General features: G+C 44.2%; 2 protein-coding genes across 5 annotated transcripts in view; both read left to right on the plus strand.

The window, feature by feature from the left end:
* Positions 1-14,805: 14,805 nt before the first annotated feature.
* ANKRD29 (ankyrin repeat domain 29) lies at positions 14,806-57,875 on the plus strand. Of its 2 annotated transcripts, none has more exons than XM_029216904.1 (10): positions 14,806-14,862; positions 24,955-25,065; positions 28,543-28,641; positions 32,584-32,682; positions 36,016-36,114; positions 39,738-39,836; positions 47,786-47,884; positions 49,489-49,584; positions 51,819-51,917; positions 56,824-57,875. In XM_029216904.1, the coding sequence occupies exons 1-10, from the start codon at positions 14,842-14,844 to the stop codon at positions 56,905-56,907; spliced, it is 906 nt and encodes a 301-aa protein (XP_029072737.1). In that variant the 5' UTR covers positions 14,806-14,841; the 3' UTR covers positions 56,908-57,875. The 2 variants fall into 2 exon arrangements, with proteins under 2 accessions (XP_029072737.1, XP_029072728.1); XM_029216895.1 differs by lacking the exon at positions 14,806-14,862 and adding an exon at positions 17,380-17,454.
* Positions 57,876-69,901: 12,026 nt separating this feature from the next.
* NPC1 (NPC intracellular cholesterol transporter 1) overlaps positions 69,902-71,691 on the plus strand; it is a 47,594-nt gene continuing 45,804 nt past the window's right edge. For 2 of the 3 annotated variants that reach the window (XM_029220808.1, XM_029220815.1), the window contains exon 1: positions 69,917-70,070. In XM_029220808.1, coding sequence (XP_029076641.1) covers positions 70,014-70,070 — 57 coding nt within the window. In that variant the 5' untranslated portion in view covers positions 69,917-70,013. Of the gene's footprint in view, positions 70,071-71,691 lie in introns of all 3 variants that reach the window. The other variant, XM_029220802.1, reaches the window with a different exon arrangement.

Raw genomic sequence — 71,691 nt, forward strand, 5'->3', positions numbered from 1 at the left:
CTGGTCCTAAGCTTCCATTCTGCCCTATCTCCTTATTACTTGCCTGCATTGGACCATAGTCTTCAGCTTTATTGAACGATTTCCTGTTCCTCAGTGAGTCTCCATGACTTTGCGCACGGCTATATCTTCTGTCAGGAATGTCCTTCTCCACCTAGGTGACAAGTATACTCCAGTTTGCTCTTGAAACTTCACCTCAAGCATCACCTTTCTCAGCAGACTTTCCATAGCCTTACCCAGGACTCTCCCTTTACTCTCAGAGCTGGCCGTTCCTGTCACTGTGCCCACACAGCACACTATCCACACCTCTATGGAGCATTTAGATCTGCCTACTTATGAGACAGGGAGCTCTTTGGGGACAGGCACCAGGTTTAATTCACTTTGTATCCCCAGAGTCTAGCAGAGTGTCTGGAACAGAAGTAGGTGCCTAGAGGAGAATCAGTGTTCTTTCTTCCCTGTTCTTCTGCTGCTCCAAATGCCGTCACATTCTCCACCATTTGGCATAACTACCCAGCTGTTATCCCCTCCCAGTGCACTTGAACGTAGCCCTGTGGCCAGACTGTAGGTTACTAACAAAAAGGAGAACCAGGAAGATGCTGACAAATTGACTTGCAAGACACCTGCCTTCTGAAAGAACAAGGACTCAGCCTTGAGAATGTATAACCACCTTTCTTTAAGTGTCTGAGTGCCCTTGTTCTCTGCATTCATAAAACCAGTGTCCTCCACCCCGGAGAGGAGTACTAGTAGAGCCAAACAGGTGTTGTAGTCACCTGCACAGACTTGGATTAGTAATGGATTGTTCCAATTCTGAGACCATATCTCCTATGTTGAAAGGAGATGACCAAAAGTCTGAAATTCTTTACTGCTTTGTGGTCTATATTGCACAGTTTAACACATGGTTATATTGTCTTACACTGTTTCCAACACTAAATATTGTTTGTATTCAGCTCCATCGTACGTACCCTGAATGCAAGGAAAATGTGTCTTCCATACCACCTTGCGTAGTGATAATAACTTAATAGGTGCTCAGTAAATACTATTGATCGGTTGGCTTGGTTGGTGTAATCTGGTGAGTTTTTATAGTCCTTCATGCCATTAAGAGTGTTCCCAAATACTGATGCCATTTTACAATCTCTAGAACATCAGCTGGATTTTCCAAGTAATGTAATTCTGCCTTATTCAGAAAAATGCAATTTGTATTTATATAACTTTTAAACATAATTTAGTTAAAATTTTTTTTTTTTATGATTAACTGTTACATCAGTGGCCCCCAATGAACCATGCCTCTCAGAACTCCTGCCCTTGTGTTGTTCCTTCCCACATTGAGTCTGAGTTTGGTCCAGTGACTTGCTTTAGCAAATGAGATATTAGCAAGTTTGATGCAAGCAGAGATTCGATAAGTGCTTGTCATCTTAGAATTCTCCCTCTTGGAACATAGACTGCATGCTGTAAGGAAGTCCAACCATACTGCTGGAGAAAGAAGGTATGTAGAGAGAGATTCTGAATATGTGAGACCATACAAAGCATGTGAGCAAAGCCAGCTTGGTCTTAAAAGACCGCTTCAAGCCATCAGATCAAGCCACCTGCATGAGAGATCCTAGGTGAGACCAGCAGAACTGTCTAGCTGATTCCAGCCCAGGTTGCTGAATCATGAACAAATGAAGAGTTGTTGTTTTAAGCCACTGGCTTATGGTCTCTTACACAACCGTAGACAACCACAATAGTCAGAAATTTGTCTCTTCTTATTCATCAATGTGAGCTGATCAGTATCACCTACTACTTGAAGGTTCTATTCTTAAGTGCCTTGAGTTAGCATTAAAAGTGAAATATGAATACTCCTTCCAATTAGAGTGAGAAAGTTTTTATTTCTAGACACTTCTGGGAAACTGAGATTTTAGAATTTGACTTTTGCATTCAGAATTTTTTTCTATGTAGTTGATGTCTTTAAGACAAATTAAGTTTAAGTTTATCTCTTCTTATTTTTTTCCTGGCTTTTGCCCCTGGGTAAGCATCTAGGGAAAAGAAAAATTTGATCTCATGAATTTTAAGCCCTGTTTTTTGCTCTTGCCAAAATGTTCTGTTAACTTCATTCCAAGTAAAAAAAAAAAAATTCTTGTGAATATGATTTCTGCCACGGCATCAAGAACTGTGCCAGAAAGGACAATTCTATAAAAATAGATATCTTCATTCTGTGTCTATGTGAATTCCACGCAGTCAGATACTCCTTTAGCAGCTATCTTGTAAGTCATAGTTTTTCTGTGAAAGCAGACTTTTTACCATTTGTGAGACCTTGGCCTCCCTTTTTCCCCTCAGCTTGGGTTTATATTTTATATTTCCTTCTTTCATTCTTTATGTACCTTTCATAGGTTGGTCTCCAAAGGAACTATTTCTCCCTTATCTCTCAGTTGGTAAAAGTGTGGTTTACCTTGAATAATAGTTTCTTTAATAGGTTCATCAAGCATTGGAAAGTCCACTAACATGATAAGCAAAAAGAATTCTAAAACTGGAAGAAAAAGCAAAAGCTCGTTTTTCAGTTGTTGGATGGTTTCAGAATGGTCATGCCTTGTTTAAATCATGACTGATCAAAGTGTGGTCTGTGGACCACTTCCAGTCCATGAACTGTTATTGCAATGAGAAAAAGTACGAAAACTGAGAGTGTTTATAAACGTTTTTAGCAATTTCATATTGCCATGACATGTGATCGTTTTTCTCATAACCCAGTTTTATTGTGTATTGCAAAATATTGGTCAACGATGGATTGGAATTTTTTTTAATGGTGTTTCTTCATGGATGGTTTAAAAAGCAATAGTCTAAATGATCTCTCCAAGTGACCTTCCAGCCTCAGGCCTAGAACACTGTGGGACACAGAGTGGGCAGTTAAGAAACATTTGTTGATTGATTGATGGTTACCTGATGGGTAGTTTCTAATCCTATGATGCACTAATATTGTGTTAAATCTTTACCATTCACTAAACAGTACATACGACAAATGTACTGTTTTAGTCAGAGTTTTACAACCTTTTTTTAAAAGGGCATGAAATAACCTGCCTAATTCTCTTGGCTCGGTATGACTAATTAATGATACCCAAGTTTAGAGAACTCAAAAGAAAGGACACATATGCTAAAGTTAAAATTAGCTTTCACTTACTCCATAATAGCACTGACTGATTCAGCTGTCTTTGAGCAGGGAGATGGTATAAGGTGTTGAGCTCAATGTAAGGACTAAATCCATGACTCATTCCTTATGAAGAATAAATGCATCATTGGGTTATATCAAGTGAAAGCCACTCCTTACGCCTAGTACAGGAAGTCAGACTCCTTGAAGTTGTGTGTCTTTAAAATCACTCCCTATCCTAGGGGATCTTTACTAACTCAGATTCCGGATTAAGAAGGTCTGAATGCACAGCAGGTATTACATTCTTGATGTGTAGGTCTCTTCCTTCTCCACAGCACATCAGCTTCAGGGCAGCCTTGCTGCTGGTTTTGCTCTGACCTGTGCCCCAGTCCCATTAGTTGGGTTATTGCCTCCTTCCTGTGGGATTTTAGGCAAGCCACTTAGTCTCTATGTGCTTCAGATCACTCATTGGAAATTTTTTTTTTAAATGAGGACAAGGGCACTGTAAAGAGTAAATGATATAACTCGTGTGAACGCGTCTGCGGCAGCGCTGGACCAGCCCCAGTTGGAGTTCACTGTTATTCGCCCTTCACCTTGCCCCTACTCCCCGACCAAGCTTTCACCATGCAGTGCAGTGTAGTGGTTAAGCCCACAAACTGCAGAGTTCTAGACTTGGGTTTAAGCCCCAGCTCCCCCACCTACTGGCTTCTGTGACGTCATGACTTTGGGCAAGTTATTTAGGCTTTTTAAGTCTCAGTTCCTTCATCTGAAAAATTTTACCCATGGTGAGAGATTTGTGACTATTGAATGAAGTCATATCCTTCTCAAGGGTCAAAAGCAATGACAGCACATAGCATGCCTCAAATTAAGCCAGCTATTGTTATTTTACGCCCAGTTCCAGAAACAAGTTTTGACCGATTGTGTCTGCATATCTGTCCCAGGGCCCGCCTAGGATCCTGATTTCTCAGAACCGGGAAGCTTTCTTTGCTCTTGCCATTAAGCATCAGTCCTTAGCGGTCGCACTTCCGCTTCTACCTGCTGACCACCTCTGCTGCTGCCCTTTTTACCTTGCCAGAGCCCCAGCATCCTAGAGGGCTGTCAGGAGTCCTATGGAAGCTCTCACAGCCTTAGGATCCTCTGGTCAGCTCTTCTGCCTTGCCGACCACCTACTGTCTGCCCCCAGATTCCCCAGGACACAGCACTGGTCCCCCAGGCTTCTTCACTTTCTGTTGGGAGCTTCTGGATCCCTGCCCCCTCAGTGAGTCCAACTAGCCCCGGGATTGAGCCAGAGTGGCCTGGCCCTCAGGCCACCTGCAGAGCCCCAGCTCTGACAGGACTTGTTATGCAACAAGTCAAGGTCTTGGTCCCATCCTAGGTTTGGTACATCACCCCCAGGTCAGGATGCTGGCACAAGACTGAAGGCAGATATTACAAGACCCGTTTTGTCTAGAAACTATGTTTGATCGTGGCTCTCCTGGGAACTTCTGCTGACATTTCTCTTTCCAATGAAATCCTTTGGATTTCCCCACACACACCCTACCACTTTTTGTTTAGGGTTCCTTCTTCAGCCCCATCCCACTTTCTGGGGGAAGTGAGAATCCTACACCTGCATAAAAGGCATCGAAAAAAAAAAAAAAAAATGGAATCGAAGCCAGCAGTGGCCAGTGAGGGGCTGTGACCTAAGTTTGTTTGAGCTGCACCTTGCAGGGAGCGGGGGTGGGTGATGGGAGTGTCCCGTACCAGCACAAGGTCCCTCATTCAACTCAAAATTCCAGAGCACACCCCCACTCACACGCACAGAGCACACATACACATACATGGAGTATCAGTTCATTTAAACACACACAGACACACACAAAGATGGAGTCACAGCCCCTTAGTGCAAAAATAGGACTTTTTTTTTTTGCCTGCCCAATGGCCTCCCTTACAGCCTACTAGCTACATGCCTTAGATTCCTGAGTAAGATAAGAACCTCACAAACACAGACTCCAAATCTCATTAGAGAAAAGAGCATCAGAAGCTTTGATTCCGTATCTGAGAAGCTCGTGGATCCTCAGGTAATCTGAGAGAATTCCTTCAAAAATACTCAGTGAGCACCTACTACGTGCGAGGGCCTGGACTTGACATTGGCGCTACAAAGAGAATGAGGCAAATATGGTTTCTGATTTAACGTGGCTCAGCGTCTAATTTTCAGTCTCAGTGAAGTTCCTGTGACCTTACGCTGCCTTGCAGCGTAACCCTAGACTTACCTCTAAGCTGTGAGAAGCCAACTAAGGAACCTTCACTGAAAGAATGAAGCTCCTGGGGCTTCCCTGGTGGCACAGTGGTTGGGAGTCCGCCTGCCGATGCAGGGGACACGGGTTCGTGCCCCGGTCCGGGAAGACCCCACATGCCGCGGAGCGGCTGGGCCCGTGAGCCATGGCCGCTGAGCCTGCGCGTCCGGAGCCTGTGCTCCACAACGGGAGAGGCCACAACAGTGAGAGGCCCGCGTACCGCAAAAAAAAAAAGAATGAAGCTCCTGCCACACTCGAAACTTGCACAATTTTAAGACACAGTTTAGTACATTACTATATAATTGCCAGACAAGGGCTCCAAAAGTCAGCCTGTTATCTCCACAAACAAAAGTAAACTTGAAGTCCACACTTGCTCCCATGTAAGACTGTGAGAGAATTTCCATAGCAAGCGAGTCTTCTAGTCCATCTTCCCTAAGGACTGAACTCAGCCTTTTTGGCTTCTCTTAAATGGTTTTGGTTCAATTAAAGATTAAGTGAGGGGCTTCCCTGGTGGCGCAGTGGTTAAGAATCCGCCTGCCAATGCAGGGGACACAGGTTCGAGCTCTGGTCCGGGAAGATCCCACAGGCTGCGGAGCAACTAAGCCCATGCGCCACAACTACTGAGCCTGCGCTCTAGAGCCCAAGAGCCACAACTACTCAGCCCACATGCCACAACTACTGAAGCCCATGCTCCTAGAGTCCGCACTCCACAACAAGGGAAGCCACCACGATGAGAAGCACGTGCACCATGACGAAGAGTAGACCCCGCTCGCCACCACTAGAGAAAGCCAGCGCGCAGCAATGAAGACCCAATGCAGCCAAAAATAAATAAATCAATAAATTTATTTTAAAAATAAATAAATAAATAAATTTATTTTTTAAATAAGTAAATAAATAAATAATAAAGAGTAAGTGAAATCAGTCCCAACTTTGGAAATAATTTAACCTGTGTGCACATTTCTGCTGCACTTTTGCCCCTATGGGTTTAACAACTTGGTAATAAAATGTAAGGACTGAGATTTCAGCTGATCAGCATTCAGGGTCCTCCAAACATTAAAAAATAAAGCCCTTGCATGGTACTGCAAAGCCTCAGCGGAATGCTGAAGACAGCTTCACTTAGGCTGCACCTCCTCTGGGTCCACCCATAATAGATGCTTTTATTACCAAGGGCCAGATTACCAGCCCAGTGATAGAGTACTTTCCAGTTACTAACCCAGACTCTCTTCAAACAAATGTTGGGAACCGAGGCAGCTGAGAGAGTTACACGATAACGCTAGACATAAAATAAAAATCAAACACTTCAAGGAAAATCTGGACATCTGACCAAGGGATGAAGGCTCCTGGATTGGCATTTCGACCCCAGCACTTAGTCCGCTGGGTCAGAGTAGAGTTGAGTAGGGGTAAGAAGGATGGGTCTTTATACTCCCATGTCAGTGTCATGAGACGTGGGCCCCGGGAAGACAGCATGACCTTAGCAAGGTGGCTGTCTGTAGCTGATGCAGTCCCGGAGGGCTAGCAGCGGAGAGTTATCTGCCGACAGCACTTGAATAACTGGGGTGACAAGTCCCTCTGCAGAAGAATCCAGTTAGGGAGACACATGTCCCAGATAGGCCCCCACCTTGTACACTCAGAACCACTTCATACGAGTGCCCGGAGTAGCTCCTCTAGGATTCTGGGGGGCCCCTCTTCCTGGGAGGAAACATGGAAGAGGAAAGTTGGGGGGACACATCACAGCCCCCGCTGCTGCATCTGGTCTCAGGACTGCAGCTAAGACTCCTCGAACATCTGTGCCAGATTCCCCCCATCCTCAGCCAGCATCTCTGCCCGTCCTGAAGACTTCTCAGGCTGGAGTTTCATCCTTTGTCCATTTACCATCCCAAAATGGTCAAGAGATACCCAGGTAGAGCATCTGAATTTCTTAAGTATTCCCCTTGCCCCACTGTGTAACTGCAGCCCGTGCTCCTCCTGATGACTGTGGTCAATTACACCTGCCAAGATGGTGACTCCCCTTCTCACCTGCTGCCCCTGGACACAAAGAACCTAAAGTGCCCAAGCAGTGGCCATAGGTTATAGTTCAATAGAACTATTACTATGCCCATTGGTAGAAGTCTTCCCCTTTTTGGAAACCAGAACTTGGAAACTGGCAGAGCCTAGAGTTGCAGAGACAGGAAACACAAGTGGATCATTGGGAGTGATGGTAAATGGGGCCACTCCCACTTCCCACTCCCCGGTCTGCAGACCCTCATATTCTTTCTATGGGACACAGCGCCATAGACAGCTCTTCGATCCAAACTGTATATTGTGTCCTGGAAGATAGTACCCTATGCTTGTAAAATACCATCTCCAAATTGGTCCTTCAGCTATGCCTTCAACAAGCCACCCCCAACACTGAAATGTGTGTCAGCTTTGGGTAATGTGAATGCCATGGGCTTCAGCCCATGACGGTACCTCCTTTGCTGTAAAGTGGGTCTCTTGGTTTAACATAACATTATTCTGGACCCTGTGCTAGTCTACTAGTCCAACAAACACTCCATAAGCTCCCAGATAGTGGTGCTGGCTGACACCCCACAGGCAGGAGTAATGGCAAACCCATACCTAGAATGTGTCTATTCTTACCAAAAGAAATCATTGGCTTTCTAGGATGAAACATGTACAATATAGTCAATTTGCCAGCAAATGACCAGGCGATCTCCTCAAGGGATGACAGCATACTGGAGGCTCAGTATTGAGGCCTGTTATTTGCCATGTAGTGGCCACAGTAGCTAGATCAGTCTTGGTAAGTAGGATCCCATACTCTTGGGCCCATTCAATGACCTTCATCCCTGCCACCACAGCTGCATCGCTCACAAGCCCGTCATGCCAGCACTGGGGAGGCCAATGATAGAGGCTGGTTGGTGTCAGCTGGTAAGTTATTTTTTCTGTTTGGTCATTTAGTGCCTTTCTTGTGGGGAATGCTCTCTGTTGAGCATTAATGTGTATTACAGATCTCTTCTTACTTTCTGCCCACTCCCATGAGTCACCCACAGGACTCCTCCAGAGCTCCTTCTCCCCAGTCCTCCAACACTTCTTCTTCCTAGGACATGACTACAGGTCCAGCCATTCTCCTCTGCTGTGAGTCATAGATGGACTCACCTTGGGCCACTTCTCTTTCCATGCAAAGTGGGTGACTGTGTCCTCCACCGGCAGTTCTGTTTTTCAAGCCACCTCTGAATGGGACTACAGTGCAGCCACCATCCATATCAGCTTATACACATATACATCCCCCATCCTACCAGGCAGGCCAAGGCCCCTGCTTCAGCTCATTTCTGATCCATCTGGTTGGCCAAAGGGCTTCCCCATAGATCAGCAAGTGTAAGCTGAGAGGTACAGTCGTACAGGTTTGCTTGTGCCCTCTGATCCTGCTCAGACTCAACCTCAGATGTACCACTTCCACCTTCTGATGGATTATTGCTGGGTCCGCCCAAGCTTATGACAGAACCTAGCTCATGATGGAAAGTTCTGGCCATATTGATACTTGATGTCCATGGTCAAGCACTCTGTCTTTACCAGGGCTCAGTAGCATCCATCTTGGGTTCGTCCAGGGCTTTATCTACTCTCTGGCTGGGTGGGTAGTCTCCCATTTAAGTTCATGTCAGGTTTTTGAGCTATTATTAGAAAGCAGTTTTCATTTCCATGTTTACGTGATTTAACTCCATGCCTAAGCCAATTGCGCTCCAGGTACCAGCTGGAAAATGAACCTCAAACCGAGTCATTCAATGACTTGAGAAGAACAGTATTTACAGAGGACCATTTAAGGGTCTGTGGTCCCCCCCAACCTCCTGGAAGCCAGCCCAGCAGATGCTATACCTAAGCCGCGCAATTTTGAGTTCTCCTGAATTCCTCTGATGTTAGGTTGTCAGCCTGCATGAAGGAATAGCCCCAAATCAGCTCTGTGAAATTTACCAATGCATTTACCATAACAATAATGCTGAGGAAGCTGTGCGTTGCTCTGTATAGTTTTATTTCTGCCTGTAATAGTTGACCCTTTTAGGGGCAACTGGAGAGTTTTGATCTTAGGGACACTCGTGAACCATAAAAATGATGGTGTCCTGGCTCTGTGTTGGTTGTTGAAAAGCCAAGTGTGTCCCTCCTGCCTCCCCTGGCTTTGTGTTATCTTTCCTGTTTTCAATTTCTCTTTGTCCCATTTTTTTTTATTTCTTATTTTATTTTTACCCTGTTTTATTCTATGCAATTCTTCAAGAGAATTTAAATAATGTCTGGCAGGGGTATAAATAAGCAAACAAATAAGTAGAAAGCTTAGTGCATATAATGTTTGCCTACACAGTCAGCATTCAGAAAAATCCAAAATAATAATTTAATCAGCCTGGATGGAGGTATAAATCTGGCAGAGAATTTCTGTAAAGCAGTTGGTAGATATGAATTACCAGCCTTTACAATGTTCATATGCTTGGGCTCTGGAATTCTAGAAATTTACCCTAGTATGAAATAATGGGAGGTGTGGATAAAATTTAGGTATGAAATAATTATTCTAGGATTATTATTATTATTTTTTTTTTTTTTGCGGTACGCGGGCCTCTCACTGCCGTGGCCTCTCCCGCTGTGGAGCACGGGCTCCGGACGCGCAGGCTCAGCGGCCATGGCTCACGGGCCCAGCCGCTCCGCGGCATGTGGGATCTTCCCGGACCGGGGCACGAACCCGTGTCCCCTGCATCGGCAGGCGGACTCTCAACCACTGTGCCACCAGGGAAGCCCTAGGATTATTTTTAATAGCAAAACTAAAAGCAATGAAAGGTCTTGCAATAGGATAAAGGTTAAATCAATTATAGTATACCTCAATTTTAAATGCAATCATTAAAAGCAAGATTTTCAAAGAATTTTTATGCCAGAGGAAAGTGTCCTCTTTAGCATGTTTGTAAAAAAGCAGAATCCACATGATTCCAATTATTATACGCTTTTTAAAAGATCAGGGGCATAGTTAGCAACTGATAACCCTAGGAAGTTATATTAAAGGTCATTGTTATATATCTTTGTTATATATTATTGTTCTACATCATTATTCTATATGTATATGTTTTTATATATATATTATATATAAATATTATATATATTATATATATAATATATATACTGTATATATATCATTGTTATATACAGACCTGGAAAGATAGCATAGTGGAGAGGGCAGGAGTCTTACTCTCAAATTTGCCTGGATTCAAATACCAGTTTCTTACTTTTAGTCCCTGTGATTATAAACAAGTTCTCATCCACTGAGTCTCAGTTTCATCATCAAGAACGCTTTCATATAAAGCTGGAATGAGAGTAAAATTTAATGACACATTTAAAATGCCAGCAAATAATGGACATTAATCAATATAGATTAAGTTCCTGACCCTTTGCCCCCCACCCCTTGCTTTCATTCTCACCCAGGATCAGAATACTTTCAATGGAAAGTAGCTTAAACAGCAAGAAGTCCTGGGACAGCGCAGCCCCAGTTGGTCAACACGGACCTTAGTGACACCATCTCTTTGCTCTGCCACTCTCAGAAGATAGCTCCCCTCATGGTCACGAGGTGGTTGCAGCAATTCCAGGCATCACATCCATTCAGGACAGCATTACAAGGAAGAAAAGACTTTCTCCTCCTGGGTATCTCTCTTAGAAGCAAGGAAATCTTTCTCAGAAGCCCCCAGCACACCTCCTCTCATGTCTCAGAGACCAAAATATGCCACATGCTCACTCCCAAATCAAGCACTGTCACTAGCTTAGATAAGAAAGTTTTGGACAGAAAATAGGGCTGGGGTCTCTGAAGCATATCCCAAGGTGCAGTACAGTAGATGCCTGAGCAAAATTGGTGTCTTGATCAAGAAAGAAGGGGGCAACGGGTGTAGGGCAGATTGTTCAACGCCGTGTCTGCTACACTCCCAGCTGTAGGAAGCCTTGTCTGGTGTAAATTCCAAAAGGAGAGACTGAGTTAACCAGCTGGAGATGTGGGGTGGGAACGTAGACGGGGGATACAGACAGGCAAATTGTCCAGGGTAGACTCTTAATTGGGGTGAAAGGGCCTGATGACAAAAAGAGGAGCAAGAGGGCTCAGTAGGCCAGCCCGACCGACTAGAGCATGTCCTGCTAGGGCGCAAACTGAGAGTGCAAAATCCAGAATGAACACATTACAGCCCGTGCTGGTATAAACCGCGGTGATAACAAACATGGCCTCATTTGAAATGAACTCAGATGGCTGTGCTTATGTGTCATGGGTGTCTGCAAGGGAGTGGTGGGCTTTCTGACCGTGTAGATGTGGAGAATACAATTCCTGAATCTTCTATTCAATCAACAATAAATACATTTCGACCACCTACCATATCTCCAGCCGTAAACTAACCCCTGAAAAAAATAAAAGACATATTATAAGACTCAGAGTCTGACTTTGAAGAATTTAGACTCCGCTGGAGGAGTCAAAAGTAACAGAAGCAAAGTCTAGAGGAATACCTCGGGCTAACGGATGTGGTGCAGAGCAGAATTACAGCAAGAACTCAACAAAGTTGGGAGAGAGATGGCTGAGGGGCAGGATGCAGGAAGGGACTTGAGCTGGGAGTAACTCCGCTAGGTCAAGATTGGGGTTAGGGCAGACACGAGCGAGCCATGGGGATGGGAGGGAGGATGATAACAAGGAGACGCCTAGGACAAGTGTGGAGCCCTTCTTTTGGGGGAGTGAGAAAGTATTTGAATATGGAGGGTGGGGCTACAGGGATTGAATTTCCTGTGTTAGGCCTGGTGGGTTCCTGCTAAGTTCCAGAGTAGAAGACCTTAGAAAGAGGTGCCTGGCTGTGGTCATGAGAGATTTGCTCTGTTTGGGGGCTTTTTCATGAAGACAAGCTGAGCCACGTGTATGGGATGGTGTATATGCACATTCTTTTTTTTTTTTTTAACCATTTAAACTTTGTATTCAGGCACTTTCTTTCCTTTGACAAGAATCCCATCAGCAGCCTGGCCAGAGACAATGTCCAAAACAAGTCTGAGTGGAAAGGAAACAGGCTTTGAAGCCAGAAAGACTTTTTTTTTTTTTTAATTAATCTATTTTTGGCTGTGTTGGGTCTTCATTGCTGCACGCGGGCTTTCTCTAGTTGCGGCGAGCTGGGGCCACTCTTGGCTGCGGCACACGGGCCTCTCATTGCGGTGGCTTCTCCCGCAGCGGAACACGGGCTCCAGGTGCGCGGGTTTCAGCAGTTGTGGCACGCAGGCTCAGTAGTTGTGGCTCGCGGGCTCTGCAGTGCAGGCTCAAGAGCTGTGGCGCATGGGCCCAGTTGCTCCGCGGCATGTGGGATCCTCCCAGACCAGGGCTCGAACCCGTGTTCCCTGCACTGGCAAGCAGATTCTTAACCACTGCGCCACCAGGGAAGCCCACAGAAAGACCTAATTAAAGGTCGAGCCTGACCACTCATTAGCAAATTACTTCATCTTTCAAAAAGAGTTTTTTCCAGCTGTGGACTGAGCATAATACACACCTCATAGCATTCTTACAAGGGAAGCTCCTGGTACATAGCACTCAAAATATTAATTCTTTCCCTTCCTCTTTTTGTTTATCAAAACTATTAATAAAGCAAAACTTCCAATGCTTGATTTTGTATAATAATGTCATGTAGCTACTTCAAAACTATCTCATCCGTAGACACCCAGGGCAGGGGAAAAGTTTTGTGTCTTTTTTTTTTTTTTTTTACTTTTTGGCAGCACCATGCAGCACGTGGGATCTTAGTTCCCCGACCAAGAATCAAAACCTCACCCCCTGCAGTGGAAGGGCGGAGTCTTAACTGCTGGACCGCCAGGGAAGTCCCTGAGTCTATCTTGATTTTAAAAATTAGAAATTCCTATCAAATTTTAGAACTTTTTTCCTTAAAATTGTTTTAAACACAAAGTAATACAATTTATCCATACAAGATAAATATTTTTATGCTCTTTATGAACTTTAATTTGTAGTTATTTTTTTTAACTTTTAAATTAAAAAATCATTACAAATTCATCGGAAAAAAGAAGGAGGCTCAGACAGAGGTGAGGGGGAGGATGAATGGATTCCTGTAGTGTGAGGGTGTGAGACGTTCACTTTTACTTCAGCGTTCAAATTTTCTAGAAAGGATATTATTGCTGTTTATACTTTAAAAATAATATATTTTTTAATTAAAAAAAATATGACTCTCCCACTTTTACTCCCCTCAGACCAACCCTGGGCAATTAGCAAGCAGTACGTTCGAGGGAGTGGACAGCTCCTGTGATACTGCAAGGTGTGCAGGATAAGGCCAAGGGGAGAAGGTGGTCGGTGTGATAAAAAGAGGAATATGTGTCTATTTCAAACTGTGCCCTCCACCTTCAAAAAGGAAAATACCACTTATCATTCCTTCAGTCAAAAGGCTTGTTTCCCAGCTCTTTCCCCAGGAGGAAAAATCCCAGATTCTTATAAAAGAAAAAGAAGAAAAAGAAAAGAAAACCTAGAAGGTCAGAAACAAAACTGAAAATGGTTATTTGAAAGAGTGGTGGGATGATGGGTGAATATTTTTCCTATGTTTCATTTCCATCATCGTCATATTTGTGCTGTAATGAAGGTTAAGAGTCATCTGATGAAGACCATGCCCTTTTGGAGGATGTGGATGTGTGTGGATTTGTGTGTGGATGTGTGTGTACTGTGTATACATGGATGTGAGTTTGGAATTATGTATTGTGTGTGAACCTGTGTGCGTGGAATGTAGAGTCTGTGTAGAGACTGCAGTGTATGTGTGTGAGGACTGTGGATGTGCATGGAGTGTGTGCATGAGAGAGAAGGTGGGTGTGTGGGGGTGTGGGTGTGTCTTTTTCTTTTCCTCCTGAACCAAAAATTTTTTTAATTAAGTTTTTAGTGCATACGAAAATTTTTCATAACACATGACATATAAAGATGTTAGCACATTGAACTACAATAGAAAACATTTTTATCCAACTTTTGAATCATTAATATGCTTATTTCTCCTGTGAATGAATGCAGTTAGCTTAAATCAACTTTGTCACGGAGTATCAAGTAGGTTTAAAACGTGGGGCTAGGGTTGAGTGTGTGTAACCTGGAAAGTGTGCACAGTGTGAGGTGTACAGTTTGGAGTGGGATGGAGTGGGAGAGAGCGAGCCTGGATGTGTGAAGAGTGATGTGAAGTTGTGAGCGTGCAGTGGTGTATGTATGAACCTGTGTGTGTGTAGAGTGTGCACAGTGCATGCGGAGTTGGGAGTGTGTGTGTGGTAGGTACGCGGAGGGCGGTCGCGCGTGAGCCCCCCGCCCCTCCTCCTTCCCCCCTTCTCTCCCCCCGCCCCGGCCCCGTCTGCGGCGGCGAGAGCGCGCGGCGCCGGGAAGGCCGCCCCTCTGCGGAAGGCGGCGGGTGAGCGGGGGAGGGTTGGGCCGGGCGTCCAGGCCGGAAGCGCACCGGTCCCGGCGGGGCGGCCGCGGACATGTGCAGGATGTCGTTCAAGGTGAGCGCCGCGGGCTCCGGGAGGGAGCGCCGGGCGGGCGGCAGACCTGCGGCGGCGGGGCCCGCACCCACCGTCCGCCCGGAGCCGCCGCGGGCCCGCAGGGAGGGGTGGCCGCCGCCCCGGCGGGGCTGGCGGGGGACGGGAGGGAGCGACTGGGCCTGGATGGCTCCTGTGGTTTGTGGTCTAGGGGTGCGGTTTTTGCCCGAAAGGCTTTCAGTACTTCTGGCTGCAGGTGCGGTGAGCCCGGCCGCGGGGCGCAGGGGCGGCGAGCACTGTCGCCGGGATAACAGTCGGGCGGGGGGCGGGGAAGAAGCCCTGGGTCTGCGCTCCTCTGCGGCCGCCCCTCGCAGGGACCAGGGCTGCGGCACCGATGCCCGATCCTGCGTCCGCGTTCCCGAACGCCAGCCGCACCACTGCTGCCCCCTCCCCACAGGACTTTTTTTGACCCTGAAGCTGAGTGACCAGCGCAGAGTGGAGCTGCGATTGATTACCAGACTTCAGTGTCCAAAGAGGTTATTAAAGTCATTCATTTAACGCCCACATTTTAGGATGAAAATGAGGTTCACTGATATGCCTCTATTGAAGGTTTTAATAAAAATAGTAGTTAAAATGTATTGAGCACATAAAATGTGCCCGACTCTGAACCAAGGGCATCATGGAGCATCTTCTGAATCCTCAGGAGGACCCACGAGATGGTACTTTGGTGCCCCCGACTTTTTTTTTTTCCAAATAAGAAAACTAAAACATGGAGAAGTTAAATAACTCCTCCCACAGCCGTGCAGCCAGTGTGTGAATGGTGTTCAGATTGAAACCCTGGTGTGTCTGGCTCCAAAGCCAGTGTAATCCCACCTCTTACAGTAGCTCGTGTAAGCAGAGGAATGACACGGTGAGATTTGCATGTTAGAAAGATCTCTGGCTACGGTTTGGAGAAGAGAATGGAGCTGGGAGACCAGTCAGGATGATGCTGGGGTCATCTTGTTAAATGGTACCAGACTAGGGCACAGGTTTTGAGGATGGGAGGAAGCAGACAAATGTGTGACAAAATTTTTTTTTAATCAGCAGAATTCGGTAATTGATGTTATTCACTGAGTTAGGGAAGGCCAGAGGAGTAAAGATAAAATGTTTGGGGTGGGACATGTCAAGTTTAAGGATGGATAGGAGTCCAAGTAGAGATGTTGGTTAGACAGATGTACAAACCGGGAGCCCAGGAGAGTAGTCTAGGCAGGAGATAGAGATGAGATTTAGGAGTGAGCAGTGTTAAGCGGTCATTGAACCCTTGGGGATGAATGTGATTGCCCAGTGAGATCACGTAAAGGTAGAAAATAAGAGGACTGGGCTTCCCTGGTGGCGCAGTGGTTAAGAATCCACCTGCCAATGCAGGGTACACAGGTTCGATCCCTGGTCGGGGAAGATCACACATGCCACGGAGCAGCTAAGCCCGTGTGCCACAACTACGGAGCCTGTGCTCTAGAGGCCGCGTGCCACAACCACTGAAGCCCGCGAGCCTAGAGCCCGTGCCCCGCAACAAGAGAAGCCACTGCAATGAGAAGTCCGCGCACCGCGACGAAGAGTAGCCCCCGCTCACCACAACTAGAGAAAGCCAACGCACGGCAACCAAGACCCAATGCAGCCAAAATAAATAAATAAATAAATAAAATTTATTAAAAAATAAAAAAGAGGACTGAGGACAAAATCTTAAAGAAGCTCAAGATTTTAAGAATGAGCAGAATAAAGGAAACCCATTGAGAAAATGGAGGAGCAGACAGAAGTGTATGAGAAAAATCAGAAGTGTGTGCTATCATTAAGCCAAGAATCTGTAGTCTTTCCACAAAGGCAGAGAGGGCTGCAGAGTTAAATACCACAGAGAAATCAAACAAGCTTAGAATCGAAAAGTGCCTCTTGAATTTTGTAACAAAACAGGCTCTGGTGACCTTGCTGAGAGCAGTTTTAATGCAATGTTGAGTTCAGAAGCCAGATTGTAATAGCTTGAAAAGAGAGTGGGTGGAAACCACAAGTGGAGAGAACTCTCTCAAAAAATTCTGCGGGAACGGTGGCTGCAGCAGGAATCCAGACTTGGCCAAGGGTTTGTTTGCTTTAAAATGGTAGAGACTTTAGCATCTTTAAATGATAATAGACATCTCAACAATAAACAAGACAACCCAATTTTAAAATGGTCAAAGGATCTGAATAGACATTTCTCCCAAGGAGATATACAAATGGCCAATAAGCCACTGAAAGGATATTTTACATCATTAGCCAACAGGGAAATGCAAATCAAAACCACAATGAGATACCACTTCACACCCATTAGGATGATTACAGTCAACAAGACAGACAATGACAAGTGTTGGCAAGGATGTGGAGAATTTGGAACCCTCATACATTACTGGTAGGAATATAAAATGATGCAGCCATAATAGAAAACAGTCTAGTCATCCTTCAGAAAGTTAAACATAGAGCTACCATATGACCCAACAATTCTGCTTCTAGGTGTATATGCACAAGAAATGAAAACATATGTCAGGAATTTATATCTCACAGTGCTGGAGGCTGGGAAGTCCACAATCAAGCTGTTGGCAGGTTCAGTGTCTGGTGAGAACCCTCTTCCTACCTTGCAAACAGCCACCTTCTGGCTATCTCCTCAGAAAGGGGAGAGAAGGAGCTCTAATGTCTTCCTTTTCTTGTAAGGGCACTAACCCCACGATGGGGGCTCCACCCTCAGGACCTAATCTAAACCTAATTATCTCCAAATGCCCCACCTCCAAATATCATCACAATGAGGGTTAGGAATTCAACATAGTAACTTGGAGGGGGGAGGACACAGTCATTCAGTCCATAACATGGTATATCCATGTAATGGAATATCATACAACCAACAAAAGGAATGAAGCACTCATACATAGCAACATGCATAGACCTTGAAAACATTATGTTAAGTGCAAAAAGCAAGACACAGAAGGCCATGTATTACATGGTTCCATTTATACAAAATGTCCAGAATAGGCAAATCCATAGAGACAGAAAGTAACTTAGTGGTTGCCAGGGACTGGGGGAAGAAGGGGGTGATGGGGAGTGATTGTTAATAGGTACGAGGTTTCTCCTGGTTGATGAAAATGTTCTGGAATAGTGGTGATGGTTGTGAAACCTTGAGATTAAACTAAAAACCACAGAATTATATGCTTTAAAAGGATGAATTTTATAGTATGTACATTATATCTCAATAAAAAAGTATTTTAAGATGACAACAGGGAGTGCTGAGAAGGCTTGCGCATGGAGGGGGTGATTGAGCTGAGTGCTGAAGTTCTCAGGAGGTGGGAGGGGCAGAGATATTGATGTGTTGTAAAGTGAAGGCCAGGATGCGGTCAGAATTTGGGGTGGGCAGAAAGGAAGGTGCCAACATTTCCAGTGAAGAAAATGTTCATTTTCAGTGAAGAAAATGTCAGGAGGCGACAACTACCTTGAGGTGAGGCAGAGGATGAGAAGGTAGGATGGCCTGAGTCTTGAAGCAGCAGAGATGTACACCTGGTGAGAAGGGCAGTGTCTGGAAGCCAGGTGAGGCTTCCTCACCCTAGGGCTGGGTTGAGAGCAGGCCCAGCCTCCACCAGGGAGGCAGAGGAAGCTCGGTGCTAAGTGAAGGAGAAAGACGGTTGATTTTCCAGCAAGTGGAGGAGTTCCAAAAGGCACAGAGGGAAGGCTTGAGGGGGAGTGGGGGAAGGGAGCAGAGTCACAGGCCGGTGACTAACCCTGCACTAGCCCCAGCTCACATCATACCAAACATATTAAAATGTACCCTCAGCCCACAATGAGAATAGCAACTTTTGAGAATTCCCTGGCCAGGGAATTTGGACTGAGTCCAGTGGTTTGGACTCAGCACTTTCACTGCCAGGGGCCCAGGTTCAATCCCTGTTTGGGGAACTAAGATCCCACAAGCACTTTTATTGTACATTTTTGGAAGGATTTGTATACTATTGCTTTTTAACTTATTTAGCAACAAATAACATTTAATTTACATTTGTCCAGGATTTTTCTGCAATTCAGTAGTTCTTGTCTAGTGAGAAAATCAGCCCTGCCGATTATATACATGTGTCAGCGGTATTTTATGAATACCAATTTTAGCAATTAGTAAAGTTGACAGCATGTTACATTTCGTACATACTGAATGATGTTTTCATTAACTTTGATTTTGGAGCCATAGATTAACTGTTTCATTTTCATCGGCAGCTGAAAGGCTTGTAGGCCCGAGGCCCTGGATCTCCAAGGCCTGCATTGAAAAGACCCAGCATTGTTGGCTGAGTCTGTGGGAGGATCAACAGAGCGTTAGAAACCACAATTTCACTTCTTCTCGATGACTGAGTCACCACTTGTAGGGCTATTTGCTTCTGAACCATGTGGACACCCTTTTTTATCCTTTGTCCATTTTGCTGGTAGCGCTTTGCCTCTCCAGTAAACTTCCTGTTTCACCCTTGGCAACTCCCAATTTGTTCTGGTTGGGAAAAGAGATACATGTTTGTTGGAATTGTTTTTAAAGTAAAAGCAAACTCAAAGTGCAGGTCTGAGTCTTTTTGTGGAATGAAGCTCGTGGATTTCAGTACATTAACTTTTGTCTTTATAACAGCTATTTCTCCAGGGCTGAGGTTGCCAAAAGTCTGGCACAATTTGGGGGTTAGACCCTAACCCAATGAGGGAGGTCACCATCCCAGGGGAATCATCACTAGATAAAGGGTAATACCTAGGTCTTTCTTGAGCCTGTCTTACCCAAGGGGATAAAGCATCTCAATTCCAGCCTTCATCTTGGTGATGGACATTGTTCATGTCTTGGCCAGACGAGACGTACAGGAACTTGTATGTTCCATCTATGTTCTGAAGGTATGTAAATTATCTCAAAATCAACTCCAGTTCATCAATCATCTGAAATTTTTTGGATGAGCCACAGGAGAATAAATTAACAAAGCCATGTATTTTTTTTAACAGCTTTATTGAAATACAGATCACATACCATATAGTTCACCCCGCTAAAGTGTTCGTTTCAGTGGTTTTTAGCATATTCACAGAGTTGTACAGCCATTAGCACAATCAATTCTAGAATATTTTAATCACCCCAAAAAGAAACTATATACCTCTTAGCAGTCACTGTATTCCTCCAAACATCCTTGTTTCAGAAAACTGCTAAACTACTTTCTACCTCTATCGATTGGCCTATTCGGAACATATATGTGTTAAACAGACTTTAAACATGGTCTTGAGTTCTGAGTTTGGAAACGCCAGTGTTATACAGGCCTACCTCTTAGGCAGAATGCCTGGGTGAATAAATGACTTACTTTTTGCTCTTAGGTTTCCTATCACTTACAGAAGTGTGATGATACTTACAACACAGGGTTAATTCTCAGTTCATGTTTATTAAGCAATTCTGTAAATTTCAGCCATTTAGCATGAAGTGGAATGGTGACATATCAAAAACCTCCTCCTGCCCGTGGTCTCTCAACCCTCCTTATCCCCTTGTTTAATGTGGCTTCGAACATCAGAGAAATTCATCGTTGAACAAAGCTAATGTTCTCTTGATTAGATTAATTATACAAATGAAATCCACATTATTCTTAACCCTTTTTTAAACGAGTAGTTTAGATCTCTACCCCCTCTTAGCTTTTAATCAGAATTCCAGTTCTGTACAAGTAACAACTTCCCTTCTGTGTTTCTCTCCCCTTCCTTCCTGTATTTAATTTCTGGTAGTGTGCTAATGACCACTGTGTGAGCCAAAATTCTGGCAGTAAATAGGGGGAAAAAAGAGAAGGGAAGACGGCATATGTGGAAGGTTATACTCAGGTTTTCTCACAGCGGATAAGATATAGGATCTCAAACTCTGGACCCAAACAGACTTGGGTTTGAATCCCGTTACTTCCTAGCTGGATGACCTTACATAAGTCACTTCTGTGCCTCAGTTTCCTCATCTTAAAAATGGGAACAGTAACACCTACCTCATGGGGTTTTTCTGGGAATTAAAAGCGTTAGAACAGTGAGAGTACTCGGCACACTGCCTGATACAGAGCAAGAACCCAACGTAGGTTGTCACTGCTGTGATGACAATGTCACAGCCAACAGCCTGCTTGCAGAGACCCGAAAAACCAAGGAAAAGGTTAAATAGTAATCACACGATTGGTGAAGTGCCTTAAGATTTGTGTGAAGCATTTTCACGTGCATCAGCTCCTTTAAAGACTTAAAGGGCTGCCCTATGTAAACAGCATTTTATGATTATGTGCAGATTATACCCAGAGGAGGTTTGGAAGTTCACCAGGCAATGTGGTCTGTAGACCCCAAAGAGAAAGAAGGTCGGTGGACTTTCCATCTTGGCAGAAGAGGACTTGGAATGAGGGTAGGAAGGAGGTCACTGGGGTCCACACTGCCTATTCCTTGCTGTCTCAGGAGGAGAATTCCGCAGGAGGCAGGACGATAGGATGACTGAAAGCCCAGCCTCAAGCACCAGACTGCCTGGGGCTGAAGCCTGCCTTGTTGCTTCTCGCTTCTCACTTACGTCATCTGAGCAGTGGGATAATAATGCACCCACTTCCCCGAGCTGTGATGAGCCTTAAATGAGCTAGTCTGAAGAGGATGTGCCACTGGTACGGAATAAGCACTCGGTAAGTATTAGCTCAGGATTCCTGCCCTCCAGTAAAATGGGTTGGCCGCAGTGTGATAGGAGAACTAATGCATTGCTTTGCTAGACATTTCCACCTAGATGCCCCATAGGCATCTGAAACTCAGCATGTGCAAAGCTGAACTCATCACTTTTCCCCATAATCTGCCTTTCAACCGGAGCTTCCGACTTCCATGAGTGGCACCACATCCACCAGGCTCCTTCTCTCCCTCCGCTCCTGCACAGACAGTCATACACCGAGACTACTCGGTTGAGCTCCTTGAAATTTCCCCCGTCTGTCTCATCCTGCTGTCCCCACGATCATAGCCTCAGCTCACCATCTCTTCCCTGTCTGTACAGTGTCTCCTAACCTTGTAGACACTAGTCTCAGTCTGGCTCCAGTCCTCAGTCCATTCTTCCTGAGGCTGCCACGGGGACCTTCTAAAATGCAAAACTGGTGGTCTCTCCCCACCTTAAAACCCTTCCTTGACTCCCTAGTACCCGCCGGATGAAGTCCAAGCTCCATCACATAGCACAGCAAGTCCTTCAAGATGTGGCCCTGACTACCTGCCCTCCAGCATCTCCTGCCCTCTCTCCCCCCAACGTCCTTCACTCCAGCCCTCCTGAGCTAGTGACGGTTCCCAGGATGCCCCCATGTCATTGCATCAGCACTCTGCATGCCTGGGATGCTCGTTTCCTACTGGCCCATAAAGCCATTGGAGCAGAGATCAAGGTTGACTGGTACCTCTAGTCCTAGCCCCTGGCCAGTGCCACTCTCCCGAGCACATGCCAGCAACCAAGTAAGTGAATTCTCCTGGACAAGTCTTTTAAAGGGCTGTGAGGACTGTGCATCTAGAGCTCACATCTCTTGAGCGTTTGCTGTCAAAGTGCATTTGCATGTATTACTTCATTTATCCTCTAACAGCCCATGACAGAGGTACAGTTGACCCTCCGTGTCTGCAGGTTCCACATCTGCCTATTCAACCACAGATCAAAAGTATTCAGAAAAAAAATTCCAGAAAGTTCCCAAAGGCAGAACTTGAATTTGACCTGCACTGGCAACTATTTACATAGCATTTACATGTGTAAGATATCACAGGTAATCTCGAGATGATTTAAAGTACGTGGGAGGAGATACATAGGTTATATGCAAATACTGTGCCGATTTATATAAGAGACTTGAGCATCCACAGAGTTCAGTATCCGCAGGGGGTCCAATCCCCCAAGGATACTGACTATACTACCACTATTAATATCATTCTCACTTTCCTAGGGCAGAGAGAAATTAAATAACCTGCCCAAGGTCCCAGAACCGGGAAGTAGCAGGGCCAGGACTTGAACTCAGCTCTCTCTCACCCCAAATCAACTACTCTATCATGCCTCCACCTCCCAGTATATCAAGCTCTTGAGGGAAAAAAGAAGGATTTACACCTTTTCCCAAAGCTCAGTTTCTAGAACCTTGTAGGAAACCAGGATGTGTAGCCCGTGCAGGAGAGGAATCCCCGAGGCCATCCCAAAGGCAGGAGAGGCTCCTGGCTGGAGAGCTTGTCATGACAATAGAAGTTTGTGGTTTGCAAATGGTTTTTTGAAAGGTATTTGGGGTTAAAGTGAAACAACAAAATCACTGAAAATGATTTACAGTTTATGACTCTCAAGGTTTCATGTTTCCAGAAAAGCCAACAGAGCTGTTCCATGGTGCATATTAAATTGTCTTCCTGATTCACTCTCCCAAACTTCATCTTGGCCTTGTGCAATCTCTCTATTAAAGGGGCATTGTTTCATGAGTTACCAGCCTTGCCATTGCTTCACCCACTTACTAACAACTGTAACATCAGACCCAGCCTGGTGCAAAAACCACAGACACTGGGTGTGAAAACTCCTGGGACAGTAAAGCTTACACCTTCAGGGGAAGCAAATTATTCACCTGGAATTTAAGGTGATCTGTTTCCTCCTAAGTGAGCCAGGGAAGCATTCCAAGTATGTTTGTAATCTGCTTATCACTCCCCACTTTGCCACGCTCTTGTCCAAGAATGCACAGGAACAGTAAGTTGTGTATGTGCTGAAGAGCTCCTGAAATTAAATCCTCACACCCACAGGTGCTGCCACCGCTCTGCTGCCACTGGACCTTCACTTGTGATGGTTCTGTGGAGCAGCGGAAATTGTTGGTGTTTTCAACTTAGCATCGGTGAGTTAGCTATTGTATGTAATACCTTATACATATACTTAGAAGACGTATTGCATAAAAGACCCTCTGGGGCAGATATGTGCTTTGAGCCCACCCCAAAAAGTGTTTTTGTTCAACAATTTGAATACTAGAAAATTTCCTGAGACCAGCAGAATTCTTTATTAGTACCAGTACTCTGAGTTCAGCTGTGCCTGTTGATTCTAACTTTGGAAAGAAAGTGGACAGAAGGAAAGAAACTAGTAATTGTTAAGCATGTATGATGTGCTGGGCACCGTATTAGCCAATTAACCTGCATCATTTAATTTTTACCATAAACTGCAAGGCAGGTAATGTGATCTCCATCTGAGCAAGAGGAATCCAGGCCTCAGCGGGGCCAAGTCCGTTGCCCAGGGCTGGGGTGGAAACCCTGAGCTGTCTGGTTCTGTCTGTCCCTCACCCCCACCAGGGATTGTTCTCTGCAAATTCAAATTGATCTGTTTTAGAGAAGGTGGTGGTACTACAGTCAACTCTGCAGCTCTGATTCAGGAGACCTGTTCTCCAGCTCTGTTCCTTCTGTAGTTGTTCCAACGTTAACTTAGCAACTTTAAAATAACCCAGGAGTGGAGTGAAGGATCCACTGGACATAACTGGAGTGGGAATGCCCGTTTTCACTGTGGCCTCACCCACTGACCATGTTGATTACCACTTTACTCCTTTTTCTTAAAGGACTCACAGCAACATTTTCTGCCCAGAGTTCCTTGTTCTCAGCAGAAACGTCTGTCAAGTTCCAGCTGAAACAGAGAAAATTTGGTGGAGGGAAAGTGAGGCATTTACCCAGGCAGCTGGAATCAGGTAGAAAGTATTGAGGTCACAGAAAAGGTACCTGTAAACTCAGAATTGGGAGAGATTTCCCTCTGCTTAGAGGCAAAGAGAGATTTGGGAACACTTCAGGGAGGAAATAACCTTTAAGCAGAACCTTGGCCGTGAAGGATGGGGGAAAATTCATTTCAAACAAAAAGGAAACTGTGAACAGAGGCAGGAAAGTGAGGACATTGGTGGGAAATAGGGTATTAATAGTGCTGTGTAATCAACAACACGGCTCTTCATCACAGCCCCATGGCTCGGGTATCTGCATCCCATAAGCAAGTACACGACAATCACCTGTTGCCGGAGGAGCACTCTTTCAAATGATCAGACACATCTGGAAGGTCTCCCTTTTGAATGGTAGTGCGTACCTGCGTAGAAGTGGTCGTGTTCATGAAGATCGATTTTAAGCTTCTGTTTTGTTTTGCTTCTGCAGAAGGAAACCCCACTTGCCAACGCGGCGTTCTGGGCAGCGAGGAGGGGCAACTTGGCTCTGCTCAGGCTGCTGCTGAACAGTGGCCGAGTGGACGTGGACTGCAGGGACAGTGTACGGACCGGTCCATTCGGTACACGCATGCTGGGAGCTCGCCGTCCCCCGCTGGCATGAGAGCGCCTGCTGAGTACCCTTCCTTCACAGTGCTTGTCTGCTTTTCCATGTGTTTGCTTGCTTCATCCTTTTCAAAAAGTCCGAAGTACCACGGGGAACTCCAAAACATACTGGGGGGCTTCCCTGGTGGCGCAGTGGTTGAGAGTCCGCCTGCCGATGCAGGGGACGCGGGCTCGTGCCCCGGTCCGGGAGGATCCCGCATGCCGCGGAGCGGCTGGGCCCGTGAGCCATGGCCGCTGAGGCTGCGCGTCCGGAGCCTGTGCTCCACAACGGGAGAGGCCACAACAGTGAGAGGCCCGCGTACAGCAAAAAAAAAAAAAAAAAAAACATACTGGGAAAGCCATTACCTGCATAAAACAGGAGGGGCCACAATAGGGGAAGAGACACGTCACTGGGAATCAGAATCGGCCAAGTCCAAGAAGAAAAGGGGGAGATGATTCAGAACGGAAGGGGGCTGCCGCGGATGTGGGAGTTGGGTTTTTTCTACTGAGAGATGGAAGCCTCCACCCAGCCTCTTATCCCTTCCTTACCTTGGCAAACACCAATACCCTCATCGGCAATGAAGGGGAAATAAAAACAGGTCCTCCCGCCTACTTTCAGGCATCACTGCGAGAGCCCTTCCTTCCCCGGCTAGAGGCGGCAATTTCTCTGTTCTCAGCAGAATGTCGCATCTCTGGGGACTTAAGAGGACCTCAGGTGAGGAGAGAGGAGATGTTTTGATTTTAGGGATTAAATAGAAATGTTTTCACAGGAGCCTTCTTGTTTTCCTGATAACAGGGTGTGCCATTTCCATTTTTTATTGCGCAAATTTGGTAGGTGATGTCAGCCACCAGCCCAAGCGAGGTATCAAAATTTGCTCCACTTTGCCCCCCCCCGCCACCGGGCGTCAGTGCAGGACAGCTTGGGGTGCACCTCCAGACCCACTTGTAACTTTCTCCAGTTTGCTCTGTGTCCCAGGGTTGGAGCTGTCTGGCCTGCCCCAGGGGACTGGCTTCCCTCTGGCCTCCAGTAGGGTTTGGCCAGTGGGAGCGTTGGCAGGAATCAGAGGGAGGGAGGACAGGGATGTTGGGGAGTCTAGACCCCCCCCCATCCTGTCTGGCAGCAGGACTCTCACCCTCTCCGTCCTGGGAGCCACCACCTGTCCCTCAAGCCTTCGGGCCTGGGCTAGCAGTGCAGCTCCGCTGTTACTCGCTCCCAGTACTGTTCTTTGTAGTTTCCCTACATCCAGAGCATAGCCTTATAAATAGTCTCTTTATTAAACTTTCATCCAGTTATCCCAGTTTGAATGTACCATCTGTTCTTTGCCAGGACCCAAACTGATATGGGGTCTTGGGCATCTGTGAACTGGTCGTCGGGTCTTACTTGGGTCTCGCTGGGCAGCAGTGCCACACTGGACAGAACTGGAGTGGGAATGCCTGTTTTCATTGTGGCCTCACCCACTGACCATGTTGATGACCACTTTACTCCTTTTTCTTAAAGTCACCCCTTTTCAGACACCCCCTATGACCTTCTCCTGACTTCCAGCTTTGTGTAGCTTAATACATCCACAGATCCCTCCTATTTTTAAAATTAATTTATTTGTTTGTTTATATTTTTGGCTGCGTTGGGTCTTTGTTGCTGCGCACGGGCTTTCTCTGGTTGCGGCAAGCGGGGGCTACTCTTCGTTGCGGTGTGCGGGCTTCTCATTGCGGTGGCTTCTCTTGTCGCGGAGCAGGGGCCCTAGGCGCGCGGGCTTTGTATTCTATTCCTCCTTTGTCCCAACCTCTGACTTTTCCTCAGTCGACCATGATGTAGAAGTGAAATACAGTGTATAAAGGAGCATTTTGGTTATTTGTTTCATTCATCTTCCCTTACTGTAAAATAGATGAGCCTGTTGTTTTTTATTTTCTTTTTAAAATATCCAAGTTAAGTGCTCTGGGGTTCCTGTAGCTCATGATTGATTTGTATTTTGAGACCAGTGTGACCCATGATGAAAAAATTTTCTCATCTCTCACGCAAAGGATACATTCATGGCTTGCCTGTTCAGACTGGCTTTAAATCAAGGAGTTTTCTGTCTGAATGCTGAATAAAAATGTTCTCACGTTCAAGAGGAAGTTGGTAACTCCAAGTTTGCTACTCTAATCTTGAAAAACACGGAGGAATAAGTCCCCCTGAATGATAGGTGGTACAGCCAACATGAAGGTCTTACATTCAAATACCAAATGCGGTCACGTGGGCTAGAAGAGTATCATAAAGCACTTCTGTGAAGCCACTAGCTCTTCTCGATGCTACCTGTACTTTTACTTACAGCAAACAAGACTTTCCCCAAACTAGGACTGTCTTTCACGCGAGTCAACAAAAACCAAATGATAACCTAACATTTGCTGAGGCATCATAATATTACTTTAACATCTAACTCTTGCTGACTATCCAACATTACGAAGCTAAGCACATCGCCTGAATTATTGCTTTTCCCCATTTAATTTAATCAGGCAGATGCTTTTACTATTCCGCATTACAGATGAGGTGAATGAGACTTTGAGAGCTCAGATAACCGGCCCAGAATCATACCGTCAGTGACCACTCAACTACACTGCCTTCCTACAAAATCCCACAGACGTATTGAATATATAGCACAAGGCTTCTAAGAATCACCACCCCGTACCTCGTGAGGCTTCCTCACAGGCAGAGCCGTCTGCCTCTCTCTTATCCTCTCCACAGAAGCAGGCTGCTGACCACACAGAAGACGTGGTTCAGATTACAGTTTCGAGCCCTTGAAAACAAATGTAAATTAAACCACAAAAGCCCACTTGAATTGGAATATCAGGTGGTACGTCTCAAGTCCTTGAATCTTAAAGCTGGCAGGGACCTTGGCAATCATATCATCCAGCTCCTCATTTTAAACCTGAACTAAATGAGCCCCAGGAATTGTGAGCAGTGTGCCCCAGGTTACGCTGCTGGTTGATGACAGAGATGGGCCCCGGGGCTCCTGACTCTCACTTCTGTAGTCTCTTGTTGCATCTTTACCCGAATCCGTTTGAAAATAAAGAATTCTAAACTCAGAAAACCAACTAGTACCACTTAACCCACTTTTTTGCATTAATAACAGTGTTTTGGCTCAGGAATCATAAAACGAGGCCACTACATCACTGCTGCCTCAAAATGCAGTAACCATGATTCACTTGGACTGCGTGTCTGAGGGTAATGGAAGTAAGTGGATGTTTGAATTGAAAATTCCAGCCTCAGCAATTTGTCACTTTGCTTTTTCCTGTTTGGTCTGCATTATAAGATTATTCACGAGACACTTTTATTTACTGCGGGAGATGTTGCGCTCAGCTCGGACGTGTCCTGGGAGGAGCCGACGTCTGCGGCATCTTCTCCAGGCCACCTCTCTGGTGTCACGTGGCCTGACTGCTCATCTGTCTCTCCCCCACCCAGAATGGCACAACACTCCTCATGATCGCCTCCTATGCTGGCCACATAGGCTGTGTGAGGGAGCTCGTCCTGCAAGGAGCTGACATCAATCTCCAGAGAGAGGTAAGTCAGGTTTTGCACGTGAATAAGAGTAACGCAGCTCTATTTACAATAGCCAGGACATGGAAGCAGCCTAAGTGTCCATCGACAGTTGAGTGGAGAAAGAAGATGTGGCACATATATACAATGGAATATTACTCAGCCATAAAAAGGAACGCAATTGAGTTATTTGTAGTGAGGTGGATGGACCTAGAGCCTGTCATACAGAGTGAAGTAATACAGAACGAAGTAAGTCAGAAAGAGAAAAACAAATACCCTATGCTAACACATATATATGGAATCTAAAAAAAAGTGGTCATGAAGAACCTAGGGGCAAGATGGGAATAAAGACACAGACCTACTAGAGAATGGACTTGGGGATACAGGGAGGGGGAAGGGTAAACTGGGACAAAGTGAGAGAGTGGTATGGACATATATACACTACCAAACGTAAGGTAGATAGCTAGTGGGAAGCAGCCGCATAGCACAGGGAGATCAGCTCGGTGCTTTGTGACCACCTAGAGGGGTGGGATAGGGAGGGTGGGAGGGAGGGAGATGCAAGAGGGAGGGGATATGGGGACATATGTATATGTATAACCGATTCACTTTGTTATAAAGCAGAAACTAACACACCATTGTAAAGCAACTATACTCCAATAAAGATGTTAAAAAAAAAAAAAAGAATAACGCCAGTGACAGAGATGTGAAGTTCTCACAATAGTGAATTGTTAAAAAGGACTAGAGTACAGTCATCCCTCCGAATACGCAGGGGATTGGGTCCAGGACCCCCCGTGGATACCAAAATCTGCAGATACTCAAGTTCCTTATGTGAAGTGGCATAGTATTTGCATATAGCCTACGCATATCCTCCCATGTACTTTAAATCATCTCTAGAGCACTTATAATATCTAATATGATGTAAATGCTATGTAAATAGTTGCTGGTGCATGGCAAGTTGGAACTTTATGGAATTTTTCTTTTTTTAAAAAACTTTATCGGAGTATAGTTGATTTACAGTGTTGTGTTAGTTTCAGGTGTACAGCAAAGTGATTCAGTTATACATATACATATATTCTTTCTTCTTCAGATTCTTTTCCTGTATAGGTTATTACGGGATACTGAGTAGAGTTCCCTGTGCTATACAGTAGGTCCTTGTTGGTTACCTATTTTACATAAAGTAGTGTGTATGTGTTAATCCCAAACTCCTAATTTATTCCTCCCCACCCACCGTTTGGTAAGTGTAAGTTTGTTTTCGAAATCTGTGTCTGTTTCTGTTTTATAAATAAGTTCATTTGTATCATTTTTTAATTAGATTCCACATATGAGTGATATCATATGTTTGTTTTTCTCTGTCTGACTTACTTCACTTAGTATGATAATCTCTAGGTCCATCCATGATGCTACAAGTGGCATTATTTCATTATTTTTTATGGCTGAGTAATATTCCATTGTATATATGTACCGCATCTTCTTTATCCATTCCTCTGCTGATGGACATTTAGGTTGCTTCCATGTCTTGGCTATTGTAAATAGTGCTGCATTGAACATTGGGGTGCATGTATCTTTTCGAATCATGGTTTTCTCTGGATATATGCCCAGGAGTGGGATTGCCACTGGGCAGATCATATGGTAGCTCTATTTTTCGTTTTTTAAGGAACCCCCATACTGTTCTCCATAGCGGTTGTGGAAATTTTTTTTTAATATTTCTTTCTGTGGTTGGTTGAATCCATGAATGCAGAACCTGTGGATATGGAGGGCTGACTGTAATCATTGCTTTTTTCCTATGTGACATTAAAGCCCAGGTTGCAGACTGCATTGTGTCTAAATTAGGCCCAGGGAGGGACTGTTGGTTGTACTTCAGTTGAACAAATCTCCTAGGCCCATGTTACATCTGACATAACAAAACCTCCAACCACATTCCTTAAACACCCATATGTTTTGCCCTGAGCCTAAATCACTTCTTCCTTCTTCCCTTGGGATGAGATGCTATAGAAGGTATAGGATTTTCATAGAGATCATTATATTTTTAGAAGGATTGGGTCACCCACTGTTAGCTAGGCTCACTGGCTAGCCTACCTCAGCCATTCTCACCAAACCATGTTTGCAAAGGGCTTCTCTGACCAGCCATGAGTTAAATAAGTTCTCTCTCCGAAAGGCATGTGGTGAACATTGGACTAAAATGTGAGCCTGTTCACACAATCGTTCAAGGGCCGTCTCAGGAGTCCTATCTAGCCAGAGGATCCATTCTCAGTCCGATGCAGAGGAGCAGTGGGAGGCTGGAGATTCAGGCCTGGGGAGGTGCATGTATTTCCAAGCCAGTCTAGGGCCTGGTGAGTTCACCTTTGTGGAGACACATCCAAGGTCACACCTAGAGTGAATGTGACCTCAGTCCACAGAGACTCAGACCCGAGTTGGGCATACAGGGGCAAGCTCCAAACCAGACAGGAGCGCTTGGTTTTCCTTGATCCACTCTTATCAGAGGCCCTGACCTGCAGGTGTTTCAGAAAGGATGATTCACCAACCAAACTTTCATCAAGCAAAACACCCTTCTCCCAGGCTGGACCCCCATCCCTGAGTGGAGAAAAGTAAGACACACCATGTGTAAGGTCTGCATTTTCCTGGGGGCATCTAGAAGTCCCTCCCTCTCCCCTCTGGGTGTCACCTTGGCTGTGGACCGTGGGAGAATAACCCTTGATAGATAGCATCTGGACACTGGTTCTCCACAGCCCCGGATCAGCCAGCCTGGGCCTTGAGAGGAGCAGTACAGAGACTACAGGAGATCCATCCAGTCTCCTCCCGGACAGATCCTTCTGAGTAATTTCCACAACACCGAATCATTGTTTTAGGTCATTTTCACTTCAGCAGCTGGTTTTCTTCCGGAAGGAAGATGTTTGGGCCCCTTTAGAATTCGACTTTAAAACTTCCCTAATCGTTTTATTTTTCCTCTCTGCTTTACAGCCTTTGTTTATTTTAACTTTAAAGAAAAGACAGATTTTCTCTAATAAAAACAATACAGTCCAGATCTGCTTACTCAAAGACTTTATTGTGAAGGGCTAGTTCAACATACACAAAAATCTCTTAAGAAAAACGGAGAGAAGCTGGGAGAAGAAGAGAAACGTTTGTTTGACTTCCACCCAAAGTATGGTTTTTATGGTCTTTATATTTATCTGTTTGGTTCCAACTGCTCAACTAATGTTCTTGGTGATGAAAACTATTGTGCATTGAACACAGTGGCCCTTGAGGAATTAAGTGTGTTGGGTTTAGAGGTAACCTGTGTGGCGCAAATAACGATGACGTGTAGGTCCCCGGTGACCCCCAGAATTCCCTGAGCCAGGTCAGTCTGGAAAAATAGCCAAAGAGAGGCCCTGACCTCACCCCGCATGTTTTGGAAGCTGGAAGAGAGTGCCTGGCAGTGCTGTGGAACTGACGCTTAGAGCAGACTTCCTCGGTTCATCTGTAATCCAATTTGCAATATCAGAATATTTGTCTCCTGAAGATGGACCTGCCATTGTTTCCTTTAGTTTGCTCTCCAGACACATAGCGTTTGCACACTTCGGTAGTCTCTAAAATTCATGTCTATTAAGAAGGTGAGGGATTTCCCTGGCTGTCCAGTGGTTAGGAGTCCACGCTTCCACTGCAGGGAACGCAGGTTTGATCCCTGGTCGGGGAACTAAGATCCCACATGTGCACAGGGCAGCCAAAAAAAAAAAAAAAAAGATGAGAGTTTTCCTATTCTAGCCCAGTTTCCTCATCCAGACCTTGTTACATCTTAACATTTCTGGAACCCAGCAGCCTCCACACTGGTCACTTACCTGAACAAGGAATACAGTCTGTTCAAATATAGCCCCCTCCTAGGCTGGAAGTTTATATGCAAGGATTTTGTTTTGTTTTGTTTACAAGCATATAAATCAAATGTAATGTAACCAAATATCTTTTAAAACCAGCCTCTGTCTCTCTCTCTCTCAGTCAGGTACAACTGCCCTGTTCTTTGCTGCTCAACAAGGACATAATGATGTTGTGAGATTTCTCTTTGAATTTGGAGCATCCACTGAATTTAGGACCAAAGTAAGAGGATTTTCTTGCTTTTATACCTTGTTGAAGAATTTCAGCAGTCATGAGTTTCCATTTCTCTTCATCTATAGTATGAATTTTTGCTTTGCTTTTTACAAGATTTTCAAGCCTAAGAAGGTGGGTTTCACAAGGTTAAATTGTAATGATTCAGGGGTAGTCCTAGGAATCCAATTCATTTTTACTTTGGGCTCACAATTGGAGAACTCGGGGTGGGAGGAATTGCTTAGATTGTTTCTTGTACTGGTAACTTTCTACTCTGGGACACTAAATTTTGTTATCAGGATGGATACAGTAGCAGGTGCTTTATAACTCTCCCTGTTTTCATATGCTTTTTTCTGCTTCAAGGCTAATCCCAGTGCTATGATAGGAATTGTTGGAAGTGTTAAGCCAATCCTAGTGAATCTGAGAGATTTCTAAGGAGGGTTTGGCAGACAGTTTACTTTCTGAAATGTCCTCACTGAAATATATATGATTACAGTTTATATAGTTGGGCAAGGAATTGTGGTTCTTCCTTTGAAGAAGTCATTGATTCTTCATGTTTGACATGTGGATAAGAAAACTGAGGCTGCAGAAAGATACATTTTGTGTTCACAGCATGACCTTTCATGATAATGCTTTGTAGTAGAAGAATTTGAACTGCCATCGCATTGTAATTGAAAACTTATTTCTGTCATAAAAAATTGCTTCAGTCATAAAAAATTCCTGAAAATTTGCCCTAGTTGGAAACTTTTAGGTTTTCTTAATTTACGGTATGTGATACTTTGATATCAAGGCGGTTTCCAGTGGAGTTTTTTTTTTCCTGTTAAAACACTATTAAGTAGATCTGAATTTCAGAAAGGGTTTCTGTCCTTTCGAAAACCTACCGTTGGACTGTGTACATGCCTCCAGACATGCTGAATATAATGTACAGTAATCCAAAATACATGTGTACACATATTTTATGTTAAATATCATTTTATTTTTAATTATAAAAGCGATACAACTAAAAATAAAAAGTTCTACAAACCTGACTCAACTCTGAACTACGTCAAATGATCGTGTGTGACCACATGGCTGCTTCGTTCTTCTTGGCTAACAAGTTAATGCTGGCCTTTGAGCCAGTTTGTGCTGTCCCAGAAATCCATGGAACATGGGACCCAGGGCGAGCAGTTCCACATGTTTCCATTAGGTCAACTGCAGGTGGCCAAGAGTTTTCCATGGGAAGAAGACAGTGTCAGGAGGCTTTGAGTTTTAGTATGATCCTGTCATCAAAACTGACTCTGTGGGCTTCCCTGGTGGCGCAGGGGTTGAGAGTCCGCCTGCCGACGCAGGGGACACGGGTTCGTGCCCGGGTCCGAGAAGATCCCACATGCCGCGGAGCAGCTGGGCCCGTGAGCCATGGCCGCTGAGCCTGCGCGTCCGGAGCCTGTGCTCCGCAACGGGAGAGGCCACAGCAGTGAGAGGCCCGCGTACCGCAAAAAAAACAAACAAAAAAACAAACTGACTTTGTGTCAACTGTTCTCATTGTAATTGAACCTATGTCCCCAAAAATGTGTTTTTTTAAATAAAAGGTATCAGCTCTTCTATGACGATCATCATGTTTTATCTGTTCTCTAAACCCATTAGGCAAAAAGCTGGGAAGATTGACACAACAAAACTTGGAAACATTGGTGCTCGTTGCTGCTAATAGCTTAATAAGCAACTTCTTAATGCCCACCCGCCTCCACCTCCACCCACCCCCACCAGCCTCAGCCCTCCAGTCTCTCTCCTCCATTCCCCACCCTTCAAAACGCAGCTCTTCCCACCACACAGCCGGGCCCTTGCTGAAGCCTTACTCAGCCATGTGCATCCCCCAGCACCCTGCCTGCCTGTGAATGCGGGACCATGTGCAGCAGTGTTTCTCCAAGGGAGGCCCACCTGCCTCTGGCACCTCTCGGTCACCTCACATGGCTGGTCAAATGCCTCTTTCTGGGGCTCACTCCAGACCTACTGAATCTGAGGGTGGGGCTGCGAGGGTAGCCATTTTGAATAAACACTCTATGCCCAAATTTAGAAACCACCCTATCTTATATCTATGACTTGTATTTTAGAACCGGATTCCACGTTCTTCGATTGTTTACAGTTGGCTCAAATGTCCACATACCCATTCACAGAGCCAAAGAAACAACACAACAACCCTAGATGGGAAAAGAGAAAGCCTCAGCCCAGCACCTGAGAAAAACCATTAAGGGCTTCACGGACTTCCCTGGGGGCGCTGTGGTTAAGAATCCGCCTGCCAATGCAGGGGACACGGGTTCGAGCCCTGGTCCGGGAAGATCCCACATGCCACGGAGCAACTAAGCCTGTGCACCACAACTACTGAGCCTGCGCTCTAGAGCCCACGAGCCACAAGTACTGAGCCCGTGTGCCGCAACTACTGAAGCCTGTGTGCCTGGAGCCTGTGCTCCACAACAAGAGAAGCCACTGCAATGAGAAGCCCGTGCACTGCAACGAAGAGTAGCCCCACTCCCCGCAACTGGAGAAAGCCCACACGCAGCAATGAAGACCCAACGCAGCCAAAAAAAAAAAAAAAAAAGAAAGGGTTTCAGTTGACCACAAACTCAGTGAGTCAGTATTTGGTGTGGTTGGCTTAAAAGCTAATTCTAATTTAGGCACAGAGATAAAAGTAGAGGAGATGGAACCAAGGAATGTCCCATCAGGCCGCATCTACTTTGCAGTGCTCTGTTGAGTCCTAGCGCCCACGTTTTAAAAGAGGTCTGGACAAATTGGCACATGTTCAAAGGAAAATGCAAAACAGGAGAGTGAGAAGCACATGGAATAGGCTGCAGTTATCCCCGCTTTCAGTGCATGCAGATTTCGTCCCATGAAGGCAGGGGCCCAAGAGGGCTACTCCCTAAAAACACCTTAATCTCAGAGACCTACAACTGGGTGGACCCACGGGGAGAAGCCAATGTTTGTCAGTTGGGTCTCTGGTGAGACCACAGGAGATGATTCTGGTGATTCCAAGACACAACTGATTGGTACAGACTTCCTGTTCTGTTTCCTTTATTGAGAGGCAAAGAGATGATTCTGCGTTTGACATGAGAAATTTCTAAATTAATTATAATAACTTAGCAAATAGCTGTAATATATCTCAAGCAAGTCACCCCAGTACACAACATAATGATGCCCTTAAGATGAACTCTGTCATGATTATAAAGAAAAAGTAAAAGAGATAAAAGAGGAAAAGTGAGTTTGTTATTATGTATGGAAAATTCTTTTCCAAAGTTCTCACCATGTGAAGAGCATCTGCTCGTAAGATTTGTGCTCTCACTGTTTCTAACGCATTTATACTTCTCATGACCGCAGGACGGGGGCACTGCCCTGCTGGCCGCCAGTCAGTATGGGCACATGAAGGTGGTGGAGACCTTGCTGAAGCACGGAGCCAACATCCATGACCAACTTTATGTGAGTGTGTTTCAGGGGGGCTCTCGGGGGGACACTTGCTCATTCCCTTATCACAAATAGCATCGCAGTCTAAATTCCGGAAGTGGCATCTGATGCAAATTATTACAGTTATCAGAGAACTTCAGGGGAGTTGTAAACAGTGTAGAATGATACAGAAATTAAGAAAGTTGGTGATTAAGATACTACCAGTGGATTTAGGCATTAGGATATATGTATTAAAAGAGCAAAACACTCAGAGGTCACCAAAGAGACCAGTACTGAAGTCAGAATGTCAAGGGTTAAGAGAATGGGAGGTCAATGAGTGATAGTAGAAGGACAGCACTCACCTGAGAAGTATTAAAACAAAAAAGAGAGAAAGTTGACGTAAGTTAGAAGTTTCACTCATTAGTTATACGCTCCTTTCCTCCTTGACAACCATAGACAATATAAATGCATTTATGTTTTACTGGCATCATAATCAAAGATGTCATTAAAGATGTCAATCTACTGTATCATTACATTTTTTTTCCAGGACCAAAAGCATTATGACATTTAAATAAAAATGTTCCTGAGAACTTTATCCACCCTTCCAAAGTTCAATACCTATGAAATGAGTGATGGGGGAGGATCCTCTGGTAACAACCCTGTTGAGGACTTGCTCCAGAATTTCTTGTCTGATCATCTCATGGATCTAAAAAGAACAGAAGAACCAATAAAATATTCCTTGGTGACCTTCAGCTTACAATTGTATCAATGCATGTTAGGCAGAATAAAGAACAGTTTGAATATGGGTTAAAAAAAAAAAAGAAGTGGCATCTGAGACATCAAAGGAAAAAGATAGAGTTAACCAGGTGAGCTTTCTCTATGTAGAAACCCATAATCTTATTTACCCATCTTTGCTCTGCCTTTTAAATCTCTTGCACATATGATACATTTCATGTACCTATGTAATTAAGAGCTTCAAAAATAACGTGATACATACTTACTTGTAACATGACAAGCCCAGTGTATGGACTTGCTGAAAACCAACATAAGTCCTCCTGTTGTAGAGTTATTTGGGAGGAAGAACACAAAAAAGGAGAAATCAAGTTATTTAGAAGAGAAGTGAGGATGGGTGAATGAAGACCTCTGAAATACATGCACGCCATTGACCCTGAAAGCCATTCACTGCCAGTGTGGGTCTGTTTGCCGCTAACTGGCAATTAGCACATTACCCAGGCATTTTTAACGGTCACTCTAATTCCGTAGAATTTATGGCAAATGTCATTCTTGTTTTGGAGGAAAAAATAAAATATGGGGAGATAAAGTGACTTGCAGTCTCATGGTGAGGAGTGGAAGAATTCCTGCTTCCATTTGTCTGCGAACCATATTTTAGGCTATTGTACCACTAGACATGAGCCCTATGCCCAGGGGTGCTATACTTTCATAGACGTGTAAAGAGATGTGTAGGTGTGAACTTTTCCATTTGAACACCCTTTCCAGAGTTTACACAGATACCTCTGACAAATCACCAGCCTCTCTGAAATCCATAGAAACTAGCCTTAGGCTTTGCACTTCAAAATATGTTACCACTCTGTGAATCTGTAGCATTCCTGGTTCAGTGACTAAACTACTTGACTGTGGTCTGAAGGAATGATTCTCAACTCTGGCTGTCCATTAGAACCAGGGAGCATTAAAAAAATTCCACTTCCTGGGCCCACCCCTGACCAACTAAACTGGAGTCTCTGAGGGCAGCTTGGGCAACAGGTGGTTCTGACATGTGGCCACATCTGAGAAACAGGGGTCTGCAGCTCTGTATTTCTTCAACTGTATATAGTGAAGTTGTATCTGAGAGTGTGTATGAGTATATATATGTGCAGGTTGAATAGGAAGAGCCCCTGTCTTTGGAAAAGGAAAATGGGTTATTGTTTTCATAGCATTACCATTAATAGTCAGCAATCCAAGTTGACTGTGGGTATAGATTTTGTACTGTTAGATAACATTCTTCCGTAAGGCTCCTTGAAGCAATACTTAATTTTAGAAATGTAGAGTTTGGGGAGATCCCATTCCCATGGTAAATTCCTCTCTGTTATAAGGTAACCTAGAAATTTCATGCACCAGAACTTCCATTTTGTATTAAGACTTTTACCCTTACCTAAACAGTCCAAATATAAATGTTTCCATTAAAAACAGTTGAAATACAGGGCAGGGGGCAGGGAGTGTCAATGATTCTTGAAAACTTCTAGGAACAGAAATGTGTAACGCACAGTAAAAAAAATCCAATGCATGGAGATCCGTTTTGGAAAATTCCTAAGAGTAGGGAAGACTTTCTGTGGCAACACAGTAAAGAACAGCTGAAAATTGTATCCCCATATCAAACATTTGCTTAAAAATCTGTCCAGGCTGAGACTTCCCTGGCGGTCCAGTGGTTAAGACTCCGAGCTTCCACTGCAGGGGTGCGGGTTTGATCCCTGGTCAGGGAACTAGGATCCCACATGCCGAGTGGCACGGCCAAAAACAAAGAAAGAATCTGTACAGGCTGATTACTTTTTTAATGATTGCGTTGAGGGCAGTCTGGCAGCTCAGCTGATCCCCACTGGAAATTCAGCACCCTCTGCCTGGTTGGACTTGTAGGGAAGGTGCTTTGATCCTGTGGTTAATGTTCCTGACCGTGAGGGGTGGTAATTAGCTGGGTTAAGTAGTTTTCCACTTAGGTCTGAAAGTAATGAGGCTCACTCTGTCCTGTGAATGCTGTCTGTGTGAAGTAAGCACCTGGACAGGAGGTGTGCTCTCGACTGACCGATGTACTTGCTGAAATTAACCAATGATACGTCTTCAAGAAAAAAGAAACGCCCAAAAGATGTACAGGCCCAGTTAAAAAGAAAACTAAAGAAAATTGGAAACAAGCACTTGCTTTGGGCTTTTTATGCACGACTGCTTAGTTGTGTGTATAGGTATTGTTGGCGTCTGCTGGGCTGGCATGGAGAGAATTCATGGACATTCTTACCAGGGTGAGTATTCTGGAAGCATCTTGTGTTTTAAAGCTTAGAGGAACTGCATGTTGGGTGAACATGGATAAGGGAGCACGAAAGAGAAAGGAGTAGGGAATATCTAATTAAAAGGATACTTTTCATTCCCAGTTCATTAGAGCACACAAAATAGATTTGAGGGATTTCTTTTTTGTTTTCTATTAACAGATTTTATTCTGTTTTTTTGTTTTTTCATGAACACTTAGCTCTCAGTGACAAAAGGACTGCGATGGAAAATTGTATTAAATGTGTATGTTTTTAAAATCTAAATACAAGAGGGTGGACTCTGAGATCAAGCAACAAAAGCAGAAGGCAGCTAATGAGAAACCTATGCAGACGGAGGAAAATGATGATTATTTGGAAAACCTGAGTTTTCCAGCTAGCTGTGTCATAAGCTGTATGACCAAGATTTTATAGAGTAAACAGTCATTACATATGTCGTAACTCATCCTTATACAACTGTCTATTTTAAACTTTACCTTTCAGCCTGGCTTAGCGTGATGTTTTAGAATGGTTCTTCAATGAAGAAAACGCCACACATGTTAAAAGGGGGGAGGGGAGGAAATAAAAATCTAATTTCTTTTATAATAAATGTGAAAGATGACTTGTTAACACTTTCAATTTGCTATCTGTCAGGATGGAGCCACCGCACTCTTCCTAGCTGCCCAAGGTGGTTATTTGGATGTGATTCGATTACTGTTGTCCTCAGGAGCAAAAGTCAACCAGCCGAGGCAGGTAATGTTTGCGCGTGCGCATGGGGCGGTAGGCGGGGCGGGCCTGCGGTCCTGCGGCAGCACGTGCCTAAGATAACCAGTCAGCACTGGGCGTCTCTAAACCCTTTTGCCTCTGGGTAAAAAGTTCATCTTTGATTAGGGTTTTCCCTGTTCTTTGCTTTGGGCTCACCCGAAAGCCTATGAAATCAGGCTGACACCACTATTCAGGATGTTTGGCGTCTGAGGACAAGTACATACTCTGCCACCTCCTGTTCAAATAAATGATGGCTGTACTGGGGTCAGGAGAGTAGGCTAGCCTGGGACATAGGTAAATAGAGGCGGGTCAGGTAGCCTTGCCCTTGCTCAGTCTCTCTGTTGATATGCTGCCTTATCTCTTACCCACCACTTCTTGTGCTGAGCCAAAGAGGAGTCCATGTTCTTGGAATCATTACTGGGTTCTGCACCTTCATCTCTCACCATTACAACACCACTGAGACTTCATTTACCAAAAGAAGTTGTTATCTGGCAAATCAATTAACTGATACTTAAAGGAACAGGACTACAAGGTAATACAGGCCACATTTATAAATGGTAAAGAGCCATCCAAATGTAAGGTATTATAATTAGCCTCTCATAACTATTTCTGCACTAATCCATTTGTTTTTAACGAAACATTTCAGATTAAGGTAACAGTACTTTAAAGGTAGTTTTCTAGGGAAAAGTCAAGCTGATAACTTACCAGTAAATGACATGCAGGCAGATTCCCACTGTCATGTGGCCTGATATGGGAAGACCTGTATTCTCATTAGTGAATAGCTATAGGAACCTTAAGGTCGGCCTGAGCTCTTGGCCACAGGCTTCTTCAGACTTTAGAAATCCAAGTGCATAAGGAACGTGAGAAAAGAAAGAGCCTTTGGGCAAAGTAGATTGGAGGTCAGGAATCCTGAGCTTTAGATCCAACTCTGCCACTAACTAGCTGTGTGGTTTTGAACAAGTAAATTAACCTCTCTGGACCTCTGTTACTTTATCTGAAAATTAGAAGGCTGGACAAAATGATCCTGATAATATCTTCAAGTTCCCAAATTTTGATAATTGTTTTTTTTGTTTGTTTGTTTGTTTTGTTTTTTGTTTGCGGTACGTGGGCCTCTCACTGTTGTGGCCTCTCCCATTGCGTAGCACAGGCTCCGGACGCGCAGGCTCAGCGGCCATGGCTCACGGGCCCAGCCGCTCCGCGGCATGTGGGATCTTCCCGGACCGGGGCACGAACCCGTGTCCCCTGCATCGGCAGGCGGACTCTCAACCACTGCACCACCAGGGAAGCCCCTTGATAATTGTTTTATTCAATGTTCACTCTGTATTTCTTGAGCACTTGTCATGTGACAGACACCGCTATGAATATAAGATCATAATTTTAGAATTTTAAAGATGTTATAGGTTTGGATGGCCCCAGTAATACTCCTGGGAAAGGATGCTTTTAGAAAAAAATAGCACTTCCATACCTTCCAATGTTGACATTTGGGAATTGGAATTTAGTATTTTCTTGTTGGTCCTTCTCATTTCGAAATCATTGTTTGATTCTGAATCAGAGTCTTCATTTTTGAAAATTAATGAAAGGAATTTATTTTAGATTGCTTAAGTTTGATTTGGAGGCCATTACTGAGGGTACCACTGTGAATTTAGAAATGAGAGATTATCGAAATGGTCAAGTCTCTCTGTACATCTGGCACTTCAAAAACTCTGGTTGTAAAGATGCATTATTTGTATGCCTGAGGTACTGTTTGTAAAAGACCAAGTTGACATAAGAGATCATATTTCAAATGATGCCTGAATTATGTCCATTTAACCCTAAATTGAGTAGTGTGATGGCATTAAAGCCAAGAAGTTGAAGAGTAAGCCATCAGGGCTTCCCTGGTGGCACAGTGGTTGAGAGTCCGCCTGCCGATGCAAGGGAAACGGGTTCCTGCCCCGGCCTGGGAGGATCCCACATGCTGCGGAGCGGCTGGGCCCGTGAGCCATGGCCGCTGAGCCTGCGCGTCCGGAGCCTGTGCTCCGCAACGTAGCCACAACACGCCGCAGCTGTATTTCATCCGTCAGGAGTGAGGATAACCTGGGCAAAGTAGGCAACCCAGCCTGGGAACGGGAGGAGCCCACCCTTAGCTCAAGGAGCAAGTGACATGCCCTTCCAACAACTGCATCTAATGCAACTGTTTGGAATTGTGAGTGTCCAGATCTGAAAAGATTGTTATTTAGGGAGAGGTGTTTTATAAAATACGAATTGCTTTAGGGGGGAAAAGCGATGAAATTTTTCCTTTTCATAGAGTGCCAGTAACCCCTTTGTACCCTCACACCATAATCTTTTTACTACCACAAGCTTATAATTAAAGGTGATATAGCCAGGTCAGACTAGTCCAAGTTCTTCTGTCTTCTGTAAAAGAGTAAACTTTGCATGTTTAATTCCATTCCAAGAAAACAAAAAGTGTCAGAAATACAGCAAAAGTGATATCAACCCCAGCTGACTTTGTCACAAGTTATGAAGAGGTTAAAAAAAAAAAGTCTAATTAAAAGTTTCCATTAAAATGGCCTGTACGTGGTAGACGGTTATATAGGTAGGACATTTGGAAGCCAATGTTTTATTCTGAAATCTCAGCTGCCACATTTAATCATTGTCAGAAAATTCTTGAATTTACAAAATAAGGACAAGGATATTTGCCTGGTTTAATTTCTTAGTATTTTTAGATAAATCTGATTTCTAATTTTTGCTTCGCCATTCCAAGGAGTCCTGACATTTTATGGTACACTGTGCCAGGATGTGAATGAAGCTGCATTGAAATTATTCAGCTAACATTTGATCTGAGCTTCAGGGAACCTGAACGGTAGTAGAAATGACTTTTCCTTGTAATTCTATCACTGAAGAACTAACTGAAAACCTTCTTAGTACTCTTGTAGAAGGAATCATATGCATAATGCAAGCCATAGGCAGATTTTGGAATGACTAATTTCTTTTTTTTTTCTTTCTTTCTTTTTAATTTTTTATCCCTGGAAAGACTAAATTACTGTTTTGAAACTTGAAAATTTTCCCTTCTAAGCTGTCCTGAATAAAGAGGTCAAGAGTCACAGACATAATTGAAATCCACAGTCATTTAAAACCTCATTTTCAGTTCTTTCTATGTGTCCTCACCAAGTGGAGTTGATATGACTCAAACCTTTTTAATCACTAGCTGAGATGGCTAGTTAGTCTGTTTTCCTACCAACAAAATGCTTTGACATATACTTTTCCCAGCTCAACTCACGCAGTCCATTAACATGATGCTTTTATAGAGTGGCGAAGGTCGGGCTCTGTTTACCTGGGGCTGAGGTTGGCCAGTCATCACTCATCTCTGTCTAGTCCTCTTAATATGCTAATCAGCATTTCTTTGAAGCCTGACCGAAACGCCATCTTATAAAATGCCTTCTCTATCAGAAGCCTTGGTTTGGACTTGTATGCAGAGATGCTGGGACCCAGACAGTATCCTCTCTCCCAGGTTGTAAGCTTGGAGGGCAACCCAGTGGTGGGCAACGGGCAACATAGAGTCAGCAGATGGGTGCAGTGTCCTGAGGGTTCTGAGAAGGGAGCGGACCACAGTAGGGAGGCCCTGCTGCTTGCATGCCCTCTACTCTCAGAAAAGCCGTGTTGACCGCCAGAGGACGCCCTGTGGCCTGGGCAGAGTGCCCATAAGGCCTGGAAGGCTGCAGGGCATGGTGATCAGTGACTGGGAACTGGAACAAGGCTCCGATACAGGGCCCGGGCTCCTGAGCAGGACAGGAGGATTCTAAGAGCCAGCTAGGAAGCCAGAGCCACGTCTCGGGGCTGGGACTGCGGATGGGGGAAGTGAGCAACTTGGTAGTTACAGGGATATGGATAAGAAAATGAAACACAGTCCCAGTTTTGCTCATGAACTGTATGACCTTGAACAAATCGCTTTGTCTCCCTGAATCTCATTTTTTTCATCTGTAAAACCATGATAATGATGGTACCTTTGCTACAGGAATACTGTGAGAATTTAAAAAATAAATAATCCCTGCAAAACTCTTCATGCAGTGGCCAGTATAAACCGAGTACCTAGTAAATGTTAGGTATGGTATTATCATTTCTATTCCATCCAGGCCTTCCTGGAATAGAAAACCCATCAGAAATCAAGGCTGCTCTCTTTCCCAAATAAGCCAAGTTGTCTCTGTCATCTCAAAGTCCCTTCTTTCCTCTCTTTCTCTCTCCCTACTCCTTTTCATTTTGATCAGCTTCCTCTGCCTACGTATCTTGTATGCGGTCCCCAAGTTTACAGGTCAGACTCCCAGACTCTTGGCGTAGCCATGTCACTGTCACAGCTCATCCCCGCCCTCCAGGCCACAGTGGACTGGCTGGCCTGCCCATCCTCAGTCTGATCACTTGTGGCTGGGAGAATGGGTCAGGGTGTGGGCAATGCAGGCATCTAGTAACATCTTTTACAGATTCATTTGCTGGACCAAGGACACAGAGTAGAGGGACCCAGTACTGAGAAATGGGCTCCAGGGCCGGTAGCAAAGTGTCTCCCTATTGAACCCCCTGTGTTACTGATGAGGTTCCTTATAATCTCTTGAACGCCCAACTTACAATAGAATTGGTCCCCAGCACTTGCTGTCTGGCTCAAACCTGCAGGTGAAGTAGCCTAAGTATAGGTACCGGAAGGCAGTAGAAGCAAAGAGCTAGTGCCACTTAATACACTTATTGCCATGGGAGAGAATGGCTTTATGGTTTTAATTCTTTTTTCTACATCATCTTTAGGAGCCTAAATAAGACCAAATAAAATTTAGTCTCTAATACAAGTCACATCATATACTCCATCTCATGCTGTGACCTCTCTATAAAAATATATTAGAGGAGACTTGAAAATATTATCTCAAATGGAATGAGGGAATAACAGAGCTGGAAGGAACTGCAAAAGTCCCCTATTTAACCATCCATCAGGTACTAGAAGCTGATTGGGAATCAGCCACTGTCAAGCCTCTCCAGGCGTGGGGAACTCATTACTACCTCATCAGCTCATTCAGTCTTTAACCAGCCCTCCTTATCGTTCCTTTCTTACGTGGAGCCAGTGTACCACTTGGTATGCAAAATAAATTTTTTTCCGCTTGTCATGCACACAAATAGTAAACAACAGCTGTCATAACCCCGGTGAATCCCATCTTCTTCAAGCAAAGTGTTCTATTTCTTTAAAAAAAAAAGTGCAGCTGAGATTGTAACTTCTACTTCATGACAATTTCTTTGATTTAATATACTTTAAAACTGTATATTTTTGTCAAGAAGTATTTTAAAACATACATAAATATTTTCAGACGTTTTTCCTACTCCGATTCTCTCCAAAGCTCTACAAAAAAGAAGCTAAATCGACTTTATTGCCCTCATTTTTATTATGAAGCCATCTTCACAATGAAGATGCTGACTATCGTAATAGAAGGAAAATATATGACAAAGCAGAAATTGAGGTGTACGGAAGAGGAAAACCTGTCCTCTTCACAAACTAGATAATCAACTGATAAGTAATTGGATCTGACAAGAGTTCTCTAATTCACATTCAACTTCCTGGGTTCAAAAATCAGCTTTGGAGAAGTAAGCACCGGTAAGGAAATACACAGGTTTCCCCCAAATCTCATTTTCCCAATCGTTCCTACCTGCTCTATCAGTTATCTCACAGGGTAACTGGGAGAATCAAATTAAATAAAGCACATGGAATGCTTTGTAGACAAAAGTACAAATTAAATTACTTACTGTTTTTCATGATAACTAATATTCAGATCCATTTTCTAAGCATCTGTTGGCCGCTCCTTGTGCTTAGCACATTTCTGTATGTTTTCTCCTTCACAAGTAAATCTGCGAGGCTAATGTTTTTGCAGAAGGGGACGATGAGGCTCAGAGGGATTTCCCTAAGTTCTCACAACCAGGAAGTGGTGACTTTTTTTTCCACCTACGATGACTATTGCAATTAAGGTGATAACATTTGATAAAATATAGAAACATTACTGTTATGATATTAATAGTTGTTGCTGATATAGCACCTCTCAGCACTTTCCCACATAGTAGTGTCAATTAATAGAATTTAAAAACAACCAAACCCTTGGAAAGCACGGGGAATAGCCTGCTGGCTGCCTTTCCTTGCCTGCCCTCTGGCGGCGATGACAAAGAACAGAATGAACCCAGAGCGGGCAGAAGGGGAAAGTGCATCCGCATCTGAGCCCAGGAAAATCCTTTGTGGAGCCCAGACCCTCTGTCCGGTCTCCCCGGGCCCTGCCCACAGCCCTTGGGCTGTAGCCAGCTGGATTTCCCCCAGATCCTTCTAGGCTCCTGATTCGCCATCACCCCACTCAAAGGTCTTGGTTCTCTGTCCCTTTGCCAGGACAGCAGTGGGCAGTGACCCTGCTCCTGCTGCAGGTGGTACACTGGAGCTGAAATGATACCCTCCAGCAGAAAGTGAAACTTCAGCTTCTGTACCTGAACCATCTTGCTCTTCAGCCCACAGTCTCACTGATGAATAATTCAGTCTTACACGACTAAGGCAGTCTCCTTGGGTCCCATTACCTTAATTGCATCTGAGGTTAAGGTTAGTCAGTCCTGGGTTCTCCCTCTTCCTGACCTTCTCTCCAGGTGACCCAAGTTCTCAGAGGTCAGACTATCACCCTGGCATTGGAGTTGGGATGGGGATGCTCGTGTCTGCTCCTTGTGCTGGCTTGTCAGCCTCCCTGGTCCCTGAGCATCCTGCATTGGTCCCCGAAGGCGCAGCTGGTCCACCATATGTGGGCCCTGCCGTCATCTATGTCCCTGACGTCCCGTGGCCTTATCTCCCCAACCCAGGCTTACTCCAGGCCACTGTGCAGCCAGCGCTTCTGATCTCCTTCAGGCAGGCAGGCAGGGACTCCTGGGGGGATGTGGGCCCGGGGTGTTGGGGGCGTGTCCAACATGGGTCCAGACGGCTCCCATGGCCATTTCTCTTCTACCTGTGAGGCACCGGCCAAGCGCAGAGCTCCTTAGGGGGCTTGCAGTGTTCCTGGGTTTCATTCCAAGAACAGGAGAAAATCCTTTCCTATCTGGAATTCACTATAATTTATCTGGGTGTTTCTAGCACCCTAGCTTACCCAACCCAGATTCAACCCAGAGCAGGAGGAAAACAGAGACACTCATGACCCTGCCTCCCCCATTCCTCTCTAGTGCCTCCCTCCTGCACTAGAAGGGTTTTCTAGTTTCCTTTCTGTCCAGCAGGAACCACCCTCCTTGCTGTCAACTCCTTCTCTGTCCCCTGGATGTTCCACCTCTTCTCTGGAGAAACATACCTCAGCTTCATGGCTCAGTGTGCACAGAAAAAGGGTCACTGGGCACATAATACACAGCAGGCTTTACCAAAACTATCAATCTGCTGTAGCTGGGCACTGTGCGGCAGCCCCCACAGTATCACATCCTGCATAAAATTATGGTCCCTGAGAATGACATGGCTTGGAGGGATTCTGGACACAAGAGCAGAGTGGGAGCAACGTCTTTAGCTTTCTGACCCTCAGACCGGCCTCAGAGCAAGTCGCCCCCTCTCCTGTAGGAATGAGGGGGCCCCACGAAGCAGGGTGTGTTGTGTGAACCCACCCGTAAAGCAAACAGGCAGAGTCTGGGCAAAATAAGGACAGGCTGGCCTCTCCCCGGGTTTGTCGAATTTGGTTCTGCTTGGTATGCCTGCAACACAGCCGCTTCCCACGCGTGTTCCCTGGAGCCCCGCAGCACACTCGGCCGTGATAGGTCCTGCCGTGCAATGGCTTTTATAAGCCAAGATCTGAATACTGGCACTTACCCAAGTAGTCCGGGCACTGCCCAATGCCAGCCTACTTACGTGGGTCAGAATCACCCTCGTCGTGGGCCATTGGGAGCCCTCCCTGGGGCGTAACCCGCCATCCCGTGGATGCTGTGTCCTCTCCCCGCAGGACGGCACGGCGCCGCTGTGGATCGCGTCGCAGATGGGCCACAGCGAGGTGGTACGGGTGATGCTGCTGCGCGGAGCAGACCGCGACGCCGCCCGCCACGTGAGTGCGAGGACCGCCGCGCGCGCGGGCTCAGATGGGGTCGCCTTCCTTTGAAGCCTTGACCTCCGAGTTTAACTCAACTGAAACGTGCGGAGGAGACGCAGCTTTATTCTGTCTCTTGCTCACCGGGGTTTTCTCCCAACCTCCTCCTGCTCTTCAGCAGGAAAACAAGGGAAAGGTCTGAATCAGTTGAAACCTAGCAACTGCTGCTCAGTCCCTCTAAGGGGAAAGTATTGAATTCCTTGAGCTCCTCCTCCACCTGGGCTGACCTCTGGATGACCCGGGAGGACCAGGCAGGAGACTCAGGCCTCGGCTGCCCTTGGGGATGTGTCCGCCAGCGGCTGCCGGTCTGCCTGGCGCTGCGCCTCCTGTTGGCCTCCAGGCCACAGTGCAGCTGGCTCGCGGGGTCTGTGGTTTGGGGTCCTCGGTGCCCCGGCTCCCCGAGCTGCAGACCCCCGCACCACATCCCCCATCGGCCTCCACTTAGCCTCTGTTGGGGTCACTTCATTTTTTTTTTTTTTACACTATCTGGCCTTTTTGCCCTTAATATTACCTTGCCTGTGTGACCCACCTCCACTCTCCCGTCTGAGCCCACAAAGGGGGAAACCAAAAGACACATTCCTGACCACTTCTCTGTCCTCTCTTCCACTTTCTCTTTTTTCCTTCCCACAATCTCTGAAGTCAGAAAGGAAAAATCCTCTATTCTCATCTTCCTCCTGATTCCAGCTAAACCTTTAGAGCAGCCTGGGATGTTTCCTTTACTGCAGGAGAACTCTGTGAGCAAAATCCTCCAAATACAGAAATTGATGTGTGAAAGTAGGAGGAAGGGGGAATTGGAAAATCTCTTCTCAGTCCAGAAAAGGATGACAGAGCTTAATATTAATTTTTGAACTTGTCTTTGCATTCTTTTTTTTAACAGATTTCAATCTATCCCCTTCTTACTCTCCCCCCATCACCACTACCACAGGTAGGCAGGTACCGAGGACAGACTAGAGCAAGGCTGTATACACGGGAAGGCAAAAAGAAAAGCAATTTAAAATTTTAAAACAGTAGATACAGTTCAACAATTGTTTAAATCATTAAAAACAGTTCAACTGGGAATTCCCTGGCGGTCCAGTGGTTAGGACTCCGCACTTTTACTGCCGAGGGCACAGGTTCAATCCTTGGCAGGAAACTAAGATCCCACAAGCTGCACAGTGAAAAATACTTAAAAAAAAAAAAAAAAGTTCAACAATTAATTTCTAAGTCATGAACTGCAGAGAATGCCTCTTTAGTCCATCTATGTTCTAAGAATATCCTCCTGAAATTCCCCTTGTTCCTGTACCCAATATTCTAAGGGACTAGAAGACCATGGATTCCCAGATGGCAGGGTTTGAAGATACTGGAATAAGTCACATATTTTGTCTGATATTCTTTCACGCAGAATTAAGTGTTTAATATGCTCTAAAATGATTTTAGATTAAGAGACGTAGCAGGCCTCTGCTTTAGTTTACACATTTTGCCTCCTTCTGACAAGCACATTCCCAGTTCTCAACCAACATTTCACTATTATCCAACACACACATATGTTAATAATCAACTTTTCTTTTCCTCTCTCTGTAAAGGATGGTACAACAGCATTACTGAAGGCAGCCAACAAAGGGTATAATGATGTCATAAAAGAGTTGCTGAAATTCTCACCCACCCTCGGTATTTTGAAGGTAAGACCTACAGAGAAAATTTTACCAACCTGTAAAAGAGAGAGGATAGAAATTTAAGAAGTCCACACTGGGGACTGCAGTAGAATCTGGGTATACCATTTGCATGGTTAGTTGTATTACTGAGAGAACATGCCTACAACTTATCCATGTTAGAGATTCCCGGGCACTGGTAGAAATGGGAAGGTAATAAAAAGAGCGAACCGGAGTCTGTAGGTACCTAGTTTTCTAGGGGGAAAAAAAATTAAACAATAGTACTGAAATTGCTAAATTGGAAATCACCCATATTGATATATCATTGGAAGATTTGTGAAATCCTCCACAAATGAAACACATGATTTGTGTCCCAGAAAACATGAGGGATAGGAGCTCACATTCCTTCTCTTCATTATCTGGGGCAAAGAACCACATTGTTACCTTAGGTGGAATGAAATAAGCCTCAAACATCTGGACACGTCAGAGAATGTGTCATTCTGGAGGGCTGCGTCTTCCAGAAAACAGAGCCCCAAAACTCCTTTTTTAAGTTGATCATTTTGGATTAAAATATTCCTCAACTAGAGTATCTACCAGAGGTTGGCAGTCTTTTTCAATAAAGGACCAGATAACAAATATTTTAGTCTTTGTGGGCCATACAGTCTGTGTTGGAACCGCTCCACTCAGCCATTGTAGAAAGCAAGCAGCCATAGAAAATACGGCAACAGCAAAAAGTGTGCCTGCATCCAATCGTACTTCATTTATGGATGTTGTATTTCTAAAATTTTATATTTTTACGTGTCACAAAATAGTCTTCTTTTTTAAATTTTAAAATGCTGAGCTCATCAGGATGTAGAAAAACAGGCGGGGCAGGGGGAGGGGGGGAGTTAGATTTGTCCTGCGGGCTGTAGTTTGCTGACTCCTGGTATACACTCTAGTGTTTTGTTAAATAGAGGACACCAAACCTGTTCTAAACTTGGGACAGTAGTTTAGCACTTTTTTGGATTTATTGATGTATCTGAAGTCTACTTACCCTTTAGATGCCTTCTGTCTGATTTTTATGGGTTTAGGCTCCGTTGTTGCTGTCAGCTGATACAGAGCTGCTGTTGGTATGCCGTACTCTCTTGCCCCAGGGAGCTAATTCTAATCTTCCATGAGCTTACGAGTCAAAAAAGCTGTACTTTGTACTTGTAAAACTTATTTGGCAAGTAAGAATAAACAGTCTGTGAAAATGAATTCTCTATGAATAAAAGAAACTAGCTTCAGAAATGGACTTTGCAATATCTAGTCGTGTTGCAGACAGCTTTTAGGCTTAGTTTTTTATTCTTAGCCACACTGCACTTCGGCAACACTGATAAGTTGGTTAAGATTTTGATAAGTGAAATGTTACCAGATTAGTGTATTGCTGCACATGGCAAACATGGTGAAGCAAACAGGGAAAACGGCTACTTTGCTGGAGTTTTTCTCTGGGTATGATATTTAACATGCCTACAAGATCAGAAAGTGTTTTACGTATATATATGAAGTAGTTAATTTGAAAACTAAGCTTGCATTTAGGTACTATTCACAGACATATGTACCTTCTAGAACAGATGTCTTGTGACTGCCCATCGTTCTTATATTGGGTTTGTTATATTCTCTTTTCCCCTCCCAGAATCCAGCTACACGCTGCGCATAGCTGCTTCCTTATGTCAATAAATATTTGCAGTAAATTCCATAAAATGTCAGCAACCTATCCACTAGACCCCTCAGTACCCAGAAATGCTCCAACTCAGGGCTGGGGTTGGGGGTGGTCCTCAACGCACCTACTCTTACTCTTAAGCCGTGTAGCTCCCAGTTGCTCTCCTGCCCACCTGCGCGTGTGGAGTGCGTACAGCTGGGTTGACAACTCGGCCCATAGGTGAGCAGGCTATTCCTCCAGCCTTGCAAAAGTGTGCTCACCAAAAGCACAAAGACCTTAAGAAAAAAAGAAGTTTGACGTAGCATTGTTGTTTTTCTCACAGCAAGTTCTGACGCCTCTACAACGGACCAAGTGAGCATGAAATCATGTACACGCTGGGCAGATGCCTTATTTCACTTGCAAAAGGTTATTGGCAATATTTATACTGACCGTACACGGTGTCCCTGAGGACACTGTACTAGGTGCTGATGTGACTTTGAAAAGGGAAGATAAGGATGAGCAAGACTCTAGCATTACAGTCTCATCAGGCCGAGTGCTGATGGCTGTGAGCTCTCTCCTGACACACACTGTCCTTTTCTCCTAGAATGGGACCTCAGCACTCCATGTGGCAGTGCTCAGCGGAAATATTAAGGCAGTCGCGCTGCTCCTGGAAGCAGGGGCAGACCCAGCCCTGAGAAACAAGGTACCGTCTTAGTCATCTTTTCCCTCCATCGGGCGCCTGTGCAAAGAGATAAGGCGGCGTCTGCTGAAGCCAAGAGAGCATCTTGGCTCCAGCCGCTCCTCATCCTTGGGCATAGTAAGGGCATAAAATGTTGTCATCATAGGTTATGAGTGAGCAGTACATTTGGACCCAGAGGACTATACTAAAACCCCTCTATTATCAGTGATTTTCAGGTAACAGTGGGGCGGGGGTAGGGGGCAGTGGTTGTGGGGAGTAAGGCTGTAAGTATTCTATCATCGGAGAAGTGTCCTAAAAATGTCAAAGTTCCGGTAGTTTAATCACCATCCTCCGTGAGTTGGATACTGGAACCTTGAGAATTGCCCGTGCTCTATTTGGTGACCTCATGGGGAAGATGTTGCTTTTTATATTGTTAACAGGACTTTGCCCCACAGTTCCAAAACCAACCCATATTTTTTTTAATTGAAGTATAGTTGAGCAAAACCAGCCCATATTTTTTCATAGCTCAAAAATTTTCTTAGTTTTCAATTAAGCCAAACTTGGAGGTGGGAGGATGCCCAGTGAAAAATGACTGTCATTGTATTTCCTCCTACTCAACGTCTGCAGTCACAAGTAGAGACTGGGGGTGGGAGAGTAGCCTAGGAAAGGTCTAGAGGAAGCACACTGAAACTACTGGCTTTTGAAGGAGGAAGTATGGCGGGGACTTATTAACAAGGGAGGGTATGAAAAGCAACTTTCACTTTATACTTAGATAGTGTTTGAATTTTTATAAGCATCTATTACTGTGTTAGATTTTATTAATAATAAAACCAAAATCATATAACATTTCATGATATTTTTAAAAGAAACTATTAAGAAGTGCAATTAGACAACATGCCAAGAGCCGCCACTTTTTCTCATTCCACTTAGCACGTGGAATTATTACTTCCCCTGTTCCTACCATTGAAACTGCTTGAAGACAACATTTCTGTTTATTTCTTCCTGAGACACATGGGTTTGTTTTCCATTAGCTGGTCTGGCTGTGTGATGAGCCCACTGAAGTCACAATTGCTCTCTTATCTTTGCACCTTGGACACAGATGTCCTAAAAAGATCAGTCTTCGTTGCTAAGCCACCCAGTACTGAATTAAGGTAGTTTCTTTACATAGAAACTGAAAGATGCAATTCCTTGTGTGTCTCGTGGAATCTCAGCAATAATGGTTATGGGGAATTTCCAGTGACCAAAATGCTGGTCTTTGGAGGGTCTGTGTAGCTGCCTGTGTTGGAGTTTCATCCTGCAGAAGCCCTTGGAGAGCCGGGAGCAGCTGCCAGGAAGCTGCGCGCCTGCACACCAGGCAGCCTGTAGAAGCCAGGCTCTTCAGAGGCAGCTCCAGAAGCAAGGGTGTTGGGATTCCAGCAGCCACTCAGGACTCTTGAGGGGGTATCCTTGACCTTTATTCATTCATCCAACAAACACTTATTGAGTGCCTGCTAGATGCCATGCACTGTGCTGTGAGCATTGTCTATGTGGAGATAATAGTGAAAGAGATTCACATAGTGTCTGTCTTCATGGGGCTCAGAGTTTACTGGGGAATAAAGATAATTAAACAAGCAATTGCAACACACAGTGACAAGGGCTGTCAGCAGGAAGTGAAGAACGCTATCGGAGGCTTCCTGGAGAGAGTCACTTTTCAGCTAGTACAGAAGCACCCTTCTGCTCTAGGGGCTCCAGGACTTCTGCTCTGGGGCAGATGCCAGAGGAGAGGGTAACCAATGGCCCAGAACCTCTCCCCACACTGTAGCCATCCCCATGGGTGTGGGAATCCCATGTTCCTGATAACCCCCAACTGAGGACTCAGAACACATCTTCTCCCAGGAGCAGCGGGGACAGAGAGTGGTGTGATGCTGTGGGTCATGAGTATGGACCTATGGTCCTGCTCCATAATGGATAAGATGGCCTTTAGGGGCTAGCCTGGGCGCTAGCCATCATAACCTGAGCAACTTGAGAATTCAGTGGGGACCCTCCTGAGAGAGGAGTGAGACCAGGTTTTTAAAACTATATGGATGACACACAGAACAGTGATGTGATTGACTGAAGCAACACAGTTTGAGAGTATAAAGCCTATTTTAATGGTAATGGATATGGACATTCATGGAGATGGTCACACACACTGTAACTTAACGAGCTTGTAGACAGAGGTGCAGCTTCTTAGATCCACTCCTCTTCCTGACTGCAGAGGATCCTCTGGCTACCTGCCAGCCTGTCACCAAGGACCAGTAACCGATGCAAAACAGTTAGTTCTTCCTGAGGGTACTCTGAGACTGGATGGTGCTCAGGTCTGTTCTCCAGGAGCATTATTGTCAGCCCCAGGCATTAGGCCTCTACAACATCTGCTCCTGCAGGAACTAAGCTAATACTAGACTTAACCCCACAGAGGGGTCTCTGGTCTAAGGCAGCATCGAAGAGTGCCTCTTGTTAGAGTCAGTCCAGCACCAGCATCAAGGGTCCTTTGGGTGGGCAGGAGTGCAGCTGCAGGACACGCTGCAGAGCGGACCGCTGTGGCAAACTCATCATTCCCAGCAAGTGAGGTCCCAGCCAGTAGGTGGGGGTCAGAGGGCAGGATCCAGCCTAGAAGGTAGGTATTGCAGGAGCTTCACCTAAGATCAGGGTTTCAGATAGAGCAGACGGGGTTCCAGGTTTAACTGCAGGGGAAAAAAAAACTACATCCAAGTTCTCTCCCTGATGTGGTTGCCTTTCTACCCTTTAATCGCCTCTCCCCTGAATTCCCAAGAACATCCTTTTATTCATCTGTAACAACTGTTCTCAAAGTGTGTTCCGTGGACCCTTGGGGTGTCCTCAAAACCCTTTCAAGGGTTCTAATAGGTCGAAACAATATTCTTAGTAATACAGAGACACTATTTGCCCTTTTTCGCTGTGCCGACATTTGCCGTAATGGTGCAAAGGCAATGGCGGATGAAACTGTTGGCACCTTAACACACATCAAAGCAGGGTCACAAACTGTAGTGGCAAATGATTTTACAAACCTCTAAGTTATTTTACACGTTGTAAATTATTTTATAAAAATACCAGTTTTACCTAAGAATAGCTTTGATGAAGCAGCAAACAATTTTAATTTTATGAAACCTTGACCCTTGCTGTATGTCTTTTTACTATGTAACAAAATTCGAAGTTTGCGCCAAGCACTTCTGCTGTAGGCTGAAGCACATGGTTGTCTCAGGGAAAGCACTTGTGCAATTGTTTGAGTTACAAAGGGAGCCAGCCACTTTTGGGGGGGGAGCTCCACTTTTACTTGAAAGAACGGACTTGTATCCATCACATGAGCCTGACAGCTTCCCGATACCTGTAGCTTTTCTGATGAATCAGTGATAATATTAATGAATGATGTGAGCTTTGAGGATTGTATAATAAAATGTGTCAACATTTGGAAGATCTGCATAACTCAGTGAGCTACTATTTTCTAAATGGCCAGTACATGATGTTACAAACATGCATAGGTAAAAAAATCCACCTGCAGATAGATAGACCTATGGATTTTAATGCAACAGAGTAGAAAAATTCATTGATGTGGTTTCAAATTCCACATGGCAATTTAGCTTTAAGATAATTGATTGGATACAGAAGCAGATATAAGAATCCATTTGTCTTCTTTTAAGCTACACAGTAAAGAAATATGCAAAACTGTTAACAGTGCTACACTTCTAACTTTTCTGTTTTTGAAAATTTAGTTCTTTTTCATAAATATGTTATTTATGTTAACCTGTAATGGGTTTATTATTTTTAATGAATTAATAAATATACTTAAATTTTTTTCAGTTTTGATTAGTTAAAAACAAAAGCTCTTTGGGGTCCTCAATAATTTTTAAGAGTGTACAGAAGTCTTGAGACTAAAAAGTTTGGGAACCATTGCCCTATAATGTCTATTTCTTAAGATAGGGACTCGCTCACAAAGTAAACACTTACAGAATGTGTCTCAGCAGCACTGTGAAAAGAAAGGACATAGAGTGAGGCTGGATCAGTTGGGGTGTCAGGCCACTGAAGCTGTTCTTCCCCGTGTGTCTTACGCTCTGGGTGTTTCCTAACTCTGCCTTCTCATCAAAAGATGGGTCTCAAGTCCCTAGCAGCCAGACTGCCTTATATAATAAACTAATAAGTTATCAAATCTATTTATTGACAACATACTAGATAAGCTAGGCATTGTGCTGGAAATGAGGATACAGTGATTAATAAGATATAGACCCTGGCCTCCTGGAGATTATAGCCTAGTAAGGGATATGGCTAGATAGAAAAATCACTCTAAAAGACCAATATCATATGATATCACTTACAGGTCAGATCTGAAATATGATACAAATGAACTTATTAATAAAACAGAAACAGACTCACAGACATAGAAAACAAACTTATGGTTACTAAAGGGGAAAGGGAGGGAAGGATAAATTAGGAGTTTGGGATTAGCAGATATAAACTACCATATATAAAATAAATAAACAATAAGAGCCTACTGTATAGCACGGGGGACCATATTCAATATCTTGTAATAAACCATAATGGAAAAGAACATGAAAAGGACTATATGTATATGTGTTTATGTGTGTGTGTGTGTGTGTGTGTGTGTGTGTGTATCTGAATCACTGTGCTGTACCCCTGAAACTAACACAACATTGTAAATCAACTATACTCCAAAAAATTTTAAAAAGAAAAATAACTAACAATGAGATAAGAAAGTAACTGATGATATTTATATTTAAATATATTTAAAGAAAACCTTTAATGCCTTGATACAAAAGACTGAGTCCAGTGGGGTTTTTCATCAGTGGAGGAGCAAGTGTGGGTCAGGGACCCCTCTTTGGAGTCCCTGAAACCACACCAACTGTGGGAATTCACTCATGCCTATCTTATCTTCTTTCAGGCCAATGAACTTCCGGCAGAACTAACCAAAAATGAACGTATATTGCATCTCCTCCGAAGTAAAGAAGGACACAGGAAGAACTAACTTAGTTTCATATTCGACTGAAAGATAGAAACCTTAATCATATTGTCCAAAAAGAAATTGCTTTTCAAATAGTGTTGGAAATTCCTAGAAGAAAGAAAATGCCCAGAATGCCCATGCTGGGTCCCTGACCAAGGAGAGCTGTGCTTTGTGCCCTGAGTCAAAAGCAGAGCAGCTCAGGGACCCCTTCCTCTCATGTAGTGGGCTTCTCACACTGGCCTGTAGCCCCACTCCAGGGGGCCTGGCATGTGCGCGGATTCCACAGAAACTCGTTTTAAACTACATCAACTTGGGTCTTTCAGTTAAACTCTAAGATAGAGTTAAACCCTCTGTCTTAAAAATAGAAACAGAAAGGAAGCAGAAAGCTTTGTTCCTTTGAAAAGACTGAAAGTCTGACCTTCAGTGAATTGGTGCACTTTTGCTTTTGTGTTAAATGTATGTGTGCTCAAAATATGGCTCCATCGTATTTTACATATATTTGTATGTCATTCCAGTGTAAAATGTTCTCCTCTATGAATCAATAATGTATAAAGTTATATTATTGAAAAGCCACTTCTGACATTCCACCATGTGCTTTTCAAAGATGGACTGTTGAACTATAAAAAAAAGAAAAGTTGTTCATTTTTACCTGGAGTCAATGTTGTAGGTATGATAGGATACAAGTGGCAAATTTGGAAATTCAGAAAATTACAAACCACAAGAAATGTAGGCTTGTCTCTTTGAACCATTACTTTGGGTCTATTGCTGGGAATCTATTTCCTGTGCCGTAACTAAGTAGACTTAATATGCTGTGGAATCTTGAGCTTCCAACACCAATTGCTTGATACAATGACTTTGGAGTCCTTGGATAAAATGTGATATAATATGTTGCTATTACTATTGCAGAAGTATAAGTAATAAAAGACTGTTACTAGTATTTAATAAGTGTTCATCTATGTGTGTTTTTGGGTTGATTGATTCCAAGAAAGAAACCTGGGTTTTGTTGAATTATTCCTTTGAAGGGGGTCAAAATTTATACTCAATGCACTTTATAATCAATGGTGTCTAAATGCCTCAGTCAGTGCCTAACTGCACACACAAAAATTAAACCTTCTTTCTATAATCTACCATAATAAACACTGATGGCATTTTGTTATTTAAACACATCTTTCGTTTTCTTGTTCATGTTCTGCTCTGGTTTCCAGCCAATGTTCTATGTTAAGATGGAGGGAAATGTTCTAAACCATATATATATATATATATTTTTTTTTTTTTAACCAACTTGCAGTGGTGGTACTAAAAGTATTATCTTTATGTCAGTAAATGAGTTATAATTTTGAAATTAGAAGATATTCTCTTAAAGTTTGTTATGATCAGTAAAACAATCAACCAACAAAGATCAGCTTATTTTAATCCATGTCACAAGCAAAGCCAGTGATGAGCAACCCACAGGGCCCCCAGAGAGGCCTACAACCCGACCACCCAGGCAACAAGCCTGCAATCTAATTTCTGGATTAAAAAATTAGAAAGCTGTCTGTATTGCTAAGACATCCAGATATAAACATTTTAGTAGTTAAAAAGCAGTGCCCATCTCTGCACTGGCTTTCTTTTATTCAACAAAGTTGTACAAATACATCTTCTTTTATGGGAATTTCATAAAGCTATATTCATTTTGAAGAGGAAAATAATGTGGCCTGAAGTGCTTTATATTTTTCCCCAACCAAAAAAAAAAAAAAAAAGGTTGCTCATCACTGATATAAATCAAAACAGTATAATGGGTACTGATAACAAAGTTCCAAAAGACAAAATGGGATGAAATGACAAACTTAATGTAGACAAACTTAATGTTTTTCACTAGAGCATGTTGTCCTGGGCCTATTTGTTAGATCCTTTAAAATGGATAATGTTCTTGACCAATATTAGGGGCATAAAGAATGAATTCAGTAGCTTTAACAATATTGAAAGGAGGCCTTCTTAACTGTAGGTAAGAGGTCTCTAGCTTAGAAGGATCACATTTAGTCTAAATGAGTCTAAATATTATCCATAGCAGGGAAGAAGATTGTATTAATCCCTCACCAAAGACTGAACAAAAGTTCTGTTATTTAAAATTAAATTGCATTTTTAAACTTTTTTTAATAAGTTAAATTGCATTTATTTTGCACACAGGTAGATGATTCTTACTTTATGTTAATCTAATTCACAATTCAGTGCTCTGCATCTTAAAACTTAGAAGTAGCAATTCCTATGCAAATTGTTTGCTTAATTGAATCCCCAAAGTTTTTCATTACATTCATTTGTTTGATGACAAATTCCATGTTATAATTCAAAATAAAGTTAACGTACTACCCAATCTGCCTTTGCTGATTTTTCCTGTTTGTTCGTTTGTTTTTTTTTTCCTTTTTTTTTCCTTTTCCCTGTTTGTTTTTAATCAGAAGTTCTTTCAGTGTGATTTTTAATAGTATGGAATTTTAGAGTGAATAATTCCGCTCTGTTGATAAATATATTGATATTTGGAAACTGAAAAGGATTAAGCTTTATGGACCTATGATTTCATTACTTCTACCATGGAGAACTTTTGTCATGATCCCAAAAGGTTTTTTATTCAAACAAAAATTCCTGGGATAGTCATGAAAGGTACTGAAAGGTACCTGAAGGTACTGAACGGTACTGAAAATGAAACTCTAAGCTGTACGTCGTGACGATTTGATATTTGTAGACGCTGTGAAAGTATTCCCCCAGCTAGGTAATTAACACATCCATCACCTCACATATTGATCTTTATGTGTGTGTGTGTGTGAGAACGTCTTAATATCCATTTGTATTATCTATGATGCTCCTGGCTCTTCAGTCCTTTGCATTGGCTCTTTCTTCTGCAATAGTTGAGGATTTTTGCACAACTTCATATTTAGGAAACAAGTATTTGCAACGGTAACATTAGGAATCTGGAGCACTCCATGGCCGTTCTGGGATCCTCCCCTGTTCCATCCACCCTCTGCAACTGAAACCGCACAACGCAGATAGATCTCAAACCCAGCCAAAACCCAGATTGGGAGTTGAATCCTGTCGTTTAATTAAGATTGCACACGTGGTCTAATGGTCACATGGACTTAATGAAGCTCAGGTTCTTTATGTCTCAGCACAGAAGGAATTCAGGGAGAGGCAAAGTAGTAGGTAAGAAGTGGATTTATTTAGAGAGATACACATTCCATAGACAGAATGCGGTCTGTCTCAAAAGGCAAGAGCAGCCCTGGGAGAAACGCATGGCACGTACAGAGTGTGGGCCATCTCAGAAGACAAGAGGCCCCGAAATATGGGGTGGTTAGTTTTTACGTGTTGGGTAATTTCACAGTCTGAGGAGTGGGAGGATTATTTCAACTATTTGGGGGAAGGGGCGGGGATTTCCAGGAATTGGGCCACGGCCCACTCTTTGGCCTTTTATCGGAAGCCTCAGAACTGTCAGGGTGCCTGTCAGTATGTCATTTAACGTGCTGATGTATTACAATGAGCGTATGACGAGGTTCAGCTCGAATCTTCCGCTATCTTGGACCGAATCGGTTCTAACCAGTTTTTGTCGTATTCTCAACAGCTATCTTGCTCTTTTATTTTGTTTTATTTTAAGAGAGCTTGGGAATAAACTATTTTATTTTACTTATTTATTTATTTATTCTTTTTTTTTTTTTACCGTGCCCCACGACATGTGCACTGGAAGTGCAGAGTCCCAACCGCTGGACCGCTAGGAAAGTCCCCTTAAATGTTGTGCCCTGCCCCCTCCCTCCTCTTTCACAACCACAGAAGAGTTATGTCTCATCATTACCCCACACTGGGACACCTATTTAGAGGAAAAGAGAACCCCGCAAATGCCAGGCTACTTGGAAACTGACGGCGATGCCTGCATTTCGGGGTGCGCCTGTGCTTCAGATTACAGGGGTGAGAAGCTGAGGTCCTAATTTCATTATGAAGTGGTTTTGGTGCTGGAACTGGCTGAGCCTCACAAGTGGAGTCTACAGATTATTAGTACTAACAATAGAAAGAGCAGATAACATTTGTTAAAGGATTGTTATGTGCTCAGCACTTTACATAGATAATCTCATGAAGTTTATACGCATTTTCTTATTTACCCCTGACAACAACCCTATGGAACAGGCACTATTGTCATCATCATCTTGCAGCTGAGAAAACGGGCTTTGAGAGTGTTTTATTTATTTATTTATTTATTTTAAGATTTGTTTTTTTATTTACTTTGGCTGCACTGGGTCTTAGTTGAGGCATGCAGGCTTCTTAGTTGCAGCATGCATGCAAGATCTATTTCCCCGACCAGGTATCGAACCCAGGCCCCCTGCATTGGGAGCAAGGAGTCTTATCCACTGGACCACCAGGGAAGTCCCAAGAGTGTTTTTAAAAAGAAACAACAGGCCCCAAATGGAGTCAGTTGCCCCCAGAACAGCAAACCTAGGCTTAATTTCAATTTCAGCTACTCCTAGGAGTGTGAACTTTAAGCCCTCGATCTGGAATTACCACATCAGCACCTGTGAGGTAAACTGCATGATAGATCCCTGCCCTTCCCCCAAAGGAAGGTGACTTTGCCTGAAATACTGTAACCTTTTTTCTTTTTTATGACTTCCTTGTCCCACCCCCTTTCTACCTTTGAAAACCTTCCATTTTGTACAGCTACTAAAGCTCCTTTCTACTTGCTAGGTGGGATGTTGCCCAATTCACGAATCCTTGATTTTTTTTTTTTTTTTTTTTTTGGCTGCCCTGCTTGGCTTGAGGGATCTTAGTAAACCAACAAGGGATGGAACCCATGCCCCCTGCAGTGGAAGCGAAGCGCAGAGTCCTAATCACTGGACTACCAGGGAATTCCCATGAATCCTTGAATAAAACCAAATAGGTCTTCAAATGTACTCAGTTGAATTCTTTTTTTTAACAAGAAATAACCTCCCAATGCTATGAGGCCAATGCTAAACCCTCTGATCTTTGGGTTTTGCTTTTTTTAGTGGGGGAAAGGGGGGAGAATGGTGCCCAGATGGAGTCACGGTTATGGCATCAAGGCAGTGAGGGTGGAGAATATGGGACTTTTTTTGTTTTTAATATTTAGAGGTAGAGCTAATGATAATTAGGTGATTAATTGAAAAGAGAGGGTGAGGAAAAGAAAGAAGAGTTAGAAATTATACTAAGGTGTGTCAGGGGACCCTAAGACCACTCCCAGGTTTGGTGATTTGCTAGGAAGGCTCAAGAGGCTCATTGTATGGTCATATTCATGGCTAAGATTACAGCGAAATTGATAAATAGCAAAATTAGAAAAGGGAAAGGGAAATGAAATGGAGATATATAGGAAACCAGGTTAAAGCTTCCAAGAGTCCTCTCCTCTAGGAAAGTCTTGTGACAACATTACAAAGTGTCATCTGCTGGGGAAGCTCATTAGAGACTCACTCAGGCTTTTAACTGGGAGCTAGTCACATAGGCACCCTCTTCGTTAGCATTTACCAGAATTCCAGAAGGAAATCAGGCATTTAGCATAAACCACATTGTCTGTGTAGACAGCAGAGGCACCGTGAGCCATTATTGCTTAGGGAAAGTTTTCTATCAGTGCAGGGAACGATTTGCCAGTCAAGAGTCCAGATGCCAGCCAGCAGCCAACCTTGTAAGCAAGACTTTCTATAGACAGCAGTCTCAGGTCTGCTGTGCTAAGTCTTTCCCACATACAAGGTTTACATGGAGGATGGTGAAATTTTCTCTAGGAAATAAAGAACAGCAGGGTTGGGGTGGGGACAGAGAGAGAGGGAGTTTGGACACGTTCAATTTGAAGAATGTGTGAAATAGACTTCAGAAGGCAGTTGGAAACAGCAGCTTAATGTTTAGGACAAGACTCTTCCTGATTTGGGCATCATCTACGTAGAAGTGATGGTCAAAGTCATGGGACAAATGAGGTCCCCCAGAAAGACTCTGGTGAGAGGAAATAGCTGAGAAGGAAATTGGAAGGAAGAAGGGAATCAGCAGAGGAGAAGAGATGAAATGGACAGGAGTGGGAAGTGAGACGTGGATCAAGGGAGGAGAAAGTCTCAAGAAGAGGAGAGCAGGCAAAAAACGCCATGAAGAAGTGTGTGGCCATGAAACACCAGGGCCGGAAAATTCCAGACCTCCTTTGCTGCACAGCCTTGCCCTTGGTGAGCTTGTTCAGTCGTCAAAGAACTCTGGCCCTGTGTTGGAGAGGAAAAGCATGGGGTCTGGTCAGGACCTGCCGCTAATGATAAATTAAATGGTTGACTTGAAATGATTCTCGTTCTGTTGGTAGAATTGTTTTTTGAAACCACTCCTAACACTTTCTAGGAATTGTTGGCAGCCATCAGAATGTATTACCTCTGCTTGTCACCAACAAGGAACTTTGTGCAGGATCTGTGTGGTGCCTGAGAGTTAATGTTTTACTACCTTCTTGGTAAAGTGCAAGAAAATACACTTATCTATGCTGGTCAGTTGGTCTTAATTAGTGAGTTCTATCTCACTGTGAGCAGGTGCTAAAAAATGAGCATGTAGAACCATGCTGAGACCCAGCTATGTACAGACTCACACCGTGTGATGATTCATGCCATTTTCCCTCATCAGCTCACACCCATGTACTTACACGTGCTTCAAAATACGGAGAAAATCAAAAACCAAAATCAAAACGAAATAAGACAAAAAAATATGTTCTATGCTCTCTGGGCAAATTTAGAATAATTTATTTCACATCCCTCTGACTGAGAGACTGGCCTGTCTCTTTACTCTGTTTAACTTACCAAACACAATGAGAGAAGCCAGTAATACTAACTGAGGTGTTTTCTCCAAGCTCTCTGACTGTACTTAGTCCTCAGTTAAATAATTTATGCATTAGTGGGCCTGGAAAGTCTTAGAATCTTTTCCTGGTGACTTACCCTTATTTTTTTGGCAATATTTTAAGATAATTTAAAAATATAAGTGAAGTCACATTTTAACAATTGAAGGAAGTTAAAGATCTTCAGGCTTTTTTTTTTTTTTTTTTTTTGGACCACGCCTTGAGGTTTGCGGGATCTTAGCTCCCCAACCAGGCAGTGAAATCGCCGAATCCTAATCACTGGACTGCCAGGGAATTCCCAAGATCTTCAGTTTTTATTAGATGCCTTGTCAGCTTTATCTGTGGCAACAGAAAGAGTGACTTCTCCCATCGCTGGCCTCTTCTTCTCTCCCTCACTAGAATTTAACCCTCTAATTTTTAGGAAATGCTGTTATTGTTCCTATTTCTCGCAGTTGAACTTTAAAGAATAGCCTTAGAAAAGTCTTCCGTTTACAAGTTAGACTCCCGACTTTAGGAAAGATAAGACCAAAAGCCACCCCAGGGCTTCCCTGGTGGCGCAGTGGTTGAGAGTCCGCCTGCCTATGCAGGGGACACGGGTTCGTGCCCCGGTCCGGGAAGATCCCACATGCCGCGGAGCAGCTGGGCCCGTGAGCCATGGCTGCTGAGCCTGTGCGTCCGGAGCCTGTGCTCCGCAACGGGAGAGGCCACAACAGTGAGAGGCCCGCGAACCGCAAAAAAAAAAAAAAAAAAAAAAAAGCCACCCCAGATGAGGGAAACTGTATTATGTGACTGAATCCTCCAGATTAGGGAATGCCAAGTGAAAACCACTGACAGCCATGTTTCAAGGTATCCCCGTGCTAATAGCATCCTATGTGAGTGTAAGCTACACCACAACCCATGACTGGATTAATCACCAATTCAAGTATCCTTAGTATGGTGAGTAATACTTTACCATAAGTCTGACCAAAAATAACCCATTCCTGAACCCTCATAAACCACTGACACTGAAGTCATGAGTTGTAAAATATAATTTTAAGTGTTTTTTTTTTAAGGAGGGAGGGGGCCCCAAAGGCAAACGCACTTAGAGCCAACAGAAGTCATAGCCCAGCCCTGAGCACAAGGAGGTGTGCTATGGACTGAACAGTGTCCTCCCCCAAATTTATATGTCCCCCTAACCCCCAAAGTAACTACTTAGAGACAGGGTTTTAGGAGGTACTGAAGGTCAAATAAGGTCATAAGGGTGTGACTTTAACCCGATAGGATTCCTTGACTTTCTACAAAGAGGAAGAGAGAGATTTCTCTCTCCACATACGTTCACCAAGGAAAGACCATGTGAACACACAATGAGAAGCCAGCCATCTGCAAGCCAGCAAGCGGGGGCTTACCAGAAATAGAACTCACTGGCAGCTTGATCTTAGACTTCTCTCTCTCCATAACCGTGGGTTATAAATTCCGGATGTTTAAGCCACCCAGTCCATGGTATTTTGTTACGGCAGCCTAAGCTGACTAATACAAGGAGGGAAAAGTGGAAAAAAAAAAAAGAGCAAAGTGAAGACATGCTGAGTCCAACAGGAACGGTCTCAGGTATCACCAGATTAAGTCAGTAGTACCCCAAAGGCCCAGCTCTATCTTCATTTCCTATTATTGAATTTCAGCCTTCAAGTTAGAAACTAGGCAAGCTTGCAATCTGTGCAGAGGTTAGGCATTCTTTTTTCCTTGACCACTTGAATCACTGCCTACTTTGCAGGTTTCAAGTTAGCAGCAGCAGCAGCAAAAAAAAAAAAAAAAAAAAGCTTCTATATTAGAAGAACTCAAAGTTCTTTTATTGGAATAAAATTTTATTAACATGAATATCCTGCTCAAATCACATCCCTAGTCTAGAAAATGAGATGCAGGGGTTGCTTAGCCAATGAGGTAACCCAGGAGAATGAGGGTTAAAGAAGACTATGTTTTATGAAGAATATGTGATCCTCTGCTGAATGTTACTAAGAGGCCAAGTGAGATGAGAACAAAGGAGTTGTCATTGATTTGGCAACACAAAAACCAGTGATGACTTTAAGAAGAGCAGGTGTCCATCTGATTGCTGAGGCTCTGGGGGAGGTGGAGAGCCAGATCTTTACATCACTCCTTGCAGCAAAATAATTCCAGATGGATCATTATCTTCATGAAATCATTAAAACTCTAAAGGAAAACATGGAATAATTTTTTATAACCCTGTAAACTAGTAAATTGGTAAAAGTTTCTGCAGTGCATTTGCTATACCAACAGGTGAATTTTCTTAATAAATAGTTTTTACAAATCAATATAAAAAAAAACTAACAGAAAATGAAGAATACAGAAAAAGAAATAAAATTTATAAGAGTATGAAAAGATTCTTAATCTCACTTATAATTAATAAAATACAAATTAAAGCATCATAATATTTTTTAAAATAAGAAACAAAATAATTAAAATCACAGATACTATCTTTCACCTAACAGAATGGCAAAGATAAGTGTTGGCAAAGAGGTGGAATCAAGTACTTCCATATGTTGTTAGCAAAGGTGTCAATTGCAATCTCTTTGGAGGGCAATTTGGCAATAATCAAAACTAAAATACACATTTCGTTTGATCCAACAATATATACATTTTTCCGACAGTTCTATTTGTATATGATTGTAAAGATTTAGGTACAAGGATGTTCACTGCATCACTGTTTCCTGTAACAAAAGTGACAAACCAAACATAAAAGAGGAGATTGATTAAATAAATTATGTAATGGATCAAAAACTATTAACAGACTATTTCTAGCCTTCCCCTTCCATCTGCTAGGTAAAAAGAAATTTGTTTTGGGTCAACGTTCTCATCTCTCTCCCTAAGGAAAATGTTCAATAGCTTTTAGACTTCTGTGATGCAATACCATGAGGAAAGCAGAGGGCACAGAAAGATGCAAAGCTTTGTGGAATCCAGACAAGCTCAGGAATGTGAGGAGGCATAAGAAAAAGAAAGGTGAATTTATACAATATTACTAGAGATATACAAACCCTTCCCATGTTTCAGAAATGCAATTTTGAGGCTTAAGTCATTTTGAAATACTTTTTGGTGGTGAACTCTATTTCACTGACTTAGGCACAGCTCTGAGACTGGCCTACAGTGATAGCTTCAGAAATGTCATATACACACAATGAAATCCATAAAGCTAGTAAAAGTATTGAGGTGGAAAAGCATATTGCTAAATGTAAAAAAGTAAGCTGTAAACTGTATACCGTATGTTCCCACTTGTTTAAAAAGCCCATCCATATATTATTCACGTACATGTTTTCGAATACATAGGTGTTTTCTGGAGGATGTTTCTGCACATTTATAAAGATGCATACATGTAATAATTTCATTGACCCTCTTGTTTTGTCCTTTATTTTTATGCAATCAATGCTGAATGGTGTTTATAATGACAGTGGTATTGAGTATTATTTAAACAAAAAGTCTCTCTTAGGACCTCAACCATGTGTCAACTGAAATAAAAATGCACAATGTAGGACTTCCCTGGTGGCGCAGTGGTAAAGAATCCACCTGCCAATGCAGGGGACACTGGAAGATCCCACATGCCACGGAGCAACTAAGCCCATGAGCCACAACCACTGAGCCTGTGCTCTAGAGCCCTCGAGCCACAACTACAGAAGCCCATGCGCCTAGAGCCCACGCTCTGCAACAGAAGTCACTGCAATGAGAAGCCCGCGCACCGCAATGAAGAGTAGCCACCCCCCCCCCGCCCCTTTAACCCCCGCTCATCGCAACTAGAGAAAGCCCATGGGCAGCAACGAAGACCCAACACAGCCGAAAACAAATAAATCTATATTTTTAAAAAAACGCACAATGTAAATGTTGTGAGTCAAGTTTTATTTGGGGACCTTACTGAGGACTAGAGCCTGGGAGACAGCCTCTCAGAGAACTCTGAGAAACTGCTCCAAAGAGGTAAGGGAGGAACCAGGATGTATGTGAACTTTTCTGCTTGGAAAAAAACTTGTAATCAAGCATAAAAAGATCACTGCTAATCACAAAGAACGGACATTTCAAGTTAATGATTTTAGTGCTTTTCTAAGTAGGGGAAGATGAAAGAATCTAGGGTCTTTTTGAAATTTTTCCTTAGCTACGTATCTTAGCTACCTAGTGGTCAGTATATCCGATGCACAGAATACTTCCAGTTTTTCTCCATCCTGAATTCCCCTCAGGGTGCACACATTAGCAACTGCAGTGGTTAAAGGCTTAATCCTTGTAGAATTGGGATGGCAGGCAACTTTTTTTTCTTTATGAGTGAAAACAATTTTCAGAGAAGAAGAAAATACACCATGATGTGACATAGATTATCCATAATGGTGGAATTATATATGACTTTTTTATTCTTGTCTGTAAACTTGTGTATTTTCAAAGTTTCCACCATGAGCATGGATTACTTTATCAGCAAAACAAATTTCTCTTCAAAATATGATAGTTTATTTTTAAAATATATTCTAGCCTTTTGGATATTGTCAAAGTGTACAAAAAAACAGAACCAGAAAAAATATATATAGCTAAAAGATCTTTTAGTTACTATTTTGGTGAATAGTAGACAATTTGTTGGGTATCAAAATTTCTGCCCATCCCAGAAATGTTTCATGTGGTGCTTAAAATTACCTTTATTCAAGTCAATTATTTAGTAAAGGTTGTTTGTTTCTTTCCCCCATAAGGACTTTGCTAATATTGGAAGGGTAACTAACCCACCAGGATCCAGGGAATACATTACAGAAGTAGTTCTTGAATTGGAATGTGAATTGGAACCACCAGGAGGGCTTGTTAAACTAAAAAGGGCAGCTTCATCCCCTAGGCTTTCTGATTTGGTGGGTCCAGGGTGGGACCCATAATTTGCATTTCTAACAAATTCCCAGGTGGTGGTGCTGCCAGCTGGTTCAGTGACAACAATTTGAGTATCTCTGCATGAAGCATGCTACCTTATCATCAGCGAGAGCACCAGGCACCTGAGAGCAAGCAGATGCCTGAGGCCAGGGATCGTCATGGCTGAAGGTCCAGAGGGAATCCCTATAGTTTCAGTGCCCAGCCAGACAGGTGGACATTTCAGGGCTGAGGAGGTGGGGAGGCAAATTGGTAACTGAATCAGGGGCTTTGTAGAGTAGGGATGGGAATGTCACCTGCATCATGGTCCTACCTTCACTACATTGCTACAGATGGATATTTAGTCTTTTCATTGTAAACTGGCTTCCACCGTGTGGAGAAGAGATCCATACCTGCATTTCCTTACCTTCAAAATGGAAATGACTGATGCTTCTGAGTGGTTTTAATAAGGGAAGGAAAATGTTACCAGAAATACATATAACAAAAATAAATGTAAAAAGATTATAGTAAGTGTAAGACTTAAAAACGTAGATGCTTCTTTATCTTTGTTACTTCACTTCACCTAGAACTTAACGGACTCTGGTCCCACCTCTGGGTCAAACCTCCCCCCGGGCTGGTGGCGGGCTCTTCTGACGTCCGCACATTCCCTGCCACGCTTGGCTCCGCCAGCAGATGGTGCGGTTCTAGCGCTTTTCCAAAAGTGGGCTGAGAGGACAGAAAACAGAGATTGGGTAGCTCTGAGGCATCGTCCACAGCCACGCACTGCCCGTGGAGCTCTCGGATCACAACACTGTCAGGCCACTGCGTGGCGCCGCCCCCCGCTTTGCTAGAAGTGCCCAGGCATGGATTCCTTTTGGTTGACTGGGTTTGGAAGGAGAACTTGCTTAGGGTGCTAATTGGACCCGCTGAGAAGTAGGGTCTTAAGTGGGAAGATAGTCCGCACGCAATCCCATGTGCTAAAACCTCGCCCACCGTCTCCAATCGAGGAAAGACAAAAAGGGGAGAAAGGAGTTAAACCATCAAAACCACACGCCGTTGGGACAGCTCCAGAAGTATCCTTCTCGGATATGTTCAGGGGCCCAGGTCTGCGAGTCCCTGGCCTGAGGCTGCGCCCCCAAGCGCCGCGGGACGGAGAAGTGCCGAGCTGGGACTGGGGAGGGCGCTGTGGGATCCGGCGGTCGGGTCCCGACTAGCCCCGCCCCTGTCCCGCTCCCCACCCCGGGCCGGTCCAGCCCCAGGACAGGTCTAGGGCGGGTCCAGGCAGTGCCGGCAGCGGCCCCGCCCCAAAGTGGGAGGAGCCGACAACGCCATCGTCATTCCTGACCTGCGCGCGCAATCAGCCGCAGCTGGCGCTTGTTCCCTCCCTCAGGCGGCGCCGGACCCAGACAGACCCGGACGCCGATCGGAGCCTGCCACCTGACCCTCACAGACGTCTGCAGCCCGGCGCCACGGCAGCATGAGTGCGTGCGGCCCGGTCCTCGGCCTCCTCCTGCTGCTGCTCTGCCCGGCGCAGGTGAGCGGCCGCCGGCGACCCGGGCAGGCTGTGGGGGACGTGGTGAGGCCGCGAGGCGGGGAGGGCAGCGGGCTGTGCAGAGGCTCAGGCGCCCCCGGCCCCAGAGGGGGCCAGCCGCGGGTCCAGCGGATCCCGGGGAAGTTGGTCTAGCGATGGAGCCCCTGGAGGTCCCCCCACAGCTCCCCGGTGCCTTTCTCCGGCCACGCTGTTTTCCCTGTGGTCTGGAAGACGGTGGCAACTGGGGGCTGCTTATTTGACCTGTTTGGAGCTCCTTTCACCTGTGGTCACCTCGTTTCTGGATTTAGGGTATGGGGTGAAGAGAGGAGGAAGAACATGGGCAGAGAGGAAATAGGGTTCGTATTATTTAATCTGCCTTTCCCCCTTAATTCTGCCAGATGCACGCGAATTCTTTGTAAATGTGTTTAGAAGATCTGACCACTTTATTTCTTCTCCTCCTCCCCTAAAGGTGAAGGAGGGAGGGGAGATAAAGTTAGCAATCCGTCAGGCCCCAGATTGGAACAGCCCTAAGTACTTTACAGAAGGCAGCTTGGTCTTCTAAAGAGTGCAAGTTACTTCTTACCCACTCCCTTTACATCTCTAGAAGCTGAGGCCGACAGGGGCACGGGTTAATTGGATTTCGCAATACTAGCCGTGGAGAGGAGGGGCCTGGAACTCCCTGGGTCGGCTTTCCCCTGGTTTGGTAGAAGCCCTGGGCATGAGCGCCTCGCCGCTATTTGTGTGTCTACAGTTTTATCCTTTAAATCTGTGGGTGTCCGGAGGGATGTCTAAGGATTTAGTGCTGATTAAACCAGATCCGGATGGGAATCCCAGGTTCTCGTGCCCACTCATAGGCGTGTCAGTGATGAGGGGGCAGTGAGTCCCAGGGGAAGGCAGATCAAGGGGTTTCCTGCACCAGGAAAAGCTCTCCTGAGACGTCTGCATAGTTCTCAGCAGGGGGGTAGGTGTGGCTGACCGGGAAGGGCCTCCTGTATGTGCGTGTGGGCGTCGCCAGGGGTGCGGGTTTGTGGAAGAGCACACACCTGGTGGGGAGGGGAGGCAGAGGAAAGCAGGTTTCAGGGAGGTGCTTTGGAATGGGGTCAACTGGTAGACCGCCTGCTAGCTCTGTGGCTTTGGGCTCATTACTCTTTCAAGCCTAACTTTTTCTGAAGATAAGCAATTCCTCATACGGTTATTGAGGCCCCTCCATGCATAATGATGTTTGGAGAGATCGCATCACTGTGGTAAAAACTCAAGAAATAGCAGCAGTTATTTGCTTTGAAAATACAGCTATTCAATTTCCCGAGAGTTTTAGGTTAGGATCTAACAGGCAGGCTTCACATGGTTAAGTAGCTTTAATTTATCTCTGAAATCCTTTTACCTCAAGGTAGCAGCCGGAGCTGATGGTAAATGAGTGCCTCTTCTCCTAGGACTTTTGGGATAGGTCAGGGGTTGGTCACAAGTTTCTTGCAAAATGCCTGGAAGCCTTGAGAGGGTTTGCAAATATGAACTGGAGACGCTCGTGTTGATATTTTTAAGATTAGCTCCCTCATGTCTGCAGAGGCTTTCAGTACCTGCATTTCCTCACACCTGAAATGTGATGGGGGGGCGGGCGGTTCCCGCT

Source organism: Monodon monoceros, unplaced genomic scaffold (assembly GCF_005190385.1).
Source record: "Monodon monoceros isolate NGI ecotype Baffin Bay Population unplaced genomic scaffold, NGI_Narwhal_1 Super_Scaffold_1, whole genome shotgun sequence".
NCBI classification, from domain to species: Eukaryota; Metazoa; Chordata; class Mammalia; order Artiodactyla; family Monodontidae; genus Monodon; species Monodon monoceros.

What these genes read in the sequence shown, in the direction of transcription:
- ANKRD29 (XM_029216895.1), top strand. Translation starts at nt 17,380, where the DNA reads ATGTCAGGAATTTATATCTCACAGTGCTGGAGGCTGGGAAGTCCACAA. An exon ending in AAGTCAACCAGCCGAGGCAG is followed by an intron (nt 39,837 to 47,785) that starts GTAATGTTTGCG and finishes CTCTCCCCGCAG; the next exon opens with GACGGCACGGCGCCGCTGTG. An exon ending in ACCCAGCCCTGAGAAACAAG is followed by an intron (nt 51,918 to 56,823) that starts GTACCGTCTTAG and finishes ATCTTCTTTCAG; the next exon opens with GCCAATGAACTTCCGGCAGA.